General features: G+C 33.8%; 1 protein-coding gene and 1 pseudogene across 1 annotated transcript; both read left to right on the top strand.

Moving 5' to 3' along the window:
• The first annotated feature begins 4,970 nt into the window (after positions 1 to 4,970).
• LOC139509024 (uncharacterized) lies at positions 4,971 to 38,753 on the top strand. The gene is made up of 7 exons (XM_071296054.1): positions 4,971 to 5,145; positions 13,299 to 13,445; positions 14,475 to 14,619; positions 19,334 to 19,447; positions 20,016 to 20,141; positions 27,331 to 27,441; positions 37,639 to 38,753. The coding sequence occupies exons 1-7, from the start codon at positions 5,143 to 5,145 to the stop codon at positions 37,647 to 37,649; spliced, it is 657 nt and encodes a 218-aa protein (XP_071152155.1). The 5' UTR covers positions 4,971 to 5,142; the 3' UTR covers positions 37,650 to 38,753.
• Positions 38,754 to 39,140: 387 nt separating this feature from the next.
• Positions 39,141 to 41,902, top strand: LOC139509025 (E3 SUMO-protein ligase ZBED1-like; annotated as a pseudogene).
• The last annotated feature ends 12,344 nt before the right edge of the window (positions 41,903 to 54,246 follow it).

Genomic DNA, 54,246 nt, shown 5'->3' with positions numbered 1-54,246 from the left:
GTTCGTATTGATATGATCCGCCAATAACGAAATTTTACCTGGCTTTCTTTACGACTCCAAGCTAATCAACAGTAACATCAGGTGTTCACAATCTGTTGTTCTAGGTTATCCGTTTATTGGATGGGTCATTAATGATCATCAACATTAATTCATTCAAATAGAATCGGTCTGCTTCAGGTTAAAGTTTTTGGTCAAGGTATAGTTTTTGATGAAGCTGAAGTCCAATCAACTTGAAGCTTAGTACACTTGTTGCTTATCATATGATCTTTCTAATTTTAAAGCTAACTCAGACTTTTGACCCAAATTGCATGGTCCACATGAAATAGTACATAGTACACATGTTCCCTTTGATATGATCTTTCCAATTGTAATGCCAAATTAGATTTTTTACCCCCTTTTTTAATGGTTCACTAAACATAGAAAATGATAGTGCGAGTGGGGCATCCATGTACTATGAACACATTCTTGTTAATACTTATTTTCACTGTTCACTATATGATCCTAACATTGTGCATTTACAGCTGTTTTTTGCTGTATTGCCATTAAGCACGCGCACAGCAGAGGTAGAACAATCATGCATAATACACCAGTTACTTCTAAAAATACAATGACAGCTAATCACCTTAAGACAGTACACATTTCTTTATACATTATAATTTAAAAGCAGGTAATCCAAACATAACATTGTACTTAAAACCATTAACAAGGAAACCCTTTTAATTGTGATCTTCCCTTATATTTCCATTTCCGCTTGTTTTCCCCACTAAAATGTTATAAATATAAATAGATTTTCTACACCATGATGTATAACACACCTACCTTTGTTGGGTGAAATCATTATTTCATAAAAAAAAATATGGCAAGAGTTGTACACATGAGAGCGCTTAGTATACAATTCCCAAATAGTTCATGTTTCAACGGGCATTATTCTTTTTAAAGTAAGTAATCCACACTGATTTTTGAACTCGTCAAGATAAAGCTGATTTAACCTATGAGCCCAAGACATTGCTGATTTAACCTCTGATATAAGTTGTTTCTATGTACCCTTCAAAGCATTGTGTGAGAGGAAAAAAGGCATGTGACATATACAATATGTACATGCATGGTAAGCAATGGTAATTAAAAAAAAAACTGTCCACATAATTCGCAAGCCTATACCAATCAATCAAAATCTTTAGAAAAAATCTAGGACAAGTTTTATGATAAATGGGTCTCATTGGGGTCTAAGCGTGACGCGGGATTGCCGATTATTTTGTAAGCGTGAAACGTGGAAAGTCAAATTATTGTGTCGTGAAAACGGGAAATGAGGTCTAGCGGGATCCAGGAAATGACAAAAAAATGAGAATTGCTTACGTACATAGTGTAAGCGGGAAACGGGAATGTGACAAAACAGTAAGCGGGATCCGGGATCGGCACACCCCAATGAGACCCCCTGATAACAAAAAGAATCTGCAGCTTATCGTTCAAACTTTTGAACAGGACAGGAGTCAGAAAATGTCTCAAAAGCACATATTACTTTAAAAGGGTAAAGAAATAATCTTCTACCAATCTTCTGAAAAACAATATGAACTGACGGCAACGCCTATTCACATTAGGAAAAAAACAAATTATACAACGGTATTATATAGTTAACATGGTTAAGAATTAATCTAAGAAAGTTTCAATAAATTCTAAAATTTTAGAAGAAATGGAGGATACACCATATACACTCCCCATATATAGCAATGAACAGTCAAATATTTGCTAAGCGAAAACCCAATTAATTTGTGGAAGTTTGTTTGAACGAAATTCATTCACTGGTTTAGAAAAGTATATTTACGCAAAAAAGAAGCAGTTGGTACATATAGCAAAGAATACAATTTTCTTAAAAAAGAAGAGAGGAAACAGCTAGTGCAAACATTTTTAGATATTAGAAAGTTATTAGAATTTCTTTGAGAACAGTGATACTAAGTTGTTAACAGAAATACTTTGTGGTGAAAGAAATATACACATACTTTGTAACAGCAACTGGGATTCTAAGTATTATCATCACAACTTTGGACAGCCTTGGTTTTCTTGAGATACACATCAACACTACTTCAAGACTGGAAGTGCAAAACTATTCTACCTACATATACCCAGATATGATAAATTAATGTTATTGCCATAAATAGTTTGGAAGGCTTTGTCTTCATGAGGTTCATATTATTTGAACCTAAAGTATAGACCAATTAAATTTTCATACATACTGTAAATCGATGCCTCGTGTAGAGAGTGCTACGGTCACTGCAAGATAAGAACCATTGTAACAGCTCTTTGAAGGGTCCATATCCAATTAACCTTCATTTTCCATTTGCAGTCCAAATTGCCTCGAACTTTCAAATCGGTCTACATTAAGGTCCAAAGGGTCCAAAATTAAACTTAGTTTGATTTTTACAAAAATTGCATTCTTGGGGTTCTTTGATATGCTGAATCTAAACATGTACTTTGATTTTGATTATGGGCCCAGTTTTCAAGATGGTCCAAATCGGGGTCCAAAATTTAACTTTATTTGATTTTAACAAAAATTGAATATATGGGGTTCTTCAATATGCTGAATCTAATCATGTATTTAGATTTTTAATATTTGGTCCTGGTTATCAAATTGGTCCACATTGAGGTCTAAAAGGTCTAAAATTGACATTATTTGATTTCATCAAAAATTGAATTCTTGGGGTTCTATGATATGCTGAATCTAACCTTGTATTTAGATTTTGGATATTGGACCATAGACCACATTCATTTGGTATATATTACAGCTAGGACCTTGGTACTCGTTTAATACATATACATGTACATCTATTGGGAAATATAAATTGACATCAGATTTACACTCAGGGATTTGTGTAACGTAGTAGCATATTAATTTTGTGTTTCTATTTTTTTGGAGGTCAAACGACCCCGATGACTTCCGTACACTATATTCAAAATTAATGGCAAATCATCGGCACAGACTGTCTAGTGTACAGTCAAGCTATATTTTTATCTATTGTGGTCTATTAGACAGATATTGGTAAATTTATTTTTTCACAAGGGCAAATAAATACACATTTGATATTTGATTATCAAAAACATCTTCAAATACAGCAAATATGACATGTTGACATGTTGCCACACATTAAAAAATGTTTTTGAAAATTGCTTTACACCCTTTTGGGAAAATATTGTGTACGCGTTTTTCCAAGGGCAACTAATCTAAACGAACGACCATTCTGCACCTGAACAACCGCTACGGTAAACCGTCAACAAAAAGATGCAAACAATTAAATCATTGAACACTGTCATCCTGAAGAATATACTACACTGTCAGTATACAGGACACCAATGTCATTGTGATTTGCACATCTTAAAATTTTTAATTATGTTTTATATAGTTTTGTCTGATTGTAGAATATTCTGTACAAAATACCGTCAGACATAGTGAAAAAAATATATGATAGGATATGTCTAAGGCGTTACGCGCGATATGTTCGTACATGTAAGCGTAACACAACGTCGCGAATATTTCGTAACGTTCAAACCGAAAATTCGACTGAAACGTTGTTTTTAAGCAAGTGCGACATTCTTGTAAGACTCGGCAAAATCGACGGTGCTTTTTAACTACTTATCGAAAATTGATGTATTTCAGTTTTTTGAAAATTTAAGAAAAATAACATTTTAAAAAATCATAAATTCTACCATTATAAGAGCAGTGATAAGCAAACAATGGACGTAAATTTGAGTTGAGTTCGTTTTTAAGTTAAAAAATGGCGGTGCGACAAACTTGTAAGCCTTTGAAAAATCGCTCATAAATTACCATATATCATGTTTCAGGATATTTGTCTTTAAATTCATAAAATTAAGCAAATTAACATTGATGTAGTAAATACAATACTACACTTTTTTCATTTTAGATAAATATTTTTTGATTCTCAAATCTGGAATCCCAATTTTTTTTCCCGCGGGACAGATTTGCCCTTTTAGTATTGAACGCGTTTTTTTTTCTATGACGTCATCATAACGTCATAAAAATGCATAAAGGAATGGAGGAACTATTCTGTTTAATAATGGAAAAACACGTTTTTCAAAATATTAAATAGTTTTGACGAAAATCATAGTTTAGTGGTTACAATAACTGAAATATGTTTACGCGGGACAACCTAAAAATAGCCGTTTTTTTTTAAATGAAGTTTCAACAATTATTTTATTTGTTTTTTATTTTAAAAAATCGTTATTTTTTAAAATACGTACAATGAGGGGGAGGACAGGGGTAAGGGAGACAAGGAGAAAGGGGGTAGGAGAAAGGAGAAAGGGGGTGGGAGAAAGGAGAAATGGGTAGGAGAAAGGAGAGGAAGGCTGGGAGAAAGGAGAAAAAGTTGGACAAAAAAATAAAATATGACAAAATAAAATATCTCTCTTTTTTCCGGTAAATTAAAAAAAAAATAAGGAGAAGAGGGGTAGGAGAAAGGAGAAGAGGGGTGGAAGAAGGGAGAAGGGTACCCCCTGTCCTCCCCCTCTACAATAGCAACTACTCAGAAGTTTTATAAATATTTTTCTCTAATTTTAGTCAATTTATCCCTTTCTAGTGCACCCATTGTATAAAAAAAATCCACGTGTGCTTCGTTTGATCTCAGTTCTTCATTGGTTAAAATCCGATTATGACGTCGAATTTTCTTGTTTTCCTCCGAATTTCCTATTGTGACGGCATGAAAAAAAGGCGACCATGCTGATGACATCACATAGAAAGAACACATCTTTTTGCAGATCAGTCGCAAAGAAGGAATAAGTTTGCCTGCGTATTGTTAGAAAATCATTAGATAAACAGATTCCACACCAAATCTCGTGTAATACGATATTTATCCACTCTCGACAGTTAAATTTTAAATATTTCTTCTTCCGAATACGGGAGTAGACTCCTAGGTAGGAGTGTAAAACGCTCGGCGAGTCTCGGGTTTAGTCGCACACCAGTCGTGTCCAATCCGGATCTCAAAAACCGATTCCGATATGCAGTTTATTGTATAATAGATACGTCAGCAAAACCAGTGTACACATCATGCACATATTTAATGGATTTGTCATAAGGCGCTAACAACAAAACGCAACGATAAGAATAGGAAACACAACCATAAAAATAATTATGGAGGAATGGTGAGACAGTGGCGGACCCCTCCCCCCCCGTATTTTCCACCTTTACCAGATGAACCACTTCAGTTGGAAAATCCTCTTGAAGTGTAGAATCCCTTATTGTTGATTATTCACTATTGCCGTATTGGAGGGGGAGGACAGGCGTAAGGGAGACGGGGAGAAAGGGGGTAGGGAGAAAGGAGAAAGGGGGTGGGAGAAAGGAGAAAGGGGGTAGGAGAAAGGAGAGGAAGGCTGGGGAGAAAGGAGAAAAAATAAAATATCTCCTTTTAAAATTTTTTCTTATATTTCAAGAAAAAATATCTCAAAAGGAGATGTTTTATTCTAATGGGAGAAAGGAGAACAGGGGGTAGGAGAAAGGGAGAAGATGGGTGGGAGAAGGGAGAAGGGTACCCCCCTGTCCTCCCCCTCGTATTGGGCTATTCCAGAAATAATCCATACCCCCCTATAGTCCAAATAATTATGACGTCTTAAAAGGCTATTATAATTTTTTTCTTTGACGCCTTACATCGACGACGTTAATGTAAGGCGTCAAAGAAAAAAATTATAATAGCCTTTCAAGACGTCATAATTATTTGGACTAACCCCCCTATAGAAGGTTAAGGATTTCCAGAAAAAAAATCTGTTAAAATCTCAGATTTTCAAGAAAATATTCTGTAAGTTGTCAATAATTTCCAGATTATTTCAAAAATTCTAAAAAATATTCCAGGAAAAAAATGAGAATAATACTAAAAATTCCAAGAAAATATCCTGTGGAAATAAATATTTCCAGACAAATTTAATTTCCAACAGAAAAATTCCAGATAAACAATTTTCATGAACATATAAGTTTTAATATTGTTTTTTGTGTGTCATACATGTAGATGATTAGATCAAACTGGCATTCATTCAGTGTATGGCAGCTGTATGCTTACTTGTTTTTGTTTAAATGTCTTTGTGATCAAGTTCATCCATTTCAAATGTACAATCATTCAATGGATAATTTATCTTGGGTCTTTTTATATTGTTATGATACATTACGGGTCTCTGGTAAGGGTGAAGGTTGGCTCCTGTTGTAATGTTTAAAACACTACATTTTTTTATGCACCTTTTCTAAATCAGATGCCATTGACATTGTTTCAGTGGTTGTCATTTGTTGGTGTAGTAACTTGTTCATGTTTCTGGTTTCTTTTTTTTTCATATAGATTCCACAGTTGGTTTTCTGTTATTTTTGGGGCCCATTATAACTTGTTGCTTGGTGTGAGCCAAGGCTCCATGTTTTTTGACCTATACCTGTTAACTTTTTATGCGCTGTGATTTGGGTTGAGAGATGTCTCATTGGTATTCTTACCACATCTTCTTGTTTATACATGTAGGACTCTAAAGTGCGATGGTACTCTAAAGTGCGATGGTCACGCTAAAGTGCAATGGTCTACGCTAAAGTATGACGGTGTCTCACGCTAAAGTGCAATGTTTGTTTGTTCCCTAAAGTACGATGGTACAGCACGCTAAAGCGCGATGGAACAAAAGAGAAAGATTCAAGGGCACTAATGTCAAAAACAAGTCTTTTTGCGAAATCTAGTTTGCAATGATTCAACATATATACAACTTAGATTGACAACTAATACAAATAAATTTTGGAAAATCACTTGGATCATTTTGAATATCAATGTTTAGTGAGAGTTTAATGTCTCTAGCATATTTTGATTTTTCGTATTATAGGTGGTGAGCAGTTCTCTTTTCTGTAGTTCCACATAAACGACAGTTATAGTCTGGGGTCCATTTTTTACCATATCTGTTGACAAAAAAAGACTATTTTGGATTTGTTTTAAAGGGTTGAAGGGTAGAAAAAGCACATCATAAGTTGTGATTGAAAGTTGTTTGTCTTACGTCCAGTGGCATGTATTTCATTCATATTTCGGGACTGTACATATTGAAAATTGAGCCGATTTAATCAAGATTTAAAAAAAGACAATTTTATTATAGAGCAATTATAAGACTTACAAATGTACTCCAAATCCAGGGCTGGTTTAACACCATGTTAAATAAGGCTTTACGTATATTATTATATACAGTGGCGGATCCAGAGGGGGGTTCCGGGGGTGCGCACCCCCTTTATTTTGGCAGATCAATGCATTTGAATCGGGACATATGTTTTTGCACCCCCCCTTTGCCCTGGGCTAGCACCCCCCCTTTCGAAATTCCTGCATCCGCCACTGATATATGAAATATCCTGACTGCCAAATATACATCACTGATTTCTGATTTCATGGACATGTATATGTTAAGTGCACTGTAAAACAGTTTCAGTTTACGTTTTTGAAATAGACATTAAACCTTGTTTTTTAAGTGCATATATAAAGTATAAGATTTACAGTAGAAGTTGATAACTTTAAGATTTGTCCTTGTGAGAAAACAATACTCGGGTCATAAAGACTTTTTTTAAATCTTGGCTAGTATATATATTGGCATAGTCATACATGTTCAAATGATAAAATACTGACCATGGCTTTATATGATCGGAAAGGTCTTTCAATTGCGGGTAGACATGAAGTTTTTATATTCACAATTAAAAAGATATTAACCAACATTATATAAATAGCTACACAACGAAGTGAGATCTCTGTTTTCTTCTTCTGTATTTTGTTGATGTTGGTACTTGTTCGATTAATTTTCGTATTTTAAACTGGAAATTTCTACTTTCCAGGGTTATCCAGTACCTTAACTATATAGACTACTCGAAACTTCACAGTAATTATTTTTATCAAATATATTTATTTTTAACCGGCGGTAACCGGAACACACTTAATTACGATTTAAACTTAACCCACAAACTAATGAAATATTGTCACTCACCACTTCAAAACGTTGTAGTATTCAAAGTTCTCGTCCGATTTTCTTGTTTTTGTACATCAGTCGATTTGTTTTGAAAAATTGAATAATTCTGAAAGACCACAGACGAGATTGAAATAAACAAAGGGGTTTTCCGACAGGTATTAGAGATAACCTTTCGCAATAAAAACCACGTGATGATAAGAAGTATGTCTGGTCAATTTAGGACGGCGGCATCGCACATGGTCACAAAGGGCTATTAACGATAACATACTAATTAGTCAGTTTCCATATCTTTTCTACAGAGCTCCCCGGGTTATAAATAAGTGCTAACAAATCGTTGTAGTTCCTGTCAATATAATACTTCCATGGTTCAACATAAATAGATTGTTATATTGGTTATCAAAATCAGCTAGTGGCAAAATCTTCTGAGTTTTGAATTTTATAAGCTCCAGACATCCCCCCCTTTTTTTTTGTAAAACAAAATTTTTGTTTAGTATGTATGTTATCTTTATATTTATATTATAAAATCTTCAATATAAATTTGAATAAGAAATGACTGATTTTCTACAAAAAAAAATTGTATACTGGAATGAAATTTGAGAAGTTATCAAAGGAGTACATGTAGGTTCAGTAAGACCCCTTTTTGGCTCCAAAATTAAGCAGCTTTGCAAAATTGAGCAAATGTAATCTTTTAGCTATTTTTTGGAAAGTAGAATGCTTCTGCTACATAAATATGTGCTGTTTTTGACAATACAATGTACATATATCGTGTACTAGCATCATAAAGTCATGCTAAATTACTGAAATCTTCACAATTATAGCATTTTAGTTAAATTTTAGACAGTTTCCGTCTAAAGCTTAGATAATGCAGCCTCTAATGAAGAGAAGTTATGTATACAGCATTACGGGTAACGAGGGTAAAGGGGCGAGTTTCTTCATATTTTGGCTTGGTAAATATGAATGTCATGTGAATATTCTGAGACATTTATTCAGGAGATTAAATATTTTCTTTGGTAATATCTTCTGACATCAGACTCGGACTTCTCTTGAACTGAATTTTAAATGTGCGTATTGTAAAGTGGCCGCATTCGTGTTCATTCATAATATTAAAATGTAAGTTGTATTTGATGATAATACATAACATATACATGATATATAAAGGTTGAGGATGAACACGGATGCGGCCACTTTCATTTTTGACGAAAACCATCTTAAAAGTGACGTTTTTTGGCATATTTGTTAGATTTTTAACCGGATTTTTGTGACAAAAATGTCGGTTATTGATTTGGGGATGTACGGCGGGCGGGCGGGCGGGCGGGCGGCAATCAAATGTTGTCCGTGCATTAACTCATGAACCGTTCAATCAAAGCTTTTAAAATTTTAATATGTTGTTACTGACAACTAAATGAAGGTCAAGTTCAATAATGGCGATTTTGACTTTTACCGTTCAGGAGTTATGGTTCTTGAAAGATTGAAAAATGAAGTTTCCAGTCGTGTCCGTGCATTTACGCATGAACTGTTCTACTAAAGCTTCCCAAATTTTAATATGTTGTTACTGATGACAAAATGGAGGTCATGTTTAATAATGACGATTTTGACTTTTACCGTTCAGGAGTTATGGTTCTTAAAAGATTGAAAAATGGAGTTTCCAGTTGTGTCCGTGCATTTACGCATGAACTGTTCTACCAAAGTTTCCCAAATTTTAATATGTTGTTACTTATGACAAAATAGAGGTCATGTTCAATAATGGCGATTTTGACTTTTACTGTTCAGGAGTTATGGTTCTTGAAAGATTGAAAAATGGTGTTTCCAGTCGTGTCCATGCATTTTCTCATGAACCATTCAACCAAAGCTTTTGAAATTTTTATATGTTGTTACTGATGACAAAATGGAGGTCAAGTTTAATAATAAGGATTTTGACTTTTACCGTTCAGGAGTTATGGTTCTTGAAAGATTGAAAAATGGAGTTTCCAGTCGTGTCCCTGCATTTACGCATGAACTGTTCTACCAAAGCTTCCCAAATTTTAATATGTTGTTACTGATGACAAAATAGAGGTCAAGTTCAATAAAGACGATTTTGACTTTTACCGTTCAGGAGTTATGGTTCTTGAAAGATTGAAAAATGGTGTTTCCAGTCGTGTCCGTGCATTTTCTCATGAACCATTCAACCAAAGCTTTTGAAATTTTTATATGTTGTTACTGATGGCAAAATAGAGGTCAAGTTCAGTAATGATGATTTTGACTTTTACCGTTCAGGAGTTATGGTTCTTGAAAGATTGTAAAATGGCGTTTCCATTCACGTTGTTGCATTTACTCATGAACCATTCAATCTAAGCTTTTCAAATTTTTATATGTTGATACTGATGACAAAATGGAGGTCAAATTTGATGTTGACAATTTTCACTTTCACCATTCATCAGTAATGGTTCTTGTGATATTGCCAGGACACAAATAAATATTAATAAATCCGGTTTGCTGTCGTTGTGACAGCCTCTTGTTCATATTTAAGCTTCAATCGGAGCGTTTTTAATGACTGATCATTTAAATCTTTTACATAAACTAATCGAATCAATTGAAATATACACTTAAGTGTTTAAAAAGTGTCCTAAATATCTCGTTAGATGAAACTGAAATTTGGGGCCAAAATCGGCCCTTACCGGACCTACTCCTTTAATGTTCTCATACCACAGTCACAATTTGAAAATGTTTTCTCCAAATACAAATGGTTTTTAAAAAAATTATAAATTAGTTCACAATACATTACAAAATAAATGTGTCTCTAATCTCATATAATTTCCTGTACATGCAGTTTTACAATTTTCTATTTGTCGCCTGCAACTAAAGTGGCCAAATCTAGACATCTAACAATCCTTCTTTGGGGAACGATTTATATAATTTCTTATTGTTTTCAAATTCCTGTATTTCTTTACATGTTATAATTTCCTAAAACATCATGAAATTAAAGAAAATTACAAAACTTTTAAACAATTGTTAAACTCTAAATTTGTATAATATGAATGACATTTGATTTTTTAAATGTATACATGTTTAACATTTTTAAAGTTAAGATAAGTTATGGAACTGAAAGATGATACATTATGTATATATATTCAAAACATATTCATATAATAGATGTAATCATATTAATCCACTTAGACAAATAGAGTCAATGTATTATAATGATTGATAAATAAACGGAAAAAATAACAATTTAAATAATAAAAAAATAAACTTTTCTAATTTTAAAACTGAGACTAAATATTTATTTTTGCAGAGCAAGGGATTATGGATACATAGTTCCTAGTATTTATCTCCTTTGTCTTATAACATGTGGTTCAAGTATTTGCATGTAGTATATTATGATATAATTAAAGTCCACAGAAATGGCCATGTGTTCACAGTGGGACTTCTTTAAAGCTTTTTAATTACTGATTGTTTGTCAACTAGATGGCTAGATAAAATAATCTTCAACCTCAACAACTATGAAAAGCAGTAGGTCCTGGTGTGTGGTTTCTCACAAATTTCAATACAAACATACTTGTAGAGAACATAAATCATTGTAAATAAAACCCTATAAATCCAGATAGTGAACTATGATTTTGTTTTTATTTTAAAACCATTAAAACACTGACTTGTAAATAGTTGTAAAAATCTTGATTTGTTATCAACATCCAGTATTTTTACTTAGTCATTTCTTTTGATTCTTCATTTCTTAGTATGGATGTTTTGCATTTTTTATCATAAACCTTATAGCTGCATTAAAATATGACTCCTTCACAATAAAAAACAAACTTGAAACAAAAAGATAACTATGGGTCTATAATCAAGTTTGATTACAAAATCAAAAGTTAAATATAATTAGTGGAATTTGGATGTTAGAACCATTTGTTATGTTTATAAAGGTTTTTTTTTTATCATTTTTGTCATGAATAAATTATAATATACACAGTATTCATATCAATTTAATTTCACTTAGTTCTAGAAATGCAAGTTTCAAAATATTTTTTTTAATCACAGGCATTTATTTTCTGAGAATTTTTTCCCTTATGCCATGACCATAACCATGATAACACATGTTTTATGAAAATGCAAAAAAGCAAACAAGTTCTATAATACCAATATACTGATATACATGCATGTACATGTAACTTCCATGGTAAAAGAAAAGAGGGGGAAATATTATTATCTCAATCTCCAATTAGAAGTTGTGAATTGTCCCAATAAGATTACAAATGTAATAGTAAACATGTCATGTGGTGTTGAAAGTATGCATTTCTTTTGAAGTATTATCACTATCAATATCTACATGAATATCATATCCCCTGAATGTTATGTTAGAAGCTGAGGTACATGAACAAATGTACATTTTTTTATTTTTTTTTAGGTCCTATTGCAAACAATTTCAAATTTACAACTCTCAGACTTAATAGATATAGGAAGATGTGGTGTGAGTGCCAATGAGACAACTCTCCATACAAATAACAATTTAAAAAGTAAACCATTATAGGTTAAAGTACGGCCTTAAGTTCAGTACTGACAACTCTGGCTTACAACATGTATGGACACACTTTATACATGTAGTATTAAAATAATAAAATGTGGTATCATTTCCAAATTGCCAATAAGACTACTCTCCAATAGTTAAGATAATCATGCCATCTGCTGTGGGTATTTTTCAATTTTCACATCTTTTGATCCACTGGAAGGCGTCAAAGCAAAAGCTTAAAATAGCTTTCCTAGACATCATAATTATTTGTACTAACTCCCCACCAGAGATCAAAAGATACAAAATTAACCACTTAAGAATATCGTACAGCCTTCAACAACGAGCAAAAACCTATTAAACCACTTTAAATTTCTGGTACATTGTTTGTAAAGATACATAGGGCTTTAGAATTACCTAATGAACTACAGATATACATACAAGCACAAATTTATCTTAAGTTTACTGAAAGCGACTAGAATCCAGATTTTCCATGGAATTTTTAAACTTTTATTGTTGCCTTCTATAGGATGCTCTGGATTTCCAGAAATTTTCTAATAACAACAGCATAATTTTCCATGGAATATTTTAATTTATCTTTTTGCCTTCTATAGGACCGACATGGAATTCCAGATTTTTTTCTGAACCACATCCCAAATTTTCCATGGATTTTTTTCTGAACCCCATATACCTTCTATAGGGGGGGGTATGGATTATTTCTGGAATAGCCCATTCACTACATGTATCTGTAGCATTAACATCCTGACACAAATATGTGTGCAATACGCATTGCTGAAATGTGACGTTTTTCTCCTCAAAAGATGATATTGTTGTAACAAATCTGTGTTTATTTTTTTTATAGTTTATGAGCATGGCACCTACATCCCCATTTATCTTGTTTGAAGAAAAATTGATGGAAGTCATCAAAAAAACACCAAAGACATCACCCCTGGAGATATATATTTTAAAAATATATCTGGAAATGAAAACAGAAACTGACATTGTTCAGGTTTGTACTATAGTCATGATAGTAGGATATAGACTGTCTGATGGACATGCATGACAATTTTTTATACCCTGTAAGAATATAAGATGGTCCCAAATGTTTGTTTGTAGACTGTTAACATCATGTAAAAACTTGAAGGCATTATTTGACGTTTTTATACCCCATCAAATGAAGTTTGTGTGGGTATATAGGAATCACCTCTGTCTGTCTGTCTGTCTGTCCATCCGTCCTGCTCATTGTCCTGAGCAGAACTTTTGTACCTTAGTACCTACATTGTAGGATTATCAAACTTGGTATGTGGATGAATCATATACGGGAGGTGGATGTGTCACGAATGAAATTATGTCACAATGACCTTGACTTTGATCTTCATGATAGCAAAACGAAGATGATGTGTCACGTACCAAATTTAGGTCAATGTGACCCTTGACCTTCATGATAGTAAAATGTCATCCACTTTTTTCTTTATAATTTTTAAAGCTTTTCTTCTTCATGTTCTTCATGTCATAGCTTTTGTACTGTAGAGCCTAGGTGGTTGTATCATTGGCATAGCTTTTGTACTGTAGAGCCTAGGTGGTTGTATCATTGGAAGATGAACTTCTTGCGATATCAGATGTAAGTCTCATGACTTATAGGGTTAGGCAAGTGAGAGGGAAAAAGGGGTGGGGTATAGAGTTGTGCTCATAGTTTCAAGTTAGATTTAATATGGAACAAGAATTTCATTGCAGACTCAATACACATGATACATTTACAAGTTTAACTTCATACCCTTGGGAAGGAGATTTGAAAGAATTTTGACACGCATCTTCATCAGTGATATCTCACCCATTATTTCATGATGTTATTATTATACAATTTTATTTCTATCTATTATTCAATTTTCCGTATTTAGCGCCAAAGTTCGGGAGCGGAGTATCACTAATAAGCATCAGTTCACACAGATTTCTTGTTTTGCTCTTGCATACATATATTATTATTTAGTGTACAGTTTTGTAACTGCTGAATATTGATTTTCATGTGTGTTATCTTTAGGAAGTAGGAACCAAGTATGACAGTCCCCCTCTAGATGAGAAGGACAGTTGTGGACAGAATTCAAGGAAAAGGAAAGAAAAGAATAGACTTTACACCTGGATAAAAAATTTCATAACAAGAAAGACGTGTGCACCTGTGGAATCTTGTGAGTTTATGATGTTTATCATGTTTATATGCACATTGATTTAAGAATTGAATGCATATTTTTTGTACTTAATCGGCGTGTAAAAGCGTTGACCGAAGCACATTTTATATAAAGCGTGGAAGCGCTTCATACAAAAAATGTGTGCACGGTCAACGCTTTTACACGCCCATAAAATGCAAAATCTGCATTCAATTCTTAAAATTACATTTTCAGTCAAAAAAAAACCAAAATCACATCAAAGTTCAAGGCAATATTTTTTCTGCGCCAGTCGAGTGTTTCGTCTATAAAAGACTCATTAGTGACACTCTTATCTAAAACTATGCAAATCCAAATCACTATGAAGTTGAAGAGATTATAAACCCAAAATATACCGAAACAGGGAACCAAAATAAGACCAAGGAAATCCTATGCCTTGAAGTAGAAAAACTTTATTGTTTTAAACAATTTCAAAATTTATAACAGCACATTTAGTTTGATGAATCACGTCAGCACCGAAGTGTTGACTAGCGGAGCGGGTTAACCTCTAGGAAGAATACCTCCACCAGCAGTGAAAACCATCATGGTGTTAAAAAAAAAAATCACATCAAAGTTCAAGGCAAGATTTTTTCTGCGCCAGACGCGCGTTTCGTCTATAAAAGACTCATCAGTGACGCTCTTACATGTATCTAAAACTATGCAAATCCAAAATCACTATAAAGTTGAAGAGCTTATAAACCCAAAATATACCGAAACAGGGCACCAAAATAAGACCAAGGAAATCCTATGCCTTGAAGTAGAAAAACCTTAGTGTTTTAAACAATTTCAAAATGTATAACAGCAAATTATGAATTTCCAACATAGTGTATTTTAACAGATTTGAGCTAGGACTTACATTTTCTGAGCTATAAGGGGCTAAAAGGGGTTAAAAAAGACTTCTCTTTTTTGTTCGTCAAATTTTTATTTTTCATCTTATTTTGGTTTTGTTTTTATGCCCCGCCACGAAGTGAAAGGGGCATATAGATTTACCCTTGTCCGTCCGTACATACGTATGTACGTCCGTCTGTCCCGATCTTGGTTAAGTTTTGCGTTAAGGTCCATTTCTCAGAATGTGATAATGATGTACCAATGATATTTCATCAGTATATTCTTCTTAAATAGTACTACATTGATCAACAACATTTGGGTCAATTTGACCTACATTTCATGCTTGATTGACTTCAATAACTTTTTTCATAAATGACCATTGTGAAGAAACCTATTGTAATATATGAATGATATTTCACCACTGTGGTGTTCCTATGTAGTGTAACACAGTTCAACAGTTCAGCATCTTTTGGGTCACTATGACCTACATTTTATGCTTGAGTGATTTTGGTTAAGTTTTGCGTTTAGGTCCATTTCTCAGAACCCTATGGTAGTGCATCAATGATATTAGACTGTTGTAGTGTTCTTGCTTAGTGCAACACAGTTCAGCATCTTTTTGGTCAATATGACCTACATTTTATGCTTCAGTGGTTTTGGTTATGTTTTGTGTATAGGTCCATTTCTCAGAACCCTATGGTAGTGTATCAATGATATTAGACTATTGGTAGTGTTCTTGCTTAGTGCAGCACAGTTCAGCATCTTTTTGGTCACTATGACCTACATTTTATACTTCAGTGATTTTGGTAAAGTTTTGTGTCGAGGATTATTTCTCAAGAACCTAATGTAGTATATCAATGATATTAATGTATTGTAGTGTCCTTGCATAGTGCAGCACAGTTCAGCATCTTCTAGAATACCATGACCTACATTTTATGCTTGAATGATTTTGGTCAAGTTTTGCATTTACTGCCATTTCTCGGAATCTGTGGTAGTGTATCAATGATATTACACTGTTGTAGTATTCTTGCACAGTGCAGCACAGTTTGACCTCTTTTTGGTCACTTTGACATATCTTATGCTTGAGTGACTTTGGTTTAAATTTGCCATACAGCTCTTTTCAGCAGCATTTTGGTCAATTTTTACATGAGAGAACATGGAACCTCATATTGATCTAAATGGCAGGGCATCTGTGGCTTACAGACACATTTTCTAGTTTTTCTTTATGTTCCTTATGAACTTTCGCAACAGTAGAGTACGACAGATTTAGCATAGCTTTTACCGTTTTCGAGCTATTAGGGGCCAAAGTGGTGCTAAATAAAAAAAAAACCAAAAAAAAGTTTTTTTATTACTAATCAGAATTCTCTGTCCAGCATATTACTGTGTCCAGCATATTATTGTGTCCAGCATATTATTGTGTCCACTTTAGTAGTGTGTCAATGCTTGCCCAAATGAACACCTGTTCGACCACTGCGGTCGTATCATGCTGCGCTTGGCGTAGCTCTTTATTCTGGTAATGCTTCAACCAAATGATAATATCTTTGGTATGTAGCCTTATTATGAAGAGTTACAGATTAAGTTAGAGTTTGGTGACGGTTCAATGATTTTCACGGAAGCTACAGCCCTTGGACATAGAAAAATTCAATATCAAAGAAATTGTAAATGTAAAACCACTGGCAGTGGGGCTAAACAAACCAAATATAAAACATACAAAACAATAAAAAGTAAAAGACATAGGTTAAAGGTAAAAGTGGCCCAAAATATAAAATATTTCTATACATACAAAATTACAGTGAATTATAAGTATTCCACACTTTTTTTTGTAATGTTCAACCAATTGATTTTATTTTTGGTATGTGGTCTTATCATGAGAAGTTACAGATTAAGTTCTACTTTGGTTGTGGTTGAATAATTTTTACGGAAGTTACGCCCTCGGACTTAGAAAATTACAGTGAATTTGAAGTTTTCAGCACTTTTTTATGTCCCGCCACAAAGTGGTCGGGACATATAGTTTTACCCTTGTTTGTCATTCTGACTTGTTGCGCAACAACCAGTTTTCCAGACTTTTTTACTAAACACCTTGAGATATTGAACTGATTTTTGGTATATAGATATTTATTGATGTTACAGATTGAGTTTGAGTCTTGTTACGGTTCATTGATTTTCACTTTTGTCGTTCAAGAGTTATGGGACTTTGTTCATTGAAAATTGACATTTTTCACAAAAACTCAAGTTTACTTTGACCAATTCTTACTAAATTTTAACATGATGTTACATGTAGGTCCTATGTAGAGTAAATGCCTTTGGTTTTTGTTATTTTCCCTATTGTCCTTTTAGAGTTCTGGAGTTGGGAGCGGACTAAGTAACTTACTTTTTTTTTGTGAATAACTAAAGAATATTTTTTTCCTATTTTCATTTAGATTTTTTTTGGTTCTATATTTAATTTATTATTTTTTTCATTATTTTATTAAATTTTATTTTTATAAAAATAATTGTCTGTTTGCTTTTAAAATTCACATAGTGTTTCTTCTTTTGTTTTGTTTGAAATAGACATGATCTGATAATTACAGTCGAATCTGCTTAATCCGACACCTGAATATTCCGACATCCTGTGAAATCTGACAAAATTTACTGGTCCCGAAAGTTTTCTTTAACATTCTTTGTTAAAAAATCTTCTGTATTCCGTCACCCGTCTACTCCGTAATCCGACAGCATTTTCAAGTCCCAGCCTTCATAAGTACTCTAATTATACTTGTTTAATCCGACCCTTTGATCTCCTTAATCAATTTATAAACAAGGTAATCATAATTCAGTCAGGTGTATTTCATGCATTTTTATTAAAGGTAATTTAATCCATTACCTGTGTACACAAATATCTTGTTATTTTTTATTGATCGGATAGGAAATTTGAGGCTCAGTACGGGATAAAAACATTTCTACAACATATGGAAAATATATAAATCTTAATACATACTTTTCATAATGTCTTTCTTAATTCAATGTGAGTAAATTGTTGGGGAAAAAAATCCAGACGAAGAAATATTGCTAATTGGACTGTGAAATGATTTCATTTTGACAGTTTAATTTATGTGACCAGTGTCGAAGACGATATTCCGACTAAATGATACAAATAACCATGACTGGGAAAATAGTTAAACAATTGATGAAGACTAACACTGTAAATGTTCTAAGAACTTGTCAATCTCACTGAAATTTATCGTACTAAATATTTACAAGATCTTGGGAATTCGTACTTGACGTGGTGTAATGTTTCATAAACACTATTTTTCTTTAAAGGATCTCCTTAGTAAAACCTATTTTGGGTGTTATTGCCCACGTTTGTATCTTACATGCTTATTTCACTTTTATCAAATGTGAAACCCGAGTATTCCGACACCCTGTCCAATCCGACATATTTCTCTGGTCCCGAGGTGTGTCGGATAAGACAGGTTCCACTGCATATGTTTTGAAATGAACTATAAAAAAAATTCGGAATGGGCGTATATTGCACTTGTGGCGCAGCTGTTTATTCTAATTCTGATTTCCAATATATTTCAATAATAGTGAACTACCAACATAATCGTGGCAAGCAAGTTAGACTGTCAAGAAAGTAAGCATATCAAACACATTACTGTATGAAGCAAGCTACTGGTAACACAATTCCTGTGTTGACCACAATATAGGTTATTGAGTAGTCAACAAAGTAGGTTGTTGAGCACCTCAGTTTGTATTGATAAAATTATCTGTAATTTCAAATGTTATTTTGGACTGTCAATTAAGTCATTTTAAGCTTGAGAGGCAAAATAAACCTTTGCAAAAAAAAAGCTCAGACCTGTCCTCTGTTTATCATTGGATGAAAATCTTATATTTTCAGTTAAAGAAAAATGGACCAGATTTGCAGATGCAAATCCATCTGTGGTGATGCAGTACGTCATAAGTAGGCCCAGGGTAATAGAACAACTGCAATGCATTTTGGACTCTGATTCAGGTAAATTTAGAGTTTTACCAAAGAAACAAATGGAATTGTGAATTCAAAAACATGTGTTTTTGATTTCTGTTTAATAATTGAATGATTAATTGTAATATGTTTTGCATTAGTCCATGATTGCAGAATATTTAATTTATTTCAGACAACATGTATGAAAGATGAGCATTGTTGATTGCTTTATAGATTATTATTAGGGTAATGTGAGCTTTTGCCACCATGAAACATCTATCATAACTTATCACACTTTAATCTTCCCCTCTGAAACCGCTGGGCTAAATGGAATCAAACTTGGCAGGATGCATCTATGTAAGGTCTGTTATAAAATTGCCTCATTTCGTCCTGATTGGACAACAAAATTGGCTGCCATGGGCAATTCTTGATGCTCACCTGAGCCTCTAGTTTTTTTTTTATTCAGTCATCTTCAAAATTGTTACTAAAAGAATGCATAGATCACACACAAAAAATTAAAACGGCATTAAAATTGCTATATTTAGCCATTGATATGTTTGGTTAAGACTATCCAGGTAAGCAATTTATGTTAGTTAATGAAATATCTTTCCTTATTCAGAGAAAGAGTTAGAAATAGACAGAGAAGAAGATAGAAATACTCAGATGGAAGGTGTAGAGGCAGAAGAAGATTTTGAGAGGGAACAGTTCATCGATTCAGAAGAGAATATTATCAATGAAGAAGAGGGTATAAATATTGTCAAGTGCTGTTTTTATCCCCCCTGCTAAGCGAAAGCGGGGGGATTATGTCATGTATGTAATGCAGTCCGTCTGTTTGTATGTATGTAATGTCATGCAAAATCTCAGAAACTAGAAATGATGGAAACTTGAAACTTGGTAGCATGTTAGAGTATGTGATCAGGGTATGAAATTCATGCCCTAGGGCAAATTTATGAGCGAAATTTCGTTTTTGAGATAGGCAGAAAATGGTGAAATCTTCCAAAATATTTACAATAGGAAGTTGGTTCCAACAGTATGACCTCCCATTATGGGTACCAAGTCTAGCAGTGGCATGGTATTTTGCCTGCAAGCCCTGAGGGCATTTTCCTAAGGGTTAAAAATAATGACAAAATCGATTCTGCACGAACTCCTCTTACACCTTTCATGGTAGAAACAAGAAAATTATAAGTGTATAAGTAGTACTATGAAAGTTGTCTGTGTCGAAGGTTTCGGAATTTTGAACTTTGCCCTTAGGGCAAAATGATTTCCCACCAAATGATTAATATGCGACATCTTTTGGTATGATTATGATCCAAGCAACTAACTTTTTATACCACCGCAAAAATTTTGCGTTCGTATAATGGTATCGCCCCTGTCCGTTGGCGTCGTCGGTGTCGGCGTCGTCGTCGTCGTCCAGATTAATGGTTTCCGGACAATAACTTAAGTTCTGATAGAGCAAATGCTACGAAATTTTAACACAAGGAATATAACCACAAAATACAGCTTGGGATTGTTTTTGGGGGTTATGCCCCCGCCGGTTCCTGAAATAGGGGCCAAAAAGGGCAAAATAAGTGTTTATATTAAATATGATGTAGAGGATTTATTTTTATGCCCCACCTACGATAGTAGAGGGGCATTATGTTTTCTGGTCTGTGCGTCCGTTCGTCCGTCCGTCCGTTCGTTCGTTCGTCCGTCTGTCCCGCTTCAGGTTAAAGTTTTTGGTCGAGGTAGTTTTTGATGAAGTTGAAGTCCAATCGACTTCAAACTTGGTACACATGTTCCCTATGATATGATCTTTCTAATTTTAATGCCAAATTAGAGATTTTACCCCAATTTCACGGTCCACTGAACATAGAAAATGATAGTGCGAGTGGGGCATTCGTGTACTGAGGACACATTCTTGTTTGTTCAATTTTAATCAAATTTTTTTCATAATGTTCCTTATGAAATCCCGCAACTGTAATATTGCAACGGATTTAACATAGCCTTTACCGTTTCCGAGCTATAAGCGGCCAAAGTGGTGCTAAATCCCAAAAAACGAACTTTTTTATTTCTTGTCCGATTTCAATGGGTTTTTTTTTTTTGATTCCTCATGAAATTTTAAGCGATTTGAGCTAGGACCTACGGTTTCGGAGCTACAAGGGGCCAAAAGGGGCTAAAACTGCCTTCTCTTTTTTGTTCGTCAAATTTTTATTTTTCATCTTATTTTCATTTTGTTTTTTTCATTATGTTCCTTATGAAATTCCGCACCGATAGTATGTCAACGGACTTAACGTAGCTTTTACCGTTTCCGAGCTATTAGGGACCAAAGTGGTGCTAAATAAAAAAAAAAAACTTTTTTATTTCTCGTCCGATTTCAACGGGTTTTTTTTTTTTGAAATTTCCAACTCAGAAAATTTTTACCGATTTGAGCTAGGACTTACGGTTTCTGAGCTACAAGGGGCTAAAAGGGCTAAAATGAACTTCTCTTTTTTGTTTGTCAAATTTTTATTTTTCATCTTATTTTGGTTTTGTTTTTTTCATTATGTTCCTTATGAACTTCCGCACCGATAGTATGTCAACGGATTTAACATAGCTTTTACCGTTTCCGAGCTATTAGGGGCCAAAGTGGTGCTAACTCCAAAAATAGAACTTTTTTATTTCTCGTCAAATTACAACATTTTTTTTGTTTGGATTCCTTAACAAATTTCCAACCCGTTTGATTCTCTCCAAATTTAAGCTGGGACTTACGGTTTCCCTGCTACAAGGGTCTTAATTTCTGTGTCCAGTATATTACTGTGTCCAGCTAATTACTGTATCCAGCAAATTACTGTGTCCAGCAAATTACTGTGTCCAGCACATTATTGTGTCCACTTTAGTAGTGTGTCAATACTTGCCCAAATGAACACTTGTCGACAACTGCGGTCGTATCATGCTGTGCTCGGCGAAGCTTTTTATTATGTATTAGTATAACAGTTGGAACAATACTGTATGTTTGGATTCCAAATATGGCAATTCCAACTTTGGTAAATTTCCTGAAAGTCTCAAAGACTGTTTAAATTTTGGAAATGTTCCTTGAAACTAATTGTGTTTTACAATAACATATAAAAAGATATGCACACTTGGATTTTTAAAAAATGCCAATTCCAGTTTTAAGAAAATTCCTGAAAGTCTCAAAGACTGGCAAATCTTTGAAAATGTTCTTCAAAACTTACTATTCTTACATTGCAAAAACAAACAAAATATTTTTGAATGTTCAGATTTCCATTTTTGGTAAATTTCCTGAAAGTCTCAAAGACTCATTATTTTTTCAAAATTTAACTTGCAATTAATCTCTTTTGCTACATTTTATTTATTGGAATTACATGGAACACTAAGATTTCAAAAAATTGCAATTCCAAGTTTTGTAAATTTTCTGAAAGTCTTAAAAAGACTGCTTGATTTTTGGAATCATTCTACAAGACTTACCATATATATATATCATAAAAACTAATGAAATGTTTTGAAATGCTCTGATTCCAAAAGTTGCAATTCCAACTTTGGTAAATTTCCTGAAAGTCTCAAAGACTAGTTAGTTTTTGAAATGAAACTTTTACGCTGATGCTTGTAAAATGGGTTAAAACAAGTCCAATGTTTAGTGTGGTATAATAAAACAATTATGTCCTTCATGAAAAGTTAATATCCAAAATTGTTAAATCTCGAAAGGGGGAATTTCCCTTTGGCTATGCCCGCAGGAAATAACCTCTTCCTCGATTTATCAATTTTGGATACAGTAAAACCTGTGTAAACCGGCCACCTCTGGGACCGTCAAAAAGGGCCGATTTAGGCAGTGGGTCGGTTTATTCAGGTTTTCAGATTGACAGGAAGTCAGTGGTTCATGACGTCAGATATTTTACAGAACTGCATATTTCATGCAATTAACAAATAATAAGCTTGTATAGTACAGTAGATTACTGACATATTATAAATTAGTGTATTGAATAATAGAAAATTCTGAAACTAATTTTATTTAACCTAGAGTGCCGATGATTTGAACACAATATATATTTGGACATGTCCCTGCTTTTTACCATTTTTCTACGAACGAAACATCTTCAATCATTGCTCTCATTGGTATGAGAAAGTTAAGAAATCCATCATCTTTGGAATTTGAAAAATGATTCATACATTTAATGTTTGTGAAGAAATACTCATATGAAGTTAAAGTTTCTGGCTCGTCCGCTTCATTTTCACTTTCGCAGATTTTGTTTGCGTCGGAATCTCCACATTGTTTGAATTGATAAACACGAGTTGTTTTTCTGTCCATAAGTTTCCTCCGTAGGCATTGAAGATTAATTTTCCATAGCAGTTATTTCGTTTCAAAAGTGGTCGGATCTCTGTCGACTTGATCAGTTGATTGACATCAATCAATACCGTTATGATAAAAGGCCAAACCGGTTTTGACAGGTAATAATTAAAGTAATTTACTGTATTGGGACTAGATAATTAGATCGGAATTCCGAATAGACAGGGTCCGGTTTACAAGGGACATTTTTGCAAAGAATATTAAGGGAAGGAAGTGGGACTTTAATTTTCGGCCGGAATTGACAGGAAACCGGATTACTCAGGGTCCGGTTTTCACAGGTTTGACTGTATTAACTTTCCATGAAGGTCATAATTGTATATTATACAATTTATGACTTTTGATGAGGTGGATACAAGGATTTATTTACCTTGTACAAATATTTCATGTGATTAAGGTCAATATTTAAGAAATAGTTCAAGACACTGAGGGCCTTTTGGAGTGGCCTGCCAGTCCATATATTACAATTTGGCCTAAAGTTTCAATGAACAATTTCTTTAATTATACTTTCAACTGTCCTTTACAGTAACATGACTATCAATCTTTATTTTTAAAATTTTGTAAAAAAAAAAAATGAGTCTTTCATTGATATTTTATTGTAATAATTTGATACATTATTTAGTTTTACCCCCGCTTAAAAAAACGGGGTATATAGTATTCGTTGTGTCCGTCCGTTCATCCTTCCGTCCCTAAACTACTGAAGGGAATTCCATGAAACTGTCAGAGAATCTTTGTTACATGTTCCCATTGTGCACCTCCTAATTTAGATTTTGATCCTACCAATTTCTGCGGTTTCCAATAGCAAATCATGGACTTTGTCTGTCCCTTCGTCCGTCATACTAAGCCATCCTGTTTACGGACTTAGTACATATATTAAACATATGGCTGTTAATGAAAAACATGTTCGACTGTATTGACTAATATCTCAAAAACCATTCATTGCAAACAGAGAAAATGTGACAAGGACAAAAATGTTCAGAATGACAAGATCTATTTAATTTATATTTATGTCAAAATTGTTGGATACTCCTGCATAGGGGTTATTGGCCATAAATGACAGTTTTTGGCAAATTTGAATGCTTTTGGCTATTATCTCATAAACTATTATCACTGTGCTTAAACGGCTGTGGGTAACTTAAGTTACCCACAGCCCAATATGGCGGCGTAAAATAATGCGATTTTAATTTTATCAAATATCTTTAGATTTACGCATTAATAATTCTTTACAAGTTGTCAATGTATTGTATCTAAGGCAAAATAATCAACTGAAAACAAAAAATGTAATGCATTTTGTCTTAGCTTAGCGTAAGAACAATTTTAAAAATGGCAAAAGATGTCCGTAACTTTTCTTAACCGAAAACTCTGGCTGTGGGTAATTTTTCTGTTGTAGCCTTTGGATGCATAATTTTTGCGTATATAAGGATTCTTTATACATAATGATCTGACATTTGTTTTCCTTTTCCACGGACACCGAAGAAAATGACACTCACAAACATGGGGATAATACCAACTTAAGCGCTTAACTTTGGTCCGTTTAGCTGTGCTGGATGTACAAATACACAGTCAGGTCCGGTCAGATTAGGGACATTAAATCCGATGCCTCGTATAGGAAGAGTGCCACGCTCTCTACGTTCATGAAAATATAACATAAAATTGCGTACCAATACAGGATAATTTGTACATTAAACATGCAATAAACTTCAGCATTTCAGCTACTGCAATTTACAATCATTAGATCTGCAAGTTACACGCATCCGCTTTACAAGTTAAGGGCATCTAAACTGTAGAAAAAGCAGCAGGTACACGCATCTTACAGCTCACTAAGAGCTTTAAAAATGAAATAGCTAGACATATAATAAACATGATTCTGGTCTATATTAAATCTTGAGACACTGACCTTTTCCTAAATTGCAAAATTCAACAATTGTAACAATTTTATAGGCTTAAAAGCTAGAAAATATAATGCCCATATTTTCGTATGCCATCTACGGCTAACCGTAACTGCATTTACGGGCATCGGCTTTATACCAGTGATTTTCCACTATTAACAGCTACCGAAGGAGAGACAGGGTTTCAAAGAACTCAATAAATCATTATCCCAGTAGAAATTTTATTTTCAACTGTTTGAAGAAAAACAACAATGTGATCCTGGCAAATCTATTTGAAATTACATATATGTAATTGCACTATGTTTCGATGAGTAACACAAGTAAATAATGAAGAAAGTTTATTAACCCAACTAGTCCTGGTTTCTTTAAAAATAAGGCTAAGATATTTTCATTGTTTCAGTATTAATGTACGGTTTATTCCCTTTTGTAATTTCATCTGAAAATTTGAATATTGGCACCGCATAGAAGAAAAACATTTAAGCTACATGTTCAGATTTTTCGGCTTCTTAATATTCATCTTAAACTAGTTGATGAAGGACAGCCGTGGTTTGTTATTGTAAAAATGTATGTTGCAGTACTGTGTTGCTGTAATTTTATGAGTAAAACAGACAGAGTGATATCACATATAATCTAGAATAAAAAATGTTGAAGGGGTTTAGTGTTTTGCTTTAAGGGATCGTTTCGAAAATTGGAACTTCTGACTATGAATTCCCCTTGCCGTTTTTGGGAATAAGTAAGGCGTTAACCTTTACTCTTTACTGTAACTAAATGTAGTTGTATACCAACTTACGATATTTCATAGCTTACCTTTATATTTTTGTGTATAACAATATAAATTCTGAGAAAAGTTAAAGACACATCATGAAGTTACGGACATCTCTGTAAATTACGTAAAAAAAGTTACGGATATCTCTTGTAAAAGTTACGTACCTCTTTTGGACTTTTAAAATCAGTTGTTTTTCGACTTATTGTTTTATACTTAAGTTATTTCTACTTTTATTAGTGCGGGCGAAACTGATATACATCTTCTTGAAAGCTTTATCTTCGTTAAACAACTTTGTTTTGCTTTAAAATAACTAAAATCTATATAAACAGAAGATGTCTTGCGCCATCTTGGGCTGTGGGTAACTTAAGTTACCCACAGCTGTTTAAGCACAGTGATTATAGATAGAAAAAAAAATATTTTAGATTGCAAATATGTTCAGCAATAAAAGCTCTACACACAGTTCAAATGACCACTTGTTATTGGATTTATTGCCCTTAAATGTTTATTACTTGTTTATTACCATATCCTCTATTTTTATATTTTCACCGATTTTAGTGCTTTAAAAAGTATCTTTTAAACTGTTATAGATATATTGAAAGTTTGAACAGCAAAAATGTTAAGTAGGACAAGATCTAAAAAATACAGCCAGTGGGTCTGAAATCATCCTCAAAGGAAGATTTAGACAAATTTGAAAACAGGTGAGCGACACAGGCTCCTTGGAGCCTCTAGTTACCTTTCTTGCAATAGTTACTAGCTGGTTCGTGTCAAGCGCAAAATTATTATGATTTACATTCAGAGTGGAATTGGTAACGACACGGACACATAAATATTCTGAAATATAAAACAGCAATACAAGACTTGACACAGCTTGTTTTTTTTTTTTTGTCAGATCATACATTATTTTTTTTATTTTGGTCCTGGTAATGAAACATCTGTCAAATATGATATTCATCTTTTGCAGATCTACCAACAATGGAAACTCCAATTTCCTATCCAAAAAGGAAAAGAATTCCTAGAAAAATATATACTCCAAGCAGCAGTAAAGTAGCTGAAAAGCAAGAAAACAAGAAAAGTAAGAATTGCTGATTTGTATTATTGGTTTCTGTTTTGGTCACTTAGCCTGAAAGGCTTGCAAGTTTTTGCCATCACTAAGCATTTTCATCCATTATTTATCGTCTGTCTGTTGTCCATCCATCCATAATTTATGTTTTATTTTGTTCTAAAACATCAAACGGACAGATGGATCAGTATAAACAATATGCCCTTCACTTATTGTCACGGTGGCACGAAAAAGGCGTCTAATTTTCCATCTAGTTGTAATTTGACCATGTCATGAATATTGTCCAAGTCCCTTCCAACAACAATCGTCAATTTAAGGAAAAAAAATCCAGTAAATTTTCAAAAGTTGTAGGCTAAAAAATATCTTTAAACCTGAATTTCTTTTTATATTAAATAAAATTGACAATTTCGATTTTCAGTTATGTCAAAAGTAGTCATATTTTTTCCAACAAAGTGAATTTTTACAGATTTGAGCTAGGTCTTAAGGTTTCAGAGCTAAAAGGGGCTAAAACGGACTTCTCTTTTTTGTTCATGAAATTTTTAATTTTCATATTTTCATTTTGATTTTTTCATTTTTCATTGTTTTCCTTATGAACTTTTGCACTGGTAGAGTCTCGACGGATTTAACGTAGCTTGTACCGTTTCCGAGCTATTAGGGGCCAAAGTGGTGCTCAATCCCAAAAAACAAACTTTTTTATTTCTCGTCCGATTTCAAAGGTTTTTTTTCTTCTTTAGAGTCCTTATGAAATTTCCAACATAGAGAATTTTAGCAGATTTGAGCTAGGACTTGCAGTTCTTCCAACCTATTAGGGGCCAAAGTGGTGCTTTTTAGTACTAATGTAATTTCTGTGTCCAGCAAATTACTGTGTCAAGCATATTATTGTGTCCACTTTAGAAGTGTGTCAACACTTGCCCAAATGAACACTTGTCGACCATTGCGGTCGTATCATGGTGCACTCGGCCAAGCTCTTTATTCTTGTATGTTGTTCATGAATTCAAAAATGCTTCATCCAATTGAACTGAAATTTTAAAATTAGGCTGGAATTGGTAATGTCTGGTTACCTTTTGTTTTTTTCCAATTTTGCGATGTGTCCAGAGTATGGGACTTTGATTTTTATAAAAAATGCCATTTTTCTTGAATGTCGTACAGTAACTCAAAAATGCTTCATCCAATTAATCCGAAATTTTATAATTAGGCTAGAATAGGTAATGCCTGGTTCTCTTTCGTTTTTTTTCTGATTTTTCTATATGTTGTTCTAGAGTTGTGGGACTTTGGTGTTAAAAAAATGCGTTTTTCTTGTATGTTGTACACTAATTCAAAAATGCTTCATCCGATTGAATTGAAATTTTAAAATTAGGCTGGAATTTGTAATGCCTGGTTCCCTTTCACTTTTTATTAGCTCACCTGACCTGAAAGATCAACTGAGCTATTCCCATCACTTGGCGTCCGTCGTCGTCGTCCGTTAACTTTTAACAAAAATCTTCTCCTCTGCAACTGCCAGGCCAAATGGAACGAAACCTAGCCACAATCATCCTTAGGGTATGATGTCCATGTCAGTCAACCAAGATGGCCGCCAGGGCTAAAAATAGAACATAGGGGTAAAATGCAAATATTGACTAATTTCTTGAAAACCATTGCAGATAGAGAAAATCTGACATATGCAAAAATGTTCAGAATGTCAAAATCTACCTAAGTTCCATTTATGCCAAAATTGTCGGATGCCCTCGCAAAGGGGTTATTGCCCATAAATGATGATTTTTGGCCAATTTTAACGTTTTTGACTATCTAAGAAATAATTCATGGCAGCCATGGTTTATCAGAGATTTTAACATGGGTTGCATTGTTTGTGTAAAATTTTAATCCCGAGTGTTAGCGAGGGTTAAAATTTCGCAAATAATAATTTTCTCCTCTGAAACTACCAGGTCAAATGGAACCAATCTTGGCCACAATCATCCTTATGGTATCTATTTTTAAAATTATATCCGTAGTCCTTGACGGGCAACCAACATGGCTGCCAAGGCCAAAATTTAATAGATGTATATCATGCTAAAATTGTCATATTTCTTGCATTTTATATATAAAAAACCTGTACTCAATTTCCTTTTGTTTTCACAATTCCCTTTATTATCCAATGCTACATACTATTATGCTGCGATTGGTAAGCACCTATGTTTCCATGAAGTGCCAGCGCTGCAGGTCCAGAGCCGACTTTGCTCTTGTTCTTTCCCATTTTCATACTTAACAAGTTTTCTTTTCATGGTCTGTATGTTTATATTATTGGCAAGTGTTAACTAGAGATCAAAAGAGGTCAGGGCATCAACTTAATCGGAATAAAAATTAGCATGGTTATAAATGCCACTTGGCTAAGTACATGTAATTAAGACAATATAAAAGAAAAAACACACCTGTCATATTTTAAATTTCTCTTTAATTACCGTTATCAGTGCCAGCTAAGTAAATTAACAGTAATAATTATACCCCCGCTCCGAAGGAGAGGGGGGGTATAGTGTTTTACCTCTGTCCGTCCGTCCGTCAGTCAGTCCGTTGTTATGATATTGTAATTATTATGTTTATTTATGTTGGCCTAATTTGTGTTGTATGGCCTGATAGTTGTTTACCAAATAATCTTATAACTGTGCAGTTTAGGAATCACTGGAACAATCACAGAATGATTGGAACTTTCTAGAATGATCCTTATAAAAGATGCGTAATTTAAACTTCTACGTTATTCCAGAAACTTCCGTTGTAACTTTCCAGGATTTTCCACAATGTTCCATTATAGAGTGTTCTAGAATTTTCCATGACAACACTATATATACAGACACTAAAGTTAAACTCTCATAATTAAACTTGGACATAGACATTGATAGACATTAGTATTCATAGCATTTGGATTGACACTTTTATTCTAAAGACAACATCATACTGGATTGTGACATTAGTAGTGAACGTAATATTCAAATTGGATTCCGAAAGATTTCCGGATACAGATAAAGATAACAGATTGGACTCATATTTTGACAGTTAAGTTAACAGTAATATTTGTTTAATACCTTTTGTAAACTTTTGTATATTAAATGTTATTAAATTTTACTATTGATTTGTGTCTTTTGTTGGCTACAATTTAAAGGCGATTTCTGGCCGTAACAGAAATTGGGGGCTCGTCCGGGAGAACGAAAATATCTTATTTAAAATTTATTCAATATTTTTATTATAACTAGCCAACAAAATTCTACAAAATGGCATTTGATGCCGGTAATTTTTTGAAAACGCCAGACCTGGAGAGTTTTGATAATTTAAAGAAAGAGGAATTAGTGTTGCTTGCTAAAGAACTGAAATTAGTTTTTAAAGTATCTATGAGAAAACAAATTATAAAAAATTTGGTTATAGACAAATTAGTTGACGCAGAAATTTTAGGTAAAGAGGCTCTTGAACTTAAGGTCGAAAATATTGACGCCTTTAAATTAAAACAGCTTGAATTAGAACATGAACGCAAACTAAAAGAACTGGAAATGAATTTGAAGGAGATGGAGAAAAGAAAAGAAGATGAATTTAAATTAAAACAGGCAGAACTGAAAATGAAGGAAAGATTGGAAATGGATAAAAAGGAAAAAGAAGATGAATTTAAATTAAAAGAACTTGAAATGAGGGAAAGGCTAGAGATGGAGAAAATGAAAATTGAAATGGTCAAAGAAGAAAGCAACACTAAAGTCCAGTCGAAATCAGAATATTTTGATGCAGCAATATTTTGTGAAAAAAACAGTCGATAAATATTTTCCACAGTTTGAGAAAATTGCTCATAGTTCATTTGTAGTTTGAATTGGCCAAAGCCATATTGGACTACAATGCTACAGAGTGTTTTTGAGGGTAAGGCCGCTGAAATATACTCCGCACTTCCATCAGAAAAAAGTTCCGATTATGACACGGTGAAACAGGAAGTTTTGAAAGCTTATGAGCTAGTACCAGAAGCATATAGACAGAAATTTAGATCTTATAAAAAGTTTGATTCACAAACCTATGTGGAATTTGCTCGGGAAAAAGAAGATCTATTTGATAAATGGCTTACGTCAAAGAAAACAGATAACAATTTTGATAACCTAAGACAATTGATGTTATTAGAAGAGTTCAAACAATGTGTTCATTTAGACTTAAAAACACATTTAGACGACAAAACTGTTGAGACAATACATGATGCAGCTGTTATTTCAGATAATTATACTCTTTCACATAAAAGAAGTTTCAAGGGTCAAAATGTTAATACTTCAAGTGGAAATTACAAAAATCAAAGCACTGAGCGTACTGATAGTAAGCCTGTTGCACAGAATAAGAGTCAGTCCAGTTATAATATGTCTAGTCCAAAATTTGATACTTTTGAGAAGAAGTCACTGACTTGTGCTTATTGTAAGAAGATTGGTCACCTGATGGCTGATTGTTTTAGACTTCAGAAGAAGAATGAACGAGATAATAAGCCGAAGACCAGTGCTTGTACGACACCTTATATTACCAGTACATTGGAATGCCCTGCGCGTCAGGCTTTTAAGTCCAGTTTTTGTGATTACATGGAGGAATATAAACCCTTTATGTCTGATGGGTTTATTTCTATTGTTGATGATACCACTCTTCAGCCTATTAAGATTTTACGAGACACTGGAGCTTCTCAGTCTTTATTGTTAGAAGGTGTGTTGCCTTTGTCCGAGAAGACTTCTGTTGGTGCCTCCGTTTTGTTACAAGGTGTAGAGATGGGTTGTATAGATGTTCCTCTCCATCGTATTTATCTGAAGTCAGATTTGATAACTGGACCAGTTATTGTGGGTGTTCGTCCTAATCTCCCTGTTGAGGGTGTTACATTATTGCTAGGAAATGATCTAGCTAGGAACAAAGTGGTTGCAGAACCAATTGTTACCAGTGAACCGGTGGTGGATGTTAAATCACCTGAAGATGATGCTGAATTGTATCCAGCTTGTGTTGTTACTAGGGCGATGGCTAGAAAACAACAAAATGAGAATTTGCAAGAAGACAAGTTTGATTACATGGACCTTTCTGACACTTTTATAGCTGATATTGAAGATCCTGGTAACTCAGAAAAGGCTATTATAAAACCACCTAGTGTTAACAAAAATGTTATTATGCCATGGCCAGATGTGAACAGCCATTCATTAGACCGAAATAATTTACTCGAAGAACAACATAAAGACCCTGAGGTTCTTCAGCTCAGCCAGAGGGCTCAACCACAGGAGGAAGCAGACAAAGTGGCCGAATGCTATTACCATCAGGACAGTATTTTAATGAGGAAGTGGAGGCCTCCTGATGCTACCCCAGAGGAGGAATGGAGAGTGATATACCAAGTGGTGGTGCCTAAAGTTTATAGACAAGAAATTATTGGTCTTGCCCATGACACCCCCTTGGCTGGACACTTAGGTATAAGGAAGACTTGCCTTAAGATCTTGCAGCATTTTTACTGGCCTAAACTTAGAAATGATGTTGCAGAATACTGCAAATCATGTCATATATGCCAGGTTGTTGGTAAACCTAACCAGAAAATACCACCAGCACCTCTTCTGCCTATTCCAGCCTTTGACGAACCTTTCAGCAGAGTTCTAATTGACTGTGTTGGACCTTTACCAAAGACCAAGACTGGAATTGCATATTTATTGACAATCATGTGTACATCTACCCGCTTTCCTGAGGCTATTCCGCTAAGAAATATCAAGACACCTACTATTGTCAAAGCACTTATCAAATTTTTCACATTAGTAGGACTTCCTAAGTCTATACAGTCCGACCAGGGATCAAATTTCATGTCAGGTCTATTTCAGCAAGTAGTGTACCAGTTAGGGATTGCTCAGTATAGATCAAGTGCGTACCATCCAGAATCTCAAGGTGCCTTAGAACGTTTTCATCAGACATTGAAGAACATGATTAGAACTTTTTGTCTTCAATTTGACAGAGACTGGGATGATGGAGTTCACTTTCTACTTTTTGCAGTCCGAGAGGCTGTTCAAGAATCCATTGGTTTTAGTCCCTTTGAGTTGGTATTTGGCCATACTGTAAGGGGACCGTTAAAATTGATTAAGGAAAAGTGGCTTACTGAACATACTGACTTGAATCTTTTAGACTATGTATCTAGATTTAAAGAAAAATTGTATACTGCTTGTCAAATTGCTCAGAAAAACTTAAAAAATGTACAGAACAAGATGAAAATATGGTATGATAAAGATGCCAGGGACAGAGTTTTTGAGCCTGGTGATAGGGTACTTGTATTTTTGCCAGTCCCTGGACATCCTTTACAGGCTAAATATTGTGGTCCTTATACAATAGAGAGTAAAATTAATGATTTGAATTATATTGTAAAAACTCCAGGTCGGCGCAAACAAAATAGAGTGTGTCATATTAATATGTTAAAACCATATTTTGAGCGTACTAATGTTCTATGTGATAGTAAACCAGTTGCCACTTTAGGCATGGTTAAATTTGAGAACAATCATGACAAACCAGATGTAATTGAACCAATTTTTAGTTGTAAAACTATGGAAGAGACAGTTAGATTGAAAAATTCAGAAATTTTGTCAAATTTAGATTCAAAACTTGCACATCTGTCTTTTGATCGTAGAGAAGAAATAAAAACTTTGGTATTTTCTTTTAAAAATCTTTTTCCAGATGTGCCAAACAAAACCACTGCTGTTTGTCATGATGTTGATGTCGGAGATGCTTGTCCAATTAAGCAACATCCTTACAGGCTCAATCCACTCAAACTTGAAGTTATGAGAAAAGAAATTAAATATATGCTTGACAATGATATTATTGAGCCGAGTAACAGTGAATGGAGCTCTCCTTGTCTCCTTGTGCCAAAACCAGATAAAACTTTTCGTTTCGTGACTGATTTCAGAAAAGTAAATTCAGTCTCAAAATCTGATTCCTATCCGATTCCAAGGATAGACGATTGTATTGACAATATTGGTCAAGCAAAATTTGTGAGCAAATTTGATTTATTGAAAGGTTATTGGCAAGTTCCATTGACACAGAGAGCTCGTGAAATATCAGCTTTTGTTACACCAAATGGCTTATTTCAATATACTGTAATGCCATTTGGCATGAAAAGTGCTCCAGCTACATTTCAAAGAATGATCAATAATGTTATAAAAGATTTAGACCGTTGTTATGCTTATATTGATGATCTTATTGTATGTAGTGATAGCTGGGAACAGCATTTAACACATTTATATGATACCTTTGATAGATTGTCAAAATCAAATTTGACTGTTAATCTTGGTAAAAGTGAATTTTGTCAGGCCACTGTTGATTATTTAGGGCATACAGTTGGCCAAGGTCAAGTAAAACCTATTATGGCTAAAGTGGAAGCTATTTCCAAATTTCCACCTCCTACAAATAGAAAACAACTTATGAGATATTTAGGCATGATTGGATTTTACAGAAAATTTTGTTCAAATTTTGCTACTGTTGTTCAACCATTGACTCATCTTTTACGGAAATATTCTAAATTTATCTGGAGCGGAAATTGTCAAAAAGCTTTTGAAAATAGCAAATCACTTTTAATTAATAGTCCAGTTCTGATTACTCCAGACTTTGAAAAACAATTTAAACTTGCCGTTGATGCAAGCGATGTAGGAATAGGAGCTGTTTTATATCAAGAGACAGATGATAATGTTGAAAAACCTATATCATATTTTTCTAAGAAATTAAATAAACATCAGAAAAATTATTCAACTATTGAAAAAGAGTGTTTTGCAATGTTGTCAGCACTTCAACATTTTGATGTATATTTGAATCCCACTGTATATCCTATTCTTGTTTATACTGATCATAATCCTCTCACCTTCATGCATAAAATGAGAAACAAGAATCAGAGGTTGACTAGGTGGAGTTTATTGTTACAGGAATATGATGTAATTGTAAAACATATTAAGGGTAAAGATAATGTAATAGCTGATGCTTTATCTAGAGCTTATTAAATCACTTTGTATATATTATGTATTTTTGTTCATATTATTCATGATAAGTTTTTGTTACACTAAAACTTCTTTTAAGGGGGGAGGTGTTATGATATTGTAATTATTATGTTTATTTATGTTGGCCTAATTTGTGTTGTATGGCCTGATAGTTGTTTACCAAATAATCTTATAACTGTGCAGTTTAGGAATCACTGGAACAATCACAGAATGATTGGAACTTTCTAGAATGATCCTTAAACTTTCCAGGATTTTCCACAATGTTCCATTATAGAGTGTTCTAGAATTTTCCATGACAACACTATATATACAGACACTAAAGTTAAACTCTCATAATTAAACTTGGACATAGACATTGATAGACATTAGTATTCATAGCATTTGGATTGACACTTTTATTCTAAAGACAACATCATACTGGATTGTGACATTAGTAGTGAACGTAATATTCAAATTGGATTCCGAAAGATTTCCGGATACAGATAAAGATAACAGATTGGACTCATATTTTGACAGTTAAGTTAACAGTAATATTTGTTTAATACCTTTTGTAAACTTTTGTATATTAAATGTTGTTAAATTTTACTATTGATTTGTGTCTTTTGTTGGCTACAATTTAAAGGCGATTTCTGGCCGTAACACCGTCCTCTGTCAGTCCATCCGTAACACTTTTTTGTAACACTTTTCTCAGCTACTATGTATTACAGCTATTAGATATTTGGTATCAAGCATCAGGTTGGGGTGCTGTACCGTGTAAGTGGTTTTCAGGTCTGGTGCTCATCTACTTCCTGTTTACAGACTTAGTACATATATTAGACATAGGGGTATTAATGAAAAATTTTCATAACACTTTTCTCAACTACTATGTATCACAGCTATTAGATATTTGGTATCAAGCATCAGGTTGGGGTGCTGTACCATGTAAACGGTTTTCAGGTCTGTCGCTCTTCTACTTCCTGTTTACAGACTTAGTACATATATTAGACATAGGGGTATTAATGAAAAATTTTCGTAAGACTTTTCTCTGCTACTATGAATCACAGCTATTTGATATTTGATATCAAGCATCAGGTTGGGGTGCTGTACTGTGTAAGCGGTTTTCAGGTCTGTCGCTCTTCAACTTCCTGTTTACGGACTTAGTACATAAATTAGACAGGGATATTAATGAAAAATTTTCGTAACACTTTTCTCAACTACTATGTATTACAGCTATTAGATATTTGTTATCAAGTATCAGGTTGGGGTGCTGTATTGTTTAAGTGGTTTTCAGGTCTGCTGCTCTTCTACTTCCTGTTTACGAACTTGCAGATCCTATAATGATATGGTTAGCGGGGGTAGACTTTTGTGAGTAATAGCTCACAGTTCATCTTGTTTAATATTTAATTCCTATCTTGAACCTGTAATAATAATGAATTAATAGAAGTTGTATCACTCAAAACTGGGAAGAGAAAAAGGAAGGCTCCTTCAACTTTCACACCAAGTGATTGGTAAGTATCAAAAATGTAAGTACACATTGATTAACTTTGGTTAAAAGTTTACGTCCGAGTTCATTTCTCAGATACTATGTGGCCTAGGATCATGTAATTTGATGTGGGGATGTAACTTTGCAAGCCTGTCAGCATCAATACCAAAATAGGTCAATTTGACCTCCATTTCATGCTTGATTGACTTTGGTTAAAGTTTACGTCCGAGTTCATTTCTCAGATACTATGTGGCCTAGGATCATGTAACTTGATGTGGGGATGTAACTTTGCGAGCCTGTCAGCATCCATACCAAAATAGGTCAATTTGACCTACATTTCATGCTTGATTGACTTTGGTTAAAGTTTACGTCGAAGTTCATTTCTTAGATACTATGTGGCCTAGGATCATATAACTTGATGTGGGAGTGTAACTTTGGGAGCCTGCAACATCCATACCAAAATTGGTCAATTTGACCTACATTTCATGCTTTTATTGACTTTGGTTAAAGTTTACATCCGAGTTCATTTCTCGGATACTTTATGACCTAGGATCGTGTCACTTGATGTGGGGATGTAACTTTGGGAGCCTGTCAGCATGCATACCAAAATAGGTCAATTTGACCTACATTTCATGCTTGATTGACTTTGGTTAAAGTTTATGTCGAGTTCATTTCTCAGTCACTATATGGTCTAGGATCATGTAATTTGACCTACATTTCATGCATAGTTGACCCTCCTTAGGTAAAGCTCTTACTTTTATGAATTATTGTGTTTTATAGGTTTGTCTTAGGTACAAAGAATGTTGCAGATGAGGCGAACTTTGTAATCATGGATTACCCTATGTTTTAGCAAGGCACATTCACTGATCATACAAGGTTAGTGCCCTGAGGGGCATTTCTAGAATTATACAGGCCCTGGAGATAGTTTTTGATTTGAAGGAGAATTCAATTTGTGTTTCTTTGGACATCTATAACAGCATCCTGTTACAATTATATCTTCTTAGGTTTTGCTCTTTTGATATAAATTACATGAGTTAAAAAGTAGTCTTAGATTTAGAGTGCACTTATTGGCAGTTATATGCATGTATTACTTTTGCTTATATAAAGAGGTTTATAGCATTGTATATGAAAATCTCTGTTAATATCGACCTACAGGGGATGCATGATGCCTTGATTTATAAAGGTAAATCTAAATTTATAAAGGTTTGTTGTTATCTTGAATTGTGTCACATTTTCTTGTTTAGGGGCTTTTTACAGCTTACTTTATGTTGTGGATTCTTGTCCATTGTTGAAAGCCGTACGGTAACCTGTAGATAAATTTTTATTTGTACTTGGAACCTTTCCAGATGACTGTCTCATTGACAATCATACCACATCCTCTATTCTTATAACTAACTTGATAAGAAAATATAAAGTGCATCTTGAAAAAAAGCCATGGGATAAATATCAAAAAGGGATGTAGCTAGTCTATATTGTTATTGATATGCTTGTATTATACGCCTTAAATCATACTTTTCCTATAGAATATTCAAAATCTGCACTTCAAACTAATGAATTACACTATACAAAGGATGTATACGACAAAAGTTTAATCACATTATCAGCTGAAGTTCTGTTCACCCATAAAACATGGACAGTTGAAGATTTGGAAATTTTCTGAAAATACTGTGTAAAATTAATATAATAGTTAATACTTGTTTCATATGACATTTTACTTGCTTGTTTGTTGTGTATAAGGTATTGTTTTTTATTTCTTTGGTCAACTCACCTTTTTGTATATTATTTTATGTATATAATTTTGTTTTGAGGACTCCCAATAGATTAGCTAAATTGTATGGGGTAATCCTCAGTTGGTAGAGTATTTTGTCTTGCTTCTACAGTTTTCAGGCATCAAATTTTTATTGTATTTATGTTCATATATATATGTAAATACTTGCATGTCCTAATGCTTAACTGGCAGGTCGAAACTTTCCTGGTTCAGTTTAAATTAAACTTAGAATTATTTATTTTTATTTGTTGTCAAATATTAAATATCCTCTGAATACAATTTTTGAAATGAAAATAAAAATTGATGATTTTTAAAAAATTAAAAGCTCAAGTTTGGAATAGTTATGTACATTAACAATTATGTACTAACTTTTAGAACCAGGAAGGTCTCAGGGAAAGTCAGATGATATAGATATTTCTTGAAACCATGAATTTGATTCCTACCCTGACTGATGAGACCAAATGGAAGCAAATTTATAGGTATATAAATTTCTAGTTTTAAGCTCACCTGACCTAAAGGGCCAAGTGAGCTATTTCTATCACTTGGCGTCCGTCGTCGTCTGTCATCGTCAGTCCTTTAACTTTTTCAAAGATCTTCTTCTCTGAAACTGCCAAGCCAAAATGGAACCAAACTTGGCCACAATCATCCTTAGGGTAACTAGTTTAAATGTTGTGAACGACATTTCTGCCGGACAACCAACATGGCTGCCAAGGCTAAAAATAGAACATAGGGGTAAAATGCAAATATTAACTGCCATCTTGGAAACTGTAACAGATTGAGAAAATCTGACAGGGTGACAAATGTTCAGATTGACAAGATCTACCTTAGTTACTTTTGAGTTAAAATTGTCGGATGGCCCCCGCATAGGGGTTATTGCATATAAAAGACTATTTTTGGCCAATTTTAATGTTTTTGGCTATTATCTAATAAGTTTTAATAGATAAAAAAAAAATTAAAAATTGCAAAAATGATCAGCAATAAAAGCTCTACAAACAAGTCATTGATCACTTAATATTAGTGTTGTCAACGGTTAACCGGTCGAACGACCGAATACCGAATACCAAAAACGCTTACCGGTTAACCGGACCTTTTTAAAATTTTAATAAAATTGATGTAAATGTGTACTGAAATCATTAGTAAATAATGTGAAATGATTGTACGAATTGATTGGTACTTGATTAGACAGATCAATTGTTCAGTTTATTGATTAATCTTGTTAACCTTGAAAACATTTAAATTTTATTACTTAATTAGCACATAGACAACTTGTCTGTCAGCTCCGGGCAAGTATAATGTAAACATAATTAGCATATTAAGTTTATTTTGAACAGTTGTAAGCTGAACATGCTGAATAAATTTTACGATTTAGTTTATTTCTTCACTTTGACTTTATATTGTGTGTGCGTACATGTAAATATGCCACCTCCGTCATCTAAGGCTTGGTCTTTTTTTAAACGTAATGCTGACTCCAAAATAGTGAAATGCAAACTATGTGAAATGGAATTAGTCTATACTGGTGGTACAAGTAATATGCTGAATCATCTGAAGTTAAAGCATCCCAATGACTTTTCTGAAACGCCTGAGAAAGTTAAGCAGTCATCGGTTTTAGACTTTGTTCAGACACCCAAATCTAGAAGATTTTCGTCTACTCAATCTGAACTAATAACAAATTCAATAGTGGATATGATTATATTGGATTACCTACCCATTCGCATTGTTGAGGGAAAAGGATTTTCAAAACTTATGTCGATAATAGCTCCAGAATTTAAAATTCCGTCTAGAAATACTATAAAATCCAGAATAGAAAAGTCATATAGTGACAAAAAAGAGAGTTTGATTAAAGAGTTAAATCTCATTGACAGCGTATCCCTTACTTCTGATACATGGACATCGAATGCTACAAAAAGCTTTTTAACAGTCCAGAACATCACGTTGACAAAGACTGGAATTTACAGTCAAATGTGCTTGTTACTCGTGAAATGCCTGAACGCCATACAGGCGAAAATCTTGCTGAACGACTGAAATCTACAATTTCAGAGTTTGAATTGGACGGTAAAATTGTGAGTTCTGTACATGACAATGCTAGGAACATGAATTGTGCATCAGAGAAATGTGACTTTGACGATATGAGATGCTTTGGTCATACCATTCAGCTTTGCATTAAACCATGCTTGGAAATACCCGCTATTGCCAAACTTACTTCACGTGCTCGTAAGTTAGTGGGACATTTCAAGCATTCAACTACAATAACTGCAGAAATGAGGAAAAGACAAAAGTTGTTCGGACTAAGACAGAACGAACTTATACAAGACGTAGTTACGAGATGGAATTCGACTCAGCTAATGATTGAACGCCTATGTGAACAACGCAGAGTTATTACGGATGTAATGCTAGATACAACTGTTACTAAGAAATGTGACACACATATGCTTCTCAAAGATCATGAGTGGGATTATCTGGTTGAAATTTCCGCAGTATTGAAGCAAATGTCTCATGTTACAACATACATGTGTCTGGAAAAGGACGTATCAGCCTCTGTAATGCTTCCTATTGTCAACGGACTCTTAAAAAAACACCTAAAAAACTCTGAAGAGGATAGTGCTCTTGCGCATAAAATGAAAGCAAGTATTTCAGAAGAACTCATCACCTGCTTTAAACCGTATGACATTGAAACTGCATCTACACAGCATGCTTTAGCGTCCTTACTTGATCCGAGGCATAGAACACTTAACTTTTTCTCCCCAGAACAAAAAAAAGTCGCCATTGAAATGTTAGAGTCCAAGTTAGACGATGTGCCATTAAAGCCCGCAGTTAAAACGTCATAAAAAAACCTTGGAACTGAAGTTGACAAGCAACCAGCCAAGAAACAAAGAGTCCAACGATCTTTGGACTTTCTTTTGTTTGACACCGACGAAGATACGTCCTTTCAAGATGAATCGGAAATGTCCTTATACATCAAGGAGCGTGCTGTGCAAGATTCAAACCCACTCGAGTGGTGGAAAGAAAATAATTGTAAATTCCCCAGACTCTTTGTGTTAGCTAGACAATATTTAAGTATTCCTGCTACCTCTGTTCCGTCAGAACGAATCTTTTCATGCGCGGGTCTCATTGTTACTAAACTGAGAAATCGACTATCTTCCTCTGTGATCGACCAGATAATATTCCTGAATAAAAACTATGTACCCGAGGAAAAATGTGAATAACTCTTCTTTCGTTCTTTCTAAATGTACATACTTATAAATTTGTTTTTTTTGTAATTTATTACATATTGAAATCCTAATTGTGTTAGTGTTTGCATTATTGTGTTATAATACCCTGGGATAAATGTCAATTTATTGTATCATAAAACCAGTCATTCGTGAAGTACTTTGTATAAGACTTTGAACATCAACGTAACTACCGGTTAACCGGTTAATCGGTCGAACGATTATTCGGTTAACCGGTTAGGCATAATTGTTCAATTTGACAACACTACTTAATATGAAGATTTTGTTTGAGAAATGAAATACACGTAATTGTAAATACTAAGATTGGTGAGATCAAAGAGTATCATAGAAAATAAGTGAATTTTTACAGATCTGAGCTAGGACTTAAGGGTTCAGAGCTAAAAGGGGCTAAAACGGACTTCTCTTTTTTTTTCATGAAATTTTTATTTTTCATCTTATTTTCATTTTGATTTTTTCATTGTTTTCCTTATGAACTTCTGCACTGATAGAGTCTCGAAGGATTTAACGTAGCTTGTACCGTTTCCGAGCTATTTGGGGCCAAAGTGGTGCTCAATCCCAAAAAACAAACTTTTTTATTTCTCGTCCAATTTCAAAGGTTTTTTTTTTCTTTAGAGTCCTTATGAAATTTCCAACAGAGAATTTTAGCTAGGACTTGCAGTTTTTCCAACCTATTAAGGGCCAAAGTGGTGCTTTTTAGTACTAATGAAATTTCTGTGTCCAGCAAATTACTGTGTCAAACATATTATTGTGTCCACTTTAGAAGTGTGTCAACACTTGTCGATCATTGCGGTCATATCATGGTGCACTCGGCCAAGCTCTTTATTCTTGTATGTCGTTCATGAATTCAAAAATGCTTCATCCAATTGAACTGAAATTTTAAAATTAGGCTGGAATTGGTAATGTCTGGTTACCTTTTTTTTTCCAATTTTGCGATGTGTCCAGAGTTATGGGACTTTGATTTTTAAAAAAATGCCATATTTCTTGAATGTCGTACAGTAACTCAAAAATGCTTCATCTGATTAATCCGAAAATTTTAAAGAGAAAAGATTCCTGCATGGGATGATATAGTTTTTTGACAGAGAGTTTTATTCCAAAGTACAGAAATTTTGCTCTAAAAGTTGGGTAATTTTTGTTTTTATAGAAATCTACCGCAGAATTTTTCACTTCATGACGCAATTTCACGCCTACCAATCTCTCTCATTCACCACCAAATGTGATGCAAAGAAATTAATGAGAGAGACATCCGGAGCTGAATGAGAGAGATACATTTTAGATCAATTAGAGGTAAGTGTGTAAATTAAAACCTCTTACTCAAATTGTTTTAAAAATCAGAGAATGCTATTCTGTGGCAAATTCATTTCTCTATACTATCACGTGAAATGACTGTTTCAAGTTTCAGTTATACATCAAAACCTGAAATCGTCTTTCTGGAGACCTTAATTATCATGTTTACCTGAATCAGTCGACATTGCAAAAGCAATGCGGTGTCTGCCTTTTTGATTTTTCTCTATTTTCGGTATAACTTTACCATTTGCATCTCAATTTGTAAAAATAGAGGAAGAATACCTGGAGTGTTTTTTATAATATGGTTTTATTTTTCCAATGGTGTATATGATCAGTATTTTCAAATTTGCTCATTGATAAAGGTAACTTTTGCATGAATGGTGACTTGGCTTAGAACGGCATAGGCATGAATAAAAAACGGTCATAATACAAGACACAAATTCACTGTGGTCACCTCAAGTTTTTCAACAGGGTATCAAGCTCTGAATGACCCCGACAAGATTTAAAAAAAATATATATCGAACAGTATAACACATTAGTTTGTCACAACATCAACAAACATACAAAATAGAACTACTAAATGTACCCATGGCCAATATTTTCCTGCCTTTGAACTGGTGCATATGCATGCGAGGGGTTAGACAGATGTGGCCTTTGGAAAAATAAATCCATACTATAAAAATTCGTTAAGGTTCCATGGAATCAGTGATAACATGTAACTCTTAATTTGTTGATCTTCAAAAACTGTCCTGAAGAAAAATGTTCCCCACCTCATAATACTTAATAAGAGTCTCTGATGACGGAAAGATTTACAACAGACTGTACCAGAATGTAAATTGACAAAAAATAAGTCTTATTATCAATCAATTTTGGAAAAATCTATATTGTTGTTAAATTTTGATAAAAACACTGTACTTTTATCACTAAAAGCTTTGGTACTAGTTTCAGTTAGTTTCATGAAGGTTTGATATAAATATTGATAATTAAAAACTTTAACAATACACTACCCTTTAATGTGAAATGCAAAAAAAAAAAAATTAAAAAAAAAAACAAACCTAAGTCCATTTATCAGTACATTGTGGAAAAATAGATAAATATTTTTAGGTACAATTTCTTGATCATAAAGGTGCCTCGATCCAATTTAGAAGGAATTCCAAAGAGACATGCCGATAAAGTAAACGATGTTTAAAGAACTTTAACTACAGACTGAACCTAAATGTAAAGTGCAAAAAACTTATTCCAATTACCAGTGAAATTCAGAAAGAAAATCTTTTTTTTTTTCTCAAAATTTAGTTTTGAAACATGCTATATCTCTTGATCATGAAGAAGCTGCTATCCAAGTTTCAAATGATTTGATTAAGATTTGATGAAGTCATTGATGTTTGAAATTTTTTTTAACCATAGCGTGTACAAAATATGATGTGCAACATACTGTCCATTTGCCAATAAAATTCAGAAAAAATAATAAAACTTTTTTTTCTCTCAAAATATTGTTATAGATAGTGCCTCCTCAACATAAAGTCACTGTCTAAATTTCAAATGATTTCATAATGATTTGATTAAGTTATTAATGTTTAAAGGAATTTAAACACAGGGTGTACCAGATGTTGATCATCACAACGCCGACGACGACGACGAAATTAAGGAGCGCTACGTCTCGCCTTCATGACTTTTGTTGCAGGCGGGACGGACAAAAATTGCTCTTGGTAATCTTCCTCTATTTTGATAAATTACATGAAAATGGTAACTTTATTATCAGAAAATAGAGAAAATCAAAAAGGCAGACATCGCATTGCTTTCGCAATGTCGACTGAACCAGGTAAACATGATAATTAAGGTCCCCAGAAAGACAATTTCAGGTTTTGATGAATAACTGAAACTTGAAACAGTCATTTCACATGATAATTGTCGAACACTTTGATATAAGCATAAAGAAATTTATTGTCCTCTCATGCACCACCACTTTTCTCCTGCATCACCACTAGTTCTCATGCATCACCACTAACTTCAAAGAATGATTGAGAGAAAACGGATAGAGTCTGACACTTGATATGACATGGTAGTGATACCTTGCTGGTAAACTTTCTACAACAGTGAAATTGGTAAGATAAGATTAGATTAACATTGATTTCTGGACAATTGTTTGACTTTTTTTCTTGTATTTCCATTGACATGTTTGTAGGAGAAAACGTCTTACGTTGTCAGTTTTGTGTTTACATGCAAGCAATGAATACCAACGTATAGAGAAATGAATTTGCCACAGAATAGCATTCTCTGATTTTTAAAACAAATTGAATAAGGGGTCTTAATTTACGTACTTACCTCTAATTGATCTAAAATTTATCTCTCTCATTCAGCACCGGGTGTCTCTCTCATTAATTTCTTTGCATCACATTTGGTGGTGAATGAGAGAGATTGGTAGGCGTGAATTTGGGAACACTCTATTTTTCCCAAAAATATTTCATACTTTAAAATTATATGACTGAAAAGAGGAAACTTCGAGGCATCCTATGATATATTTTTCTTTAAATTTAGTTGAATATTTAGTTCAAAAATATATAATGAAAAGTTCAGTTTTTGAACCCCAAAAATTTGATGTAAATTTCCGTTAGTGGGGTCACGTCAGTAAAACTAAAATCACACTGTAAATATTCTCACCTGCATAAATTTTATATGGTTACAAAGCCAATATTAAGAGCTTTATCCAGGTTAAATTTCATAATAGTAGTGTGGAATTTAACAGGTAAACTAACCAGTTAAAGTTACGCAATTTTCTTGATTTCTAGTATTCCGCCGCTCGTTAATCATCGATAACTTCAATTGTTTATTGGAAGGTTTCTTGACATTTTTACGACCTCTTTTCACAAGAAAACTACCCCTCATGCCTTTATTATTTTTCTAAAATTAGGATTTTATTGTTATGCGAAAGAAAATTTAATCTTGCAAATCAGTAATAAATCAGCTTCCCTGCATAATTTTTAGAATAATTTTATGATGAGTAAATCAAAAGTTATAGGTGAAAGTTTGAGACACGACGTAGAAAATTTACTGTTGTATCATAGAAATACTGAGAGATTCAAATCCCAATCGTTTTATATTGATCCCAGTTAAAATCAAATACTTAAAATATGCAGAATCCACATAGAGCCACAGATTAAAATGTCTTTAACAATTTTAAATAAAATGTAAAACAGTCAATAAATTTTAAACATGACTTAAAATGAAAACAAATTCATGCAATGAGAGAAATAGAAGGAAACATAATGAATATAGAATCAATATAAACATGCTCATATCAAATAAGAAATATAAATTACTTAAAATAATTATCAGCCATCATTGAACTTACGTACTATGGGGTTCATGGAAGTAGGAAATTTAATTTCAATGTTACAATAGACATATAATTTACATTTAAATATATTAAGTTCAAATCTGTATTTTGCCTTAAACGCATGAAACTACTTACAAGATTTACAGATCCAATACGTTTGTTTGGGCACACATTTCAGATGGACACATTTGCAGATGGTGCCACTCTAGACAGCAATCACATGCCAGAGTTTCCTTAACACCAAGTTTTTGTTTACAAGCAAAACAATCCCATTCATGATGCTCCTTATTCTGAATCATCAATTCTTTTAACAATAACCAGCCATCGTCAGTTAAGATGTTTGCGTATTCTTAGTGTGTTTGGCATTTTCATCTAAAATTTTGTAGGATACATGTCCATATAGTCACTAAACATCAGGCTAGTCTATCAATTGAATGATTTTATATTTCGACATAATGATTTTTTTGGGTCAAAGTCAATGCACCATTCACGGGATTTATTCCAAGACCGAAATTTGGAAATTCGTATACGTTTCATCTATATGGCAGTTCGTACTAGGAGCCCTGGGACTCGCCGTATGAATTGTTCGTACGGAGAGCCACTTGCATGAAAAAATTGACATGAATTCGAGTAATCAGTAAATCTGAACATAGATAATAAATCTATGATCTGACGGTTTTTTTTATGATTTTACTGTTTCTTGTAACATCAACGAGAACTTACAATCTCCACGTAGGACATACCAAGTACGCTTTTGCTGTGTTTTTTTTACAATAATTGTGCAGTATATAGTCAAATTTAATAAAAAAAAAAATGAAAACCAAAATAAGACAACAAAAACTTTTAAAATGTCTGACCTGTAACGTATCCTTTCTGGGGGTGTTGTTGTTCTGTAAATTCCTCCACTGGCTGGAGAAACACTGCATAAAATTTGGCAACTATCTATTAAAATCTAAAACTGAGAATGTAGGGCAAGCAGGATGATCCCTACTAGAGTCTCATTTAATACCAAAATGTCTATAGTTCACAGAATATGATCATCTTAGTTCACTTAAAATGGATGTTCAGTATTTTGCTACGGGTAACGTGAAGTGCATAGCAAAGTCCTCTACTGATTTCTTCAGGGGTGTTAATTACGGTGTCCTTTAGGAGTCATTATATGTAACACGCTTGTTGTTTAAATGCGTATGAATTTTTGACATTTCAATTTTCATTTTTGCGTCCGATGACCCTAAAAATCCATAAATGTAATGTACACTTCATTAGATTTAAACAAATATATTGCGAGCCTTCTTTTGAACTGCATGATTTTGAATTTTGTTTCTCTTACCCCTTTTGGGTCAATTCCAAGGATTCTGAAACGGGGATTACATATGAAGAAAGCCTTCTCATTTTCCTAGTAATTTTTAGCAATACCATTTTTTTAGAACACGACAAAAGTCTTAACTGGTTTATTTTTCAGATCTCAAAAATATATTTTCTTTTAAATTTTACATGTTACTATCCATTGAAAATGGACAGTCATATAGGATACTTAAAAATACTTTGTCGTCGCCGTTGTCTGGACAAATTAGTTTTTTTTTCAAGAATCTGAATGACACCCCCCCCACCTCCTCCTTCTTTCCGGCACTTTTAATCTTAAAAAAAGATAAATGAAAATATAACAACAGCAAATAAGCAAATAAATCAAATAAATAAAAACAAAACGAAAAAACAAAATCTAAGCAAAATACAACAAAAAACAAACACACAGTGCCCAGTCCCCTTTCTTTGCTTTCAAAGTAAGTAAGTCCCTTATAGAACTGAAATTTAAAAAAAATGATTTACTATAGAAATGAAAGATTGTTTGAGATGTGTTGTATTAACTTCGATATTTTTTTGGTAGGGGTGTGCCATTTTTGCCTCAAAAAACGTACCCATTTTAATATAACATTCACTGAAATTCAGTACCTATAGTTATATAAATATTTAAGAAAGAATGACCTATACTTATATACAATATTTAAAATATGACGTCAAAACGTTATTGCAGATCAAACCAGGAGACAAATTTCCGGGGTTCATTTGGGAACTTATTTGAAAGGTGAACTTTCAAATGAATTGATTAAATTTAATATAATAATTGACCATTAATAATGTAAGATTCTCAATAGCATATTTATATATCAAACTCTGACCCTGTAAACTTGATTGTTGTTTTTCGTTTATTTTTTCTATGTATTTCATGTTTTAGATAGTATTATGTATTTGTATTTGTTTTGTTATCTTGTGATTATCATTGGACTATAATTGTCTATGTTCTTTATGTTGTGAACTTGTTTGTTTTGCGTTGACCCTCTTTTGGGTGTATGATGCAATAAAATTATTCTTATTCTTATTCTTATTCTTATATGATATGAAGATCATACCCCAAATCAATATACAGTTATCCAACGTAAATGCATTATTTATCCCGTAACAATAATAATACTGTGACCTATAGACATGGTGTCAGAGTCAATCTATCACAGTCAGATGATTTATCCTGTAACAATAATGATACCTTGACCAATAGAAATGGCGTCAGAGTCAATCTATCACAGTCAGATGATTTATCCTGTACCACTAGTGATACTGTGGCCAAAAGACATAGTGTCAGAATCAATCTATCACAGTCAGATGATTTATCCTATAACAATAATGATACTGTGACCTGTAGACATAGTGTCAGAATCAATCTATCACAGTCCGATGATTTATCCTGTAACAATAGTGATACCTTGACCAAAAGAAATGGTGTCAGAGTCAATCTATCACAGTCAGATGATTTATCCCGTAATAATAATGACACTGTGACCTATAGACATGGTGTCAGAGTCGATCTATCAGTCAGATTATTTATCCCGTAACAATAATGATACTGTGACCTATATACATGGTGTCAGAGTCAATCTATCACAGTCAGATGATTTATCCTATAACAATAATGATACCTTGACCAATAGAAATGGCGTCAGAGTAAATATGTCACAGTCAGATGATTTATCCTGTACCACTAGTGGTACTTTGGCCAATAGACATAGTGTCAGAGTCAATCTATCACAGTCAGATTATTTATCCCGTAACAATAATGATACTGTGACCTATAGACATGGTGTCAGAGTCAATCTATCACAGTCAGATGATTTATCCTGTAACAATAATGATAATGTGACCTATAGACATAGTGTCAGAATCAATCTATCACAGTCAGATGATTTATCCTATAACAATAATGATACTGTGACCTGTAGACATAGTGTCAGAATCAATCTATCACAGTCCGATGATTTATCCTGTAACAATAGTGATACCTTGACCAAAAGAAATGGTGTCAGAGTCAATCTATCACAGTCAGATGATTTATCCCGTAATAATAATGACACTGTGACCTATAGACATGGTGTCAGAGTCGATCTATCAGTCAGATTATTTATCCCGTAACAATAATGATACTGTGACCTATAGACATGGTGTCAGAGTCAATCTATCACAGTCAGATGATTTATCCTATAACAATAATGATACCTTGACCAATAGAAATGGCGTCAGAGTAAATATGTCACAGTCAGATGATTTATCCTGTACCACTAGTGGTACTTTGGCCAATAGACATAGTGTCAGAGTCAATCTATCACAGTCAGATGATTTATCCCGTAACAATAATGACACTGTGACCTATAAACATGGTGTCAGAGTCAATCTATCACTGTCAGATGATTTATCCCGTAATAATAATCATACTGTGACCTATAGACATTGTGTCAGAGTCAATCTATCACAGTCAGATTATTTATCCCGTAACAATAATGATACTCTGACCTATGGACATGGTGTCAGAGTCAATCTATCACAGTCAGATGATTTATCCTGTAACAATAATGATACCTTGACCAATAGAAATGGCGTCAGAGTAAATCTATCACAGTCAGATGATTTATCCTGTACCTCTAGTTGTACTGTGGCCAATAGACACAGTGTCAGAGTCAATCTATCACAGTCATATGATTTATCTTGTAACAATAATGATACTGTCACCTATAGACATGATGTCAGAAACAATCTATCACAGTCAGATGATTTATCCTATAACAATAATGATACTGTGACGTATAGACATAGTATCAGAGTCCATCTATCACAGTCAGATGATTTATCCTGTAACAAAAATGGTACTGTGGCCTATAGACGTGGTGTCTGAGTCAATCTATCACTGTCAGTTGATTTATCCCGTAATAATAATGATACTGTGACCTATAGACATGGTTTCAGAGTGAATCTATCACAGTCAGATTATTTATCGCGTAACAATAATGATACTGTGACCAATAGACATGGTGTTAGAGTCAATCTATCACAGTTAGATGATTTATCCTGTAACAATAATGATACCTTGACCAATAGAAATGGCGTCAGAGTAAATCTATCACAGTCAGATGATTTATCCTGTACCACTAGTTGTACTGTGGCCAATAGACATAGTGTCAGAGTCAATCTATCACAGTCAGATGATTTATCCCGTAACAATAATGATACTGTGACCTATAAACATGGTGTCAGAGTCAATCTATCACTGTCAGATAATTTATCCCGTAATAATAATCATACTGTGACCTATAGACATTGTGTCAGAGTCAATCTATCACAGTCAGATTATTTATCCCGTAACAATAATGATACTCTGACCTATGGACATGGTGTCAGAGTCAATCTATCACAGTCAGATGATTTATCCTGTAACAATAATGATACCTTGACCAATAGAAATGGCGTCAGAGTAAATCTATCACAGTCAGATGATTTATCCTGTACCACTAGTTGTACTGTGGCCAATAGACACAGTGTCAGAGTCAATCTATCACAGTCATATGATTTATCTTGTAACAATAATGATACTGTCACCTATAGACATGATGTCAGAAACAATCTATCACAGCCAGATGATTTATCCTATAACAATAATGATACTGTGACCAATAGAAATGGTGTCAGAGTCAATCTATCACAGTCAGATGATTTATCCCGTAATAATAACGATACTGTGACCTATAGACATGGTGTCAGAGTCAATCTATCACAGTCAGATAATTTATCCCGTAACAATAATGATACTGTGACCTATAGACATGGTGTCAGAGTCAATCTATCACAGTCAGATGATTTATCCTGTAACAATAATGATAATGTGACCTATAGACATAGTGTCAGAATCAATCTATCACAGTCAGATGATTTATCCTATAACAATAATGATACTGTGACCTGTAGACATATTGTCAGAATCAATCTATCACAGTCCGATGATTTATCCTGTAACAATAGTGATACCTTGACCAAAAGAAATGGTGTCAGAGTCAATCTATCACAGTCAGATGATTTATCCCGTAATAATAATGACACTGTGACCTATAGACATGGTGTCAGAGTCGATCTATCAGTCAGATTATTTATCCCGTAACAATAATGATACTGTGACCTATAGACATGGTGTCAGAGTCAATCTATCACAGTCAGATGATTTATCCTATAACAATAATGATACCTTGACCAATAGAAATGGCGTCAGAGTAAATATGTCACAGTCAGATGATTTATCCTGTACCACTAGTGGTACTTTGGCCAATAGACATAGTGTCAGAGTCAATCTATCACAGTCAGATGATTTATCCTGTAACAATAATGATAATGTGACCTATAGACATAGTGTCAGAATCAATCTATCACAGTCAGATGATTTATCCTATAACAATAATGATACTGTGACCTGTAGACATATTGTCAGAATCAATCTATCACAGTCCGATGATTTATCCTGTAACAATAGTGATACCTTGACCAAAAGAAATGGTGTCAGAGTCAATCTATCACAGTCAGATGATTTATCCCGTAATAATAATGACACTGTGACCTATAGACATGGTGTCAGAGTCGATCTATCAGTCAGATTATTTATCCCGTAACAATAATGATACTGTGACCTATAGACATGGTGTCAGAGTCAATCTATCACAGTCAGATGATTTATCCTATAACAATAATGATACCTTGACCAATAGAAATGGCGTCAGAGTAAATATGTCACAGTCAGATGATTTATCCTGTACCACTAGTGGTACTTTGGCCAATAGACATAGTGTCAGAGTCAATCTATCACAGTCAGATGATTTATCCCGTAACAATAATGATACTGTGACCTATAAACATGGTGTCAGAGTCAATCTATCACTGTCAGATAATTTATCCCGTAACAATAATGATACTGTGACCTATAGACATGGTGTCAGAGTCAATCTATCACAGTCAGATGATTTATCCTGTAACAATAATGATAATGTGACCTATAGACATAGTGTCAGAATCAATCTATCACAGTCAGATGATTTATCCTATAACAATAATGATACTGTGACCTGTAGACATATTGTCAGAATCAATCTATCACAGTCCGATGATTTATCCTGTAACAATAGTGATACCTTGACCAAAAGAAATGGTGTCAGAGTCAATCTATCACAGTCAGATGATTTATCCCGTAATAATAATGACACTGTGACCTATAGACATGGTGTCAGAGTCGATCTATCAGTCAGATTATTTATCCCGTAACAATAATGATACTGTGACCTATAGACATGGTGTCAGAGTCAATCTATCACAGTCAGATGATTTATCCTATAACAATAATGATACCTTGACCAATAGAAATGGCGTCAGAGTAAATATGTCACAGTCAGATGATTTATCCTGTACCACTAGTGGTACTTTGGCCAATAGACATAGTGTCAGAGTCAATCTATCACAGTCAGATGATTTATCCTGTAACAATAATGATAATGTGACCTATAGACATAGTGTCAGAATCAATCTATCACAGTCAGATGATTTATCCTATAACAATAATGATACTGTGACCTGTAGACATATTGTCAGAATCAATCTATCACAGTCCGATGATTTATCCTGTAACAATAGTGATACCTTGACCAAAAGAAATGGTGTCAGAGTCAATCTATCACAGTCAGATGATTTATCCCGTAATAATAATGACACTGTGACCTATAGACATGGTGTCAGAGTCGAGCTATCAGTCAGATTATTTATCCCGTAACAATAATGATACTGTGACCTATAGACATGGTGTCAGAGTCAATCTATCACAGTCAGATGATTTATCCTATAACAATAATGATACCTTGACCAATAGAAATGGCGTCAGAGTAAATATGTCACAGTCAGATGATTTATCCTGTACCACTAGTGGTACTTTGGCCAATAGACATAGTGTCAGAGTCAATCTATCACAGTCAGATGATTTATCCCGTAACAATAATGATACTGTGACCTATAAACATGGTGTCAGAGTCAATCTATCACTGTCATATGATTTATCCCGTAATAATAATCATACTGTGACCTATAGACATTGTGTCAGAGTCAATCTATCACAGTCAGATTATTTATCCCGTAACAATAATGATACTCTGACCTATGGACATGGTGTCAGAGTCAGTCTATCACAGTCAGATGATTTATCCTGTAATAATAATGATACCTTGACCAATAAAAATGGCGTCAGAGTAAATCTATCACAGTAAGATGATTTATCCTGTACCACTAGTTGTACTGTGGCCAATAGACACAGTTTCAGAGTCAATCTATCACAGTCATATGATTTATCTTGTAACAATAATGATACTGTCACCTATAGACATGATGTCAGAAACAATCTATCACAGTCAGATGATTTATCCTATAAC

This window comes from Mytilus edulis, unplaced genomic scaffold, assembly GCF_963676685.1.
Source record: "Mytilus edulis unplaced genomic scaffold, xbMytEdul2.2 SCAFFOLD_241, whole genome shotgun sequence".
NCBI classification, from domain to species: Eukaryota; Metazoa; Mollusca; class Bivalvia; order Mytilida; family Mytilidae; genus Mytilus; species Mytilus edulis.
Note: the sequence above shows the minus strand (reverse complement) of the source record. Positions and strands in the feature narration are given on the sequence as shown.

Bases quoted from the DNA above. Each gene is read 5' to 3' on its own strand.
- LOC139509024 (XM_071296054.1), top strand. The intron at 14,620-19,333 runs GTGAGTTTATGA...TTATATTTTCAG, and splicing joins GTGTGCACCTGTGGAATCTT to TTAAAGAAAAATGGACCAGA. The intron at 20,142-27,330 runs GTATAAATATTG...CATCTTTTGCAG, and splicing joins TATTATCAATGAAGAAGAGG to ATCTACCAACAATGGAAACT.